Source organism: Heptranchias perlo, chromosome 14 (genome assembly GCF_035084215.1).
Source record: "Heptranchias perlo isolate sHepPer1 chromosome 14, sHepPer1.hap1, whole genome shotgun sequence".
Classification (NCBI taxonomy): domain Eukaryota; kingdom Metazoa; phylum Chordata; class Chondrichthyes; order Hexanchiformes; family Hexanchidae; genus Heptranchias; species Heptranchias perlo.
Genome location: NC_090338.1, coordinates 32,497,816 through 32,563,456, shown reverse-complemented (window position 1 = coordinate 32,563,456; position 65,641 = coordinate 32,497,816). Strand labels below are relative to the sequence as shown.

Sequence of the window (65,641 nt, the reverse complement as noted above, 5' to 3'; positions counted from 1 at the left end):
CAGCTGGGTGGGACTGCACTCACCTGGTTCCATTCCTATCTATCCAGTTGTAGCCAGAGAATCACCAGTGAAGGCTTCTCTTGCCGATCCCACAGCGTTACGTCTGGGGTCCCCCAAGGATCTATCCTTGGTCCCCTCCTATTTCTCATCTACATGCTGCCCCTCGGCGACATAATTCGAAAACACAATGTCAGATTTTAAATGTACGCTGACAACGCCCAGCTCTACCTCACAACCACCTTTCTCGACTCCTCCACTGTCTCTGATTTGTCACGCTCAGTACCGGGTGAACAGAAATTTCCTCCAACTAAATATTGGGAAGATTGAAGCCATTGTTTTCGGTACCTGCCACAAACTCCGTTCCCTAGGCACCGACTCCATCCTTCTCCTTGGCCACTGCCTGAGGCTGAACCAGACTGTTCGCAACCATGGAATCCTATTTGAACCTGAGCTGAGCTTCTGACCAGATACCCGCTCCATCACCAAGACCGCCTACTTCCAACTCCGTAACATTTCCCATCTCCGCCACTGCCTCAGCTCAACTGCTGCTAAAACCCACATTCATGCCTTTGTTATCTCTAGACTTAACTATTCCAATGCTCTCCTAACCATCTTCCACGCTCCATAAACTTGAGCTCATCCAAAATTCTGCTGCCCGTATCCTAACTCGCACCAAGTCCCGTACACCCATCACCCCTGTGCTTGTTGACCTACATTGACTCCTGGTCTGGAAAACCCTCAATTTTAAAATTTTCATCCTTATTTTCAAATCCATCCATGGCCTCACCCTTCCATCTCCATAACTTCCTCCAGCCCTACAACCCTCTGAGATCTCTGCGCTCCTCCAATTCTGGCCTCTTGCATATCCCCGATTTTAATCGCTCCACCATTGGCGGCCATGCCTTCAGCTGCCTAGGCCCTAAACTCAGGAATTCCTTCCCAAAATCTCTTCACCTCTCTTCCTCACTCTCCTCCTTTAAAACACTCCATAAAACCTATCCCTTTGACCAAGCTTTTGGTCTCCTTATGTGGCTCAGTGTCAAATTTTGTTGGATAACGCTCCTGTGAAGCACCTTGAGACGTTTTACTATGTTAAAGGTGCTATATACATGCAAGTTGTTGTTGCTGTTGTCCTATGCTGTAGGTGAGGAATGTCTGGGTATTGGAAAATATAGCCTGGATTTGCCTCGGAATTAATGCCTGTTCTGAGGTGGATTTGTGGCAATAAATAGAGCAAAATACATTCTTAAAGGTTACCGCCTCAAATCTACCACAAAAGAAATCTCTATCAGTACTTAGATGGATACTACATTGAAGAGGCCATTTGATGTACTGAACGTTGGTGTTTCCTGACCTGCATAGTTATCTTCTTAGTACTTTGGGGTTTGATTCAGGACTTTTTCTGCTACTTTAATTTAGCTCTGCTCAAAGTATTGCTTGGCACCCTAGGCATGGATTTCTCAATGAGAATACTTTTATTTTGATGTTATGAAGAGGAAAAGGATGAACATATGGATAAAGCTAGGTTGGAGGCTCTTACATTTAGACATTCATTCACCAGGGTCTACAGACCAAGAAGGTAGGCATCCCCACAACACGAGAAGGGTGGATAAGAAAGAGAAAAAGTGGAACAAGAGAGCCAGCTGACTTACCAAATGAAGTCACTTCACACCTGCCTGCTCTGCTCTCACAGTCCCTTCTGACTGCCTAATTAGGGTTCAATTGTGGGGCCACTTCTGTATGTATAATTCCTCACAAGTGGGTGCCTCTGTGCTCTTGTTTGCACAGATAAGATGCCAGGATGGAGTTGGTGAGAACTCGACAGCAGCTGTGGATCCCGATGTGCCTGGGAGGTCATCGAAATGGCTGGCCTCTTCCTCCAAGGTACCCCCTATGATGTGAAAGATGGAAGAGCTTATTTCGCTGTGCACACAATGTAATTTGCCCTTGAAGAAATAGTGGGTGAGTGTAAAGTCATTGCAATACTTTAACAATGCACAAGAAAGTTGAAACTATATATGGTGAGCCTTGTCCAGCCTTTATCAGCCTTCTCTTGCCAACTTTCTTCCAATCTTGCCCTCTCCTACATACTCTCCCGTACATCTGTCTATTAACTCCAATGCCTTCTCTTCCTGCGGACTCAGGGTTTGCAATGATGGTGGTACTTTCCCAGGTGTCCTTCTGTGGTGCTGGTTGTATGCCCTTTATTTCTTTGGATTTGCCCATATAAGGTCATACATGCCATGATGATGAGAGATGTGGGTGCATTTAGCCTTTAAAAGAAGTATCCTTGAAGACCAGCAGAAGGCCTTGTGGGAGGCAAAGTAAGTTGAGAGAGTGCATTTGAATAAGGAAGATGCTTGAGTGTTTGGAGAGGTTGCCGTTAACGGAAGTAGGTTAGACTGCACTTAGAGTACTGTGCACAGTTCTGGTTTCCATATTACAAAAAGTATATAGAGGCACTGGAGAAAGTGCAAAAAAAAGATTTACAAGAATGATATTAGAACTGAGAGGGTACAACTATCAGGAAAGACTGAACTGGCTGGGGCTCGCTATAGAAGACTGAAAGGTGACCTGATAGAGACCTTTGAAATTATATAGATAGGGTAAATGTAGAGAAGATATTTCCACTTGTGGGGGAGTACAAAACTAGGGGTCATAAATATAAGATGGTCACTAATAAATCCAATAAGTAATTCAGGAGAAACTTTCTTACTCAGAGAATGGTGAGAACGTGGAACTCGCTACCACAAGGAATGGTTGAGGCAAATAGCATAGATGCGTTTAAGGGGAAGCTAGATAAGTTCCTGAGGGAGAAAGGAATAGAAGGATATGTTGATAGGATGAGATGAAATAAATAGAGTGAGAGGAGGCTTGTGTGGAGCATAAACACTGGCAATGACCAGTTGGGCCGAATGGCCTGTTTCTTCACTGTAATTTCAATGTAATTCCAAATAAGTGATGTTGCCCTTTAACCGGCTGCATCCTTTTAAGTGCTGCACCAGAACTGTATTTCCCTCCCTCCCAGCAGCCAGCAGTTTTCTGGCCTTCAAACCGCCCTTCATGGCTAATGAGGGTTCTGGGAGGGTATTGCAGTGGGTTAGTAGAGGTTGCACATCGGCAGATGTTAGGACTGACCCACAGCAAACCTGTCAATGGAAGGAAAATTCAGGCCCCTAGTGTCAGTGCACTAGACTCCCAAGTCACATGTAGCAGTTAGATTTTTGTAGCTGAAAATTCAGTTGCAATTTTCAAAGGGTTATTAACTCCCCATCTTTTTTATATATAGCATATATTTCAAAATACATCAACATTGCCATTACATATTCATCAGATTCAGACACGGCCATCTACCAAAGTCACGTAAATTGCCTCAGCCTGAGCTACTTTGACATATTTTGAACCTTTCCACATTGACATATATAGAATAAAGTTAGCAACTATTTGTGTTGAATCTCATGATTTTAAAAAATCAATTGTTACTGCTAAGTGCTGATATTATCAGAAAATAGTTGGGGCAAAATTTCCGCTGTTCAGAATGTCTGAGTATGTAATTATGCTGCTGAATATATTTCTGTTTATTAAGTCTGTCGTGCAAAGTGCAGTTTTGACAAATTGCAAATCGTGAGCGTAAGAAGTCTGGCATTTTGCAACAGATAGTTTGCAAAACGTAATTAAAAATAAAAAATAAAACATGAGTCAGCTGCTTTAAGTCTTACGGTTAGTGAAACCACTTTATGGTTCATATTAATTAGTTTTACATTGTAAGAGAAATTAGTCCTTATTCGTTATTTAGGATCACGTGTTTTGAGTGATTGGTAACGTAGAATACATGCAGCTGGCAAATAATGGGGTGGAGAGTCTCTATACTTCTCTTGTTTTCCTCTTTTAATAAAATTGACCTTAAGAAGCCATTTTATTCCAAAAAAATGCCCATCCAGTGTTTTCTCCTTTTAAGGCTTTCTTCCAAAGCAGTAAATCCCACTGGATCAGTAATAGGGAGATTGGAAGATTTGCACCATCACACAGCCCCTCCTCTGCTGCCTTCCCCCTCAGTGCAATGATTTCCAGATGTCTGCTCTGTACTGTGTATGTCACACAGTGACATTTCTTTACTGACAGATTGTTCCTGTATCATTAATGGTGGCTACCGTATTATGGCAGAACAGAAAATCTTTTGTTTTATGGTGCAGCGAAAGTCTCAGTATTATTTTAACAGAAACCATTTGATGTTTATGCTTCACGACAGAGAGCCAGTAAAACCTTCCTACTAAGCCATGAAATGCCATGCCAAAGCTTGTGAAGTAGGCTGTTCTGCTGTAAAGGGCATTAATGGCCTGGCCTGTAATATTTTTTGGTTTATGTTGCAGAGATACCCTGGCTTATGTTGCGAGGTACCCTGAGGCTGCTTGAAAGGAGCCTGAGCTGTACATTTGAGGGCTGTGGTCACCTCCCCACTGAGCGAGCTGTGCTAACAGATGAGTGTGGCTTGAGATCTTCATGCAACAGGTCACAGAGATACCCTATTGTAGATTTTGAGAAGCAGGCTTTTCTGATGCAGAGCTCCTCAGAGAGATTCTCATAGGAGCTGTGCTGCCTGTATATCCTTTTTGGGGGGGGGTCTACTATCTGATGGGCTGCATTCTTCTGACATGGTGCCTGATTCTCCTTCCCTCGAACCTAAGCTGCTCTTTCTCCTCCATAATAACATCACAGAGTGGTTTGCCATGATGGGGAAAAGCCATACCTGCTCCTGAGTTTGTCTAAGTGTGTGTGTGGGGTGGGGGTGAAGATGGTGTCGGGGGTGGGGGTCCGTAAATCTTCAGGTGGTATGACCCAGAAGCAAGCAGTCAAGATAAATGCAGATCTTGGTAGCAACAAAGCAAAAAAGGGGATGGAAAAATGTTTTCAAACTGCTGAAATCAATAACTGAACTTTCCAGACTTTTCAAGCTCCTCACTTCTGCTTTGATCAGGCGATACAGGTAGCTGCTGAACCTCTTATATTTCAGTCTAACTTACCCCAAAGGCAATAGTGGGTAAAACGGGACACTGGTTTCTACAACACCATTGGCTGATGGGCAGTCACATACAAATGAGGCCAACGGGAAAGCTCAAAATGTGCGAGGAAACTCGGGGGCAAGGGTTTTAAAAGTGCATAAGCTGCAGAAATGATTTCCACTCAAATTTCCTCACTAAAAAAAGGTATAGTGCTGTTCCTGTGCCCGCAATCCACCCAAAACATCAAGGAGATTTACCCCCAAAGAGTTAAGAGAGAAACATTTCTTTCACTTCACTCTTAAATAACTTCATTGCATGTCTTGCACAATGGCTATCCAGCTCCCCTCACAGCAATTACTTGCAGGCACAACCTTAAACCTCCTCCCTCCACTTTAACAGTCTCATACCCCCATATTCCTTTTTTCACCTCCATGCCACTTGGCACACACTCCTCAAATGCTAGCCTCACCCTCATTAAATCTATCTTCTTGCAGGACAAATTGGTGCACAATGCCCTCTGATATATAATTAATTTAGCAATCTCTGAATTATATGACCCTGAAGATTATTTCTTCCTTCAGGGTCTATTGGTGTTGAATTGCTCCCAAGCTGACTTCTTCCAATCCTCACAGATGGATTCTTTATGCAAATCCTAATGGATTCTCCATGCTTCCCTAATCAATGATCGAAATGCTTCAGGATTTAAGCAGTAGACTCCGGCAGTAATTGCTCAGAGCCCTAAAGTCGCAGACTGCCTGCTCCGATGAGCACATAATACCCTCGGAGTACTGATTGCTTCAATCAATAATGTTCTTTGCTCCAGAAGACACCTTCCACAGGACACTACCACATCCTTAGTTTGATTTGGCCTCAGAAATAACCTGCATGTCTGATTCATTCTGTTGTCTGCTGGGGATTTCACTGACAATACAAATGTCTTTGTTATAATACCAGTAAACACCCTTTTAGAGATAACCAAAATATCATAAGGCCACATTTTAACTAAGATCCCTTTTCAGAATGGTGAGTGAATGCAGAGACTTCAGCAGCAGCTTGGTCATGACTGTCTGCCATCTATTGGTTTCTATCAGTCTCCAATGTATAAGTTAAGCTTTCCAGTTTGCCTGTGTGCTACTCTCTCTCCTTAACTCTCTATGCACTGTATAGTCTCTTCGGTTCCTGAAGTTTATACTGGAGTTCCATCCTACAATCTGAGCCCAGCACTCAAATATATCAGTGCACTACTTTTTCCCTTCCTCCTCACTACTCTTCACAGTGGAGTATAAATCAACTCTAATTATTCTGTTGGGCAATTCTACTGATAGTAATAATTGCATGTAAAAATGTATGTATGTATGCATTTGCTCTATGTGCTCAGCAATAGAGCACATTTGACATTGCATGACATATGCAAAATCTGTAACCGTGTGTAGTCATTGGTACAAAGTTTGAGAGCACTAAAGGTAGACACAAGGGCAAAGTAATGGATGATAAGGCAATAATGGCAGATGTGAGGTCATGGGTGGAAGTTGGTTGGTAAGCCTCACTATTGTACATCAGCAAGTGCTCATGTGGCCAAATCAGCAGCAGGCTGAGACCTATTCCTGGGGTTAGGCTGATTTGAAACTTGGTATTTCTGTTTGTGTACAGTGGCAAATGGAACTCAGGTTTCAGGATGAATTCAACCTCCTTTTCCAGCTGTTATTGAGAAACAGTCCCCTCTGCTTATAGTGAGCATATTGGTGTTAGCGCGATTTGTCTGCTATACGTGGTGGATGGTAAAACCAAAAAGGTAAGTAACCCACGTGTTTAAAGCAAAAACAGGAAATATAACACAGCAACTGCCTCTTCTAAATGTGAGCAGTTGCATCCAGAATCTCATCTCCAAGGTAATCGCACTTTAACGAGGTGCAAACAGCTAATTGAAACTGCTTGAGAATCCGACTTTGCCTGAAATCAGCAGAGCCTTTTAAATCGATAAGTGCAGGGCACGTACTTATTGAACTGCCCGAAATAGTTGGCACACTTAATACATTATAAGCAACGTCATTGTAATTAACTCCTATGGAAATGGTAAATGGTTAGCTCAATATAAGCAGCTAACCGTGCTAAACGCGGACGGTATAAGTGATGGGGAGTATGTTGTTCTCCGACTCAGTCCCTACTTATCTTTCTACATTCCCAGATTATCTTTCTCTGTCCGCATCTATTTTTCTCTGCTGCTGGTTTGTCTTGCTCTGTTTTGTTACCATCTGCTATTATATCCCATTCTCTTTTGCTCTTTCTCATCGCCTACTCCCTTTATACAACATCTTTAAAAAACCTTCAAACTGGAAATTTCTGTCAACAGTCTCATGGAAACACAAGCTGGTCCTTAATTTATTTGTGCATTCAGATGTGTATATAAAACAGTTCCCGTCTCACTATAATCAGTCACAGATTTAACATGTTTCAGCAGTTACTAAAATCTGTGTTAAATCTGTGACTGAATATATATAGTGAGAGGGGAACTGTTCTATATACATATCTGAATGCACAAATAATTTAAGGACCAGCTTATGTTTCCATGAGGCTGTAAGTTTCCTGTCACTTATTAAAAACAACTTGTACATTAATATTGTTTATATTTATGAATTACTGAATCCTAAAACACTCAGTAGCAGCATGTAATGCTCCAGTTATATGGTAGGTCTTGTGGTGGAGTGACTGTTCTGACACAAGACCTACCATATAACTTTGTTGATTTGGAATTGCGTGATGCGTGGGTAACCACTTGAAAAGAGTGGTCCTGACACTGCTATAACTTAACTGTAGCTGGTGTGCAGCAACTTCTTCAAACTTTAATCTGTAAAGTTCAAAAACACCTCAGGTGGTCCATTACTGAGTAGCCCATCACAATCTCACCAGTATTTTGAATCATTGGTATGCGTATGTAGCTCTGCCTTCCCCATTCAAGAGTGTTGCAAGCACACAGTACCACAGCATCCCATTTGTAACGCTGTTAAAATGCACTTGGTTCTGAACTTTGGTGCAGTATCACTAAGGAATTAAGAGCAAAATTAAATACCAATAGGCTGGGTGATGTAAGATAGCAGATATGTGAATAGCAAATTTTAAATAGTTCGGAGCCTTCTAATATTTACTTACAGAAAATTCACTTTACAAAGATGCAAAGGTACAGTGTGTCAGAGCTTTAACATACTGCAACATGGTGGGAAACAGATTTTGCTCAGGAATCCCTATATGATAACTTATTGATCTGGGCCCAATGACTGTCACAGGGAGGACATTAAGAGCAGAAGAGAAGAACTATTAAATAAATAATCATTTTCAGTTCAGATTAAGCAAGGATGTTACTTAAAATAACTGGAAAGTTCTGAATTGACATATGGATCGTTACTTAAAATAATTGTGATGGACTGAATTGATGTGCAGAACACATACAATCTCAGGCAGCATGCAGCAGATCCTAGTCAGAAAGAATTTCTTCTGTAGTTAGACCTGTGCGCAGTCCCAAGGGGACTATTTTATGACAATTCCAACCAGTGAGTCCATAGTGTTATGGACAGCACCAGACGTGCACGGTATTGCACCAGAACACAGAGCAGAAACAATAAGCATGCAGACATTTTAGGCATGGCCAAAAGAAAGAAAACTAAACAGATGAATTAACCATTCAGCAGTCTTGTACCAAGGTCAGAAATTCAAGGCAAAGGTGTAATGATTGCATATGCATGGAAACAGAGTGACAGACTGTAAGCAGTGACAGACATTAAGCAGGTTTTAATGCTGCAATCTCCTGTCTGTGTTAGTGCTTTTAGAATTTAGACTTTCAACTCTGACAACGGATCAAAAATGTTTAGGTTTAAATAAATACCAGTAAATAATATTGACAGTGGTAGAGGAAGAGTTTCAAAAGTGGGCAAACATCTGTTAGGGTCATAGCAAACAATGAATGCAGTTTAGACAATTGGTTGAAATATTACTCACTTTTTATGATTAAAGGATATTTATAAACACTTTTGTAGCCTCTTTCGACTGTAAGGCAGCTTACTGTGGCTTATTAGGAAGAAACAACAGTGTCAACTCGGATATTCCAGCAATACAGCAATGATTTCCTACAATGTCATAACATCTGCATTTCTAAAGGTATCTGTGTAAACTTTTGTGAGGTTTGAAGTCATAGATATGTGAATTAATTGAAAAAGAATGAAATTAGCCAATCGCTGTGCTCATTTGTTAGTGTTTGCAAAACAAAATGTAATTCACCAGTTCAGACTTTGAATCTGTCCATCCTGTTTTGAAAAAAAGTTACAAAATGGTGATAGTTGTGAGCTCTTCAATGGCTCAGTCGGTAAATGCATTTTGTGGTGTAGTACTAAGCCAGACAGACCAGGAAGATCCCAGGTTTGACATCTGGCTTATGTTGAGTTAGCCAATTTCAGTTAGATCAGCAGTAAGGGTGATATAAATTGACCTTGGCTATTGAAGGAAAAACCAAATAGGGTTTTAACTTTTAATCACGATCCAGTGAACCCTGCAAGAAAGTGGTGTGTTTCTGCATGTCCAATAAGGAAAGAATCAGGCTTATTGTGGTGATGTTCTCATCATGGATTGCACAGCAAAAATGGCAGCACAAGATTGATGGGTCAAACTCTCCACTCCTGTTTCCACGTGCTGCATCTTTGCATTGATTCTGACAGTCTCTACTGATTGGTTGATATTTCCAGCCTCCAAACCCAGTGAAGAAAGCTGATTTTTCTTGAGAAACACCAGGGAAGATTTGGCGCCCAGGTGTAAAACTGGCATTGTGAATCGGCCGTCCATTATAGAAATGGCCTGATTTTTATTTCTATTTATTTTTTGGTTACTGTAACGGGTAACCAATCCACAATGAATTTTATGCCTAGGTGGCAAGTTAAAAATCTACCTCACCCTAACAAGCTGACATGTAGGTTGAAACACGATTGATTTAAAATGCTGATGGTATTAAGATGAAAAAGATGCTAAACCATAATCTAAATATTGATCAGGGCACAGAACTATGTTCCTTTAAAAAATCAATGCAAAGATGCTACACGTAGAAACAGGAGTGGACCATTCAACCCATTAATCCTGCTTTGCCATTTTGTCAGCTATTGCAGCAATTTTTAATCCCAATTTCCTGACCTTTCTCCAAATTCCTTAAAACCTTTACTTTTCAATAGGTCTCCATATCCCCTTTAAACAAGAACAGCTTGCATTTATATAGCATCTTTAATGTAGGAAAAATATCTCAAGGCACTTCAAGAAGTGAACATCTCAATTTTTAATTGCATTTATAGCCTTCTGGAGCAGTACATGCCACGTTTAAGGAATAATATCCATTTTTTTGCAATTGCAATAAAGTACAATATTAGCCTCATGTGTTTTAAACTATCATCATATCATTTGAGGATTTTCTTTTTTGCTACACAATTCCAAAGTACATTGTCGTTGGTGCTCCCTTCAGTATTTCCTGCTTTTGCAATTATTGTGCAGTGCTGCTATCAGTGTGTGGTGTCATTCATATGTAAGGGCATGTAATGCCATTAGTTTATAATGACATTCATATAGTGCTGCTTTCGATCTGCATTACCATTATTATTTAATTTTATTGTTAGGCAATTACATCGATGTGTAATGGAATTATTGTTAAGTTTCCCCTTCTATGTGCATTGCATTTTTATTTAATAGCATTAATGTGTAATGCTGTCAGTGTGTCCTGCAGTTAAGAAAGGAAAAAGAAAGAAGGTGCGCCTCCTGGCCCACAAGGATTCCACATGAAAGTATAATTCTTTAATTTACCTTGGCCTCTACTAACCACTCTGATTACTCCCGCCATGATGGAGCTGTCAGGGTTGGTAGCGTGCGGTCCTTCCGAAACCATGAGCTAAAATGGGGTTGCAACACCATTGACGTCAAAATGGTGGCCAGTGGGACTCCCGTGGGAACAGGGCGGTAAGGTTGAACGCTCCATTTTAAAGACTCCCTCGGCCTGATCCCACCGGGCCTAGTGGGTTAAAGTTCCAGCTCGGTGGCAGATGGAAACAGAGTAGCCAGTATCCTGCGTACTGGCTTCCAGACCATGGTGGCCACAACGCATGCTGCTGTCTCTTAGGTTTTTCAGGACCTGATAGCTGCCATTAGACCAGTCATCTCACTAATCAGTGAGGACACAGATCCAGGGTCCAATGGAATTGAGCCATATTATTGTGGGTGGGGTTGAGGGAGATGCCACACTCCCAAAAACAGTCAGAAGCAAGTCCAATGCTTTGGAGGCAAAGTGCCAAAAAAAATGTCCTTAGCTGCTATAATTGCTCCATAACTTTCAGCAATCTTCAAACGCAAAAACTCTTCACTTCTGCCAGTCTCATCTGATCCTGGCAACAGCTGCACCGTATATTTCTCATTCTAACTTACCGCTAGTGCATTGCGAACGTAAATCCAGGAAATTCAGGACTATTTAAATTAGGTTCCCCAGAACTCGGTAGGCAAATTATGGGAAGGGCCAGCTCACATTTGGTAAGCGGATGGGGTTGATTTTGGTGTAGAAAACTGGCAGAACCAGCTTCTACTCCATTTTGTTGCCCAAGAACAAAATGTCCCAATATTACACGGAAAAGCACCGAAAACCGCATGGAATTTCAGGGCCAAAGTAACAGACTTTGGGTTTCAGTGATGAAAGCTGCCACCCTAACTGTTATCAAAATTAATAGAAGATCCACACACCTCTCTCCACATCAATTATATAAAGAGCCATGATGTTTGAATGCATATGGGACAGTGTAATGGCCCAAAGTAGCTTCTCCCTCCTGAATTCTGGGGAAGCACCAGATTACATAAAATTACATACAATTTATAGCACAGAAACAGGCCATTTGACCTAACTGGTCTGTGCTGGTGTTTATGCCCTACACAAGCCTCCTCCCACCCTATTCCTTTCTCCCTCATGTACTTAATTAGCTTCCCCTTAAAAGGAAGCAGGTTCAATCCTGGCTTACAAAAAGGAATTGGATAAATACTTGAAGGGGCTACGGGGAAAGAGCGGGGAATGGGACTAACTGGATTATTCTTACAAAGAGCAGGCACGGGCTCAATGGGCTGAATGGCCTCCTTCTGTGCTGTAACCTTTCTATGATTCTATGATAAAGGCATCTATGCTATTCGCCTTAACCACTTCATGTGGTAGCAAGTTCCACATTCTAACCACTCTCAGGGTAAAGATGTTACTCCTGAATTCCTTATTGGAATATGAGTGACTATCTTATATTTATGGCCCCTAGTTTTTAACTCCCCCAAAAGTGGAAACATCTTCTCTATGTCTAACCTATCAAACCCCTTTGTAATTTTAAAGACCTCTATTAGGTCACCCCTCAACCTTCTCTTTTCTAGAAAAAAAAGCCCCAACCTATTCAGTCTTTCCTGATAGGTATAACCTCTCAGTTCTGGTATCATCCTTGTAAATCTTTTTCACATCTTCCCTAGTGCCTCTATATCCTTTTTGTAATATGGAGACCAGAACTGTACACAGTACTATAAGTATGGTCTAACCAAGGTTCTATACAAGTTTTACATAATTACCCTCAAGATTGAAAGTAAAACTAATTTAATTTGAATGAATGAATGAACATTTGTCCAAAACATTCAAGAGGGAACCTATCCTCAGCCCAGCATTAACAAGTTTGTTATTTGGAAAAGAGAATAATTTAACCAGTTATTTTCCTATAACTATTTACAATAGTTTATAGTTTTGAGAGGGACAGATAAAAACAGGCTGTCCTAATTTTGATGTTTCTTCATTTACATTAATAGAACCATAGAAAAGATACAGCACAGAAGGGGCCATTCGACCCATCGTGTCCGCGCCAGCTTGAAGAACAACCAGGTGCCCATTCTAATCCCACCTTCCACGTTCTGAAACTGTAAAGTGCAAAAATCATTGCAACTACACATCCCCTTCCTCTGTCCCCCCAAAGTTTTGGAAAATGTAGCTCTGTACTCAGGGTTAAAGCAAATGTAATTAACAAATACTCTCCAATGAGTCAGTTTTGTAACTGCTAGCCTGCGGTTGGCCAAATATTTTCCAGTTACTCACAATCTTTTCATGTCTGCAATGCTCAAGAAACCACAGACTCATAATTTTATAGTGTTTTAAAAACTTTCTCCTAATTTATGGATTTATCTTTCATTTTCAAACTAAATATACACACATTGTAAATATCTCAATGGCCTTTTCAATAGTATTCTCCCAATGGCATCATTATACTCCTTTTGGCAACTGTGTCAACTAAAGGATGTTAAATATTTCTTTTACTGGTTTATTGAAGTAAGTAGAAACACTAGAAAGTACTAAATCCCAATTTCGGTATGATATTTAATTCAGATTTTTTTGTTTGCATTATGAATGAATACTCTGAGCCTCTTGAGTATTCATTTATTTGCTATTTGATCATTTTTTCTCTAAAATTAAAAGTAACCTATGTATTTTTCAGAGTTGTTAGCCTAGTACTCTGGCCCCATGCTTTGGAATTCCCTACCTTTAAGACCGTACTTAAAGCCCACCTCTTTTACCAAGTTTTTGGTTACCCCATCTAATATCTTCTTCTTTGGTCCAACTTCCATTTCTTCCTTACGCCTGTCTGTGAAGCGTCTTTTCTATGTTAAATGTGCTATATAAATGCAAGTTGGTGTTATTGTTGTTGCAGAAATTATTGTTACCAGTAGTAGCAGATGAAATGTTTGATACATGCATACAACATTCTTATGAATACTATTTTAGTGGAGGTTTTAATCCATTTAAAATGCATGCGTTAAAACAGTGGGCAAAGGAATGTCATACAAACCTGTTAACTGTTCATCTGCTAATATCGGCAACAGTAATTTCTAAGCCTTATCTGAGTGATCTTCTTCAGCAATTAGAAAAATGATGGAATTGGCTTGGCATCCTCCACACTACCAGGTTAATGATCAGTGCTGTGTTGCTGACCTAAAGCAGAAGAGAGTCTTCCCTTGAAGGGAAGGGGAAATTGGAGGGAGAGTTGTCAGCAAGCTATTCTGTTCACTTTCTTGTGGCTAGTTCCAGCTGACATTCAAGGACATCTATCCTCTCAGTTGCACTTGGTAAATGATAGGGGGAGATCAAGAACCAAAGAGAGAAAAAAATTGAAACAAAGAACTCTTTATATTCCTGTTATTCAGTTTTAATTTCTATTGCTATTTTATTACCTTTTCTCACCATATGAAGAATGAAAATCAAGTAGTTACTGTAACTGCCACACTTCTGGCCCCTTGTCCAATCACGGTGACCTTGCTACTTGGAGACAAATATAAATTTGCATTATAGCTTCAAAAGAATTACAGCCACATTCACAGGTTTAGCTACAACCACTTCATAATTCAGAAGCCCCGAGCACCAAGCAAGTCACTTCATCAAAAATTGAAAGCACTTTTATATTTCCAAACTACACAGTTAAGTGTTTAATGAAAATAGCAGAATATATTCTGCATATTCAGTAATTTACTACCAGACAGAGGCTCCTGGGTCGATGCTCCAGGGTGTTTAGTTTTCTGGTTCAATTTCTTCGAGAGATCCTCAATCAGATGGATTTTGAGCTATTGTTCATCTTAGAAGAAATGAATGTATGCAGTGTGATTGGCACCATGTTCAATGCATTGATATAATTGTTGCTGAAAATGACAAGAATGCTGAGGAGTGATCCAGATATAGACCATTCTATCTCTTTATCATACACTGGAAGATCCTAACAGCTACTAGACTGAGGAATGAAGGATGCAGTCTTTGATATATTCACTGAGAGGAACATCCAGGTGGAGTGGAGTGAAGTTTGAAAATGAAGATTTTTAAATTGCTTCATTGGTACCCCAGAGAGCTGCTGGAGCTTGGTAAGGAGGGGGTGATGCACGTGCAGAATTTGGTGCAAGTGATTTTGAGCCACAGAATTCTGGATTAGCTGAAGTTTGTAGAGTGGAAGTAGGGAAGCTGGCAAGGAGAACATTTGCGAAATCAATCATCAAAATGACAAACACATGGATTGGGCTTTCAGCAGAGGTGGAAGATAAGTAACAGTGTTAGCGGACAATATTCTGGAAATTGAATAATGTAAACTTTGCAACATACCTAGTTAAGGGGTTAAAAAGTTAATTTCAGGGTCAAATAAGATATTGAGGTTGTACACTATTAGATTCAACCTGAGCAAGCATCTGGAGGTTGGAGGGGGGTAGGGGGGAGGGAATGGGGGGATTGATAGAGTTGGAGCTACAGGCACAAGGTGTTGACAGTAGCAAATTTTATGTCTTCAGCTTGTCAGCATTAAGATGAAAGAAAATTTGACTCATGCAGGATGATACTGGACAGGCAGTCAGAGAGAATAAGAACAGTGATATTCCACAACTGATTTATCTTGGTCAGATGGGTTTTGTACCTGCAGATTATCACCTGATAATACTGGGGTGCTAATAAACTTCATTCCTTCATGACTGGCAAGTCACATTCCTTGAAGCTGAGATGGCTGTTGGCTATACAGTGTGGAATTACCTCCAGGACCTTATTGTACTAATTACGTTTGGTTCTTTATAGTGATGTCTCAACAGTAGCATTAACCAATGCGCAGCACATGCTCCACTTATTTATACCTGGAAATTTCAATTAGGGTCCTTAACTGGCATAGGACCCCAATTTGCATATTTAAGCAGCCTCCCTCCTGTTTCAGTTGGGCGGTTGCTTGCCCATTGACAAGCCTGCCAGAAAGTTTCATCAGGTGAATCTTGAACACTGATAAGATGGCCCAGGTACTCCTCCCCTGATTTTCAATTGCTAGTTGCCCGTTTGTCAGGCAAAATTGGGAGGCCGGCAGTTGAAAAATCACCCATTGGTTCTCTTGAGCACAAGGTCCCAAAGCTCTTTGCTATTTTGAGCAAGATACGGGCATAATGCGAGTGCATTTCATCTGTCAGGATGCAATTTGGTGCCAGGCTTGTTTCCACTGGGTATCCACCCCATTTTGTCTCCACTGAAATTCCCAGTCCGGATTTGCAGAGTGCTTAGGAGAAAGAAGAAATTTTGTTCTTGAAGCTTGTGTTGAGCTTAGTTGGAACACTCTACGAGGCCAAGGACAGAGATGTCAGAGTGGGAATGGGAAGGGGAGTTAAAGTAGCAAGCAACAGGTAGCTCAGTCACACTTGTGAACAGAAGTTAGACCTTCCTTGATGACTGGGAAAGATCTGTACAGGCTGCAGATCAGAAAACAGGAGTGACGGCCATTAATGCAAATGAGAGCCACTACTGCAGATGGTAGTGCTTCAATTTGGTGCCGAATATGCTATCCGACTACTTCTGGTGCCATCTTTCTAGTGGATTTCAACATCTATGGAGGCAGTTGTTATGTTTTATTCACCATATTTACTTAAAGCACCCCCCCACCTCCCAAGATGTGAGCTCCTGTCAGTGGCAGCATTGTAAAGGATGCATGAAACAAAACTCCTTAGCAAACTATTAAGACCCAGATATCCCAATCAGAACACAATAACAAGAGGAAATGCACATAGAGAATCGCTGATCAAAGAGCCTCGAAAACACAAAGGGGGTGATTTTAATCCCCAAGAACAGGTGGGTTGGGAGCGGGTGGAAGTTAAACATTGTTGTTTTTTGGGTCGTGACTGCAACCTGGCTTCACTTCCGGGATTAATGTGGGCACATAAAAGTACAGGCTTCCCACTGGGAATGCAAAGTCCGAAAATTTTGCGGTTGTGACCCAAATAAACAACTATTTTCAACTCCCACCCACCCCCAACCTACCCGTTCTTGGGGGTTAAAATCACCCCCAAGGACTTGGCACGCAGGGAATATGCAACAATAACAAGTTCATAATGAATCAAGGAACCTTAAACAAAAGCAAGCTATCAGCAGACAGATCAACACCTCTATGGGTCAGCAGAAGGCCAGTAGAGGTACTAATTAATGCCAAGTCAAGGGAATGCAGCTAGAAATAGAAAAGATAGGAACCATCCTCTTTGACATTGTGAACAAAGCCGATGAGGATCCAAGATAACGACTGACAACATCCTGAAAAATCAAGTTTGAACTGCATTGAATACAGACACCATCCAGCTTATCTAAAAGATCTCTGAGATCGTATCAAACTGTTTTTAGGATCCTACAGGATAACCTAGTAAGAAGCTGAGGAAGGTCTTTGTGTTGAAAAGTTATGGGAGAAAACCCACACAATAGAAAGCTGAAACTTAAAATGTGATGAATGCAAATTTATCGAGAGTGATACACAGCTTTTATAAAGGTCTCTCTTCTTTATAAGGGCCGATTTCAACTCGGGGTGAGAATCGGGGCGTGCGGTGGTCGAAGCAGGTGGCAAATTGTCCAGCATGAGGCCCAGGAGATTTTAACTCCCGGATCTCATTATCATGCCCCGACTCTATCTCCCGCCTGAAGCCGGCAGGAATGATGTGTCTACTGGCGGGCCAGAGTCAAAATTGGTGGGAGGGCAGGTCACCGCCAGAGACCCATGGAAACAGTCCCTGGCAAGGTACTAAAGGGGGCAAATCACTTCGCTCCTCCTGGCCCACAAAGAACCTTAAAAAAAATGTTGAAATGACTAACCTGGGCCTGGATTCTTGTGGCTGGCAGTTTTGCTGGTGGACCAGAGACTGTGTGGGCCACAGTTGGACCCACGGATACAGTGGCCTGCACAACAATGACATTTAAATTAGGACCCGGGTCCGCTGAAGGGTTCCCGCTGGGTGGGAGGGGTTAAAATCAGCCCTATATGTTCTTGGCAAGCAATCAGAGGACCTACTTTAATGTCCATTTTTCTTTGGGGGGAATAAATATTTGTGCTCATTAATGAGTGAAATGTTTTTCTTGTTTGCATTTGCATCATTAGTAAATATTCCTAGATCAGTTGTAACAGGGGTTAAAGGCAACATTAAGCTGCATCTGCCCTGTTTCAATAATATTCCTTAACCTCAACTTCATAAGGGCACCTCCTACTACACTTCCTATTGCACTACATTTCCATTTCCTCACCAGCCACCCTTTGAGCTTGAGTGGGATTGTCAATTAGATGCCAATTTGGTGTCAATTTTTTGCTGTGAACCTTTATCCATTAGGAAGTTAATTTTAGGTAAGATTCTTACCACTGGCAGACAGAAGAAACTTGCATGCTATCAGCGTGGGCTGGATGCGAATCCTTTATGTCTTTGTGGTTCCCTTTCCAAAGATAGCTTCTAACTTCCTTCTACAGGAAACTAGGCACATTTTTATTTCTGTGTAGAAAACAGAAGCACTGTGGTCAACCTCATCTTGCCTGATTACGTTATTGAGTGTTGTGGGTGACATTGTGGGAGATGGCTTTGGAGCTTCAGCACATTGCACACCTCATGATGATGCCATTAGCTTCATACCCAGAATTCCTCAGTCCCTGAGTTGCCAATCTTACCCCTGCCATCTGAGCAAGCACAAAGCAACAGCCAAGTTCCGCTCCACAAGCAGTCCGGAAATATAAAAAGGCCACTTACTAATCGTCTTAACAATAGGGTTAACGTTACAGGGGAAAAAACAGAGATAAAAAGTAATTAAGCTTCAAAGAGACAATACTGAAGGCTGAGATGCAGGGAATTGCAATCTCTCCTCATAAAAGTGTTCCCCACCCAGTAGTCTAACTTAAAAAGAAAAAGCATTTCACATATTGTTCACAGACATGTGTATCAACCATCACTGGGGTTAGAACTCACCACGAAGCTTGATTGAAACTGGGACTTTGAATCCCACATCAGCCAGCTCACATCTCATTCTGAACACAGCTGTCCTCTCGAGTGAGCAAACCAACTGTTTCTTTCAACAGATGGCAAAATTGTTCACATGATGTACTCCATGTGGGAGCCTCTCCCTCACAGAAAGAATAGAATCACATTCACTCGAGAGCGAAAGAGGCTTTCCAACAACCAGCACCTTGCCACAAAAAAAGATTGATCAAAGTAAAATGTTTCCAGCTGTAGGTTTCACTATCTCATATGCTGTTGTTATACTGAAATGTAGTGGATTATTGATTCTTAAATCGACTTACATTTTTAATTTTAATTCAATATGATTTTATGTCCATATGTTTTTTTACATTATAAAGTACAGCTGGTTCCAGTCAGATCTGTTTGTAATGTCTCCCCTACATCACTCATTGCTGCATTAATCACTACATGTACATCCCACTGCCATTATACATAAGACAGATTTATACAAAATACAGAATGCACATTAAATCCTTAATGTGTCTCAGTCCATATCACATTACTAAATATTTCTCCCTTCAGCTCCTGCTCTCTTGAACATTAAGTGTTGTAGGTTAAGCTTCAGAAAGTACAACATTAAAAGTACCCTTGGATGAAAAGAACATTAAAGGATTACAAAAGCAAACTATATCTACATTTACCTGAGGCTTATAATAATGCTGTCCACTATGGTAATGTGGTTCTTTATGTGCACACAGTAATATATTGGAATGTTATCATTCCTTCACATCTGAAATGGTCCAACTGGTCTCCGGAAATCCTGGTTATTCTGGAACATTATTCAGTTTGTGGGGGTGGGAATGCAGAGAATTCTGCTTATGTCAGGTGTGCAAACCGACAGCAGGCAGAACACCTGGCTGCAAACAACTTCATTAAGCACCTCTTCCACCTCCATCAGACGATGCTGAACCCAGCCCACCAGCTTAGTCAGCTAAGGAAAAACTTCTTTTCCAACTAGCAGTGTTGGCGATGGGAAGTGAATTGTATATAGATACCTCGAGGACTCTACCTCAGGTTTCACAAGTTGTAGTATGGTGATACTGAGTCCACCCTTTATTCATCAACTGCTTTAAGACTGCACATGTTGAGTGCTGACTAACTCCACCCCTCTCACAATTCAATGGCAGAATCACTATATAAGGACATAAGAGTATTTCTTAATACACTTCACGTCCTTCAGTGGAGCAATTAAAATCTTGTTTCTTTAAATTGTACAAAATCAGTAGGGCATAAATTCAACATTGTTGCGCTTGTTTTACAGGCTTAAATTGGGCTCAACGATAACGAATTTACCAGCGACAGCCCAATTTGCACGAGAATTTGGGCCGTCGCTAAATTCGTCAGGACCTTTTTTAGGCGGCCCGAGCACTCACCTGAAATGAGCACTGATCTTATTTCAATATTGAAATGATGGTCTAGTGCCCATTTGAGCAGCCATTTTCTAAATTCATTTAAACTAGTCAGCGTTTATGCTGCATAAGCTCCAATAAGTTTTTCAGGGTCTACAGCAGCCTAAGGAGTGGTCGTTAAAGTGGCAGGTAAGTATTTTTAACTTACCAGAAGGAGCAGGAGTGCTGGCCTGCGCGCTAGCACCCCACCTCATTTGTCTCTGCCCCCCCCCCACGGACTTATCCACGAGCCAGCTCAGGTCTAAATTTGAAGGGCCCAGAGTGGTGAGCTTCATCAGGTCACCCGATTGGCATCTGCAGCTCGCTGGATTTATTCCAATAAGGCCTGAGGGCGAATTTAGGATGGGCCTCTCTCTTCTGGTGTGCGAGCCCAACATGCCGACCATTTTGTGCCCGTAATCGGGTACTATCGAATTTAGGCCCAGTTTCTTCATCTCTCTTGCAAATGTAACCAACGGCTACCACCTCTAGGGCAATAAACAGCATTCATACCTGACAGGAGCCTTAAGGCTATAATGAGCAGATAAATACCAAGCATTGCAGCCTCTGCAACCAACGCTGAAAGGTTAGCACCTGCTGGTGCTGAATACCCACCTAGTGAGTGCAGAAACAAAGTCCCCTAATGGTACACATTTAAAGGAGCATTGGCCAAAATCAGTATTGTCTTTCTGCCATGAAGTCAGGTTGCAAATTTCTCATGCTAGTACCATATCTGTTATTCTGTACACAATCTTGTACAATCAAAAGACTGCTTCCATCTTAAAGAAGAATGTAGAGTAACTATGTAGGAATCAAGTGTTGGGTTCAGTAGTGGCTTGATTTAGGAAGTTGCATGAAAACCTTTAACAATATTTAACAAATTATACAGGTATTACATGATACAATCAATGATTTGATTATAATACTTATAAGAACTGTAGCGTTTACAATTAAAACTATAAATTCCATAAGTTACAGTTCTTTTATAATCCTGTAAGATTCTATAAACTGCTTTTGGAAATTTTTAACATGAACTAGGAGTTTTCAGATTATAATAAAAGTTTGTGTGAAAAGCACAAATCAGGTCTGAAATATTGTTTATTGTACAAAAAAACAAAGGACACCATTTACTGGCGGAATGCATGTAACAGATGAGTGCCTGTGGTTAACAGAATTATTCAATTACTAGTGTGCCACCTAGTGATGAAGCTTTGTTACAGCAGCTGCTTATCTTTTTATTTTCCAGTGATACTGATTGAACTGTGGGGTGATGTTCAAAATCTTTGTGCTCAAAATTTATTTCTCTGTGGTAGAATGTGATTGTACATAGCACAGATCTGAAAAATGATGTTTATAAGGGAGGTTAAAGCACACCACCCAAAATGGCGTCGGGCGCTCTTCCGGCAAGCGAGACCACGACCTGATTTTTTAACTTTTTTGAAGTGTGGTCACTGTTGTAATGTAGGAAATGCGGAAGGCAATTTTCTCACAGCAAGGTCCCACAAACAGCAATGTGGTAATGACCAAATCATCTGTTTCAGTGATGTTGGTTGAGGGATAAATATTGGCCAGGACACTGGGGAAAACTCCCCTGCTCTTCTTCGAAATAGTGCCAACATTAGTTAGAATCATAGAATCATAGAAGTTTACAACACAGAAACAGGCCCTTCGGCCCAACATGTCCATGTCGCCCAGTTTATACCACTAAGCTAGTCCCAATTGCCTGCACTTGGCCCATATCCCTCTATACCCATCTTACCCATGTAACTGTCCAAATGCTTTTTAAAAGACAAAATTGTACCCGCCTCCACTACTGCCTCTGGCAGCTCGTTCCAGACACTCACCACCCTTTGAGTGAAAAAATTGCCCCTCTGGACCCTTTTGTATCTCTCCCCTCTCATCTTAAATCTATGCCCCCTCGTTATAGACTCCCCTACCTTTGGGAAAAGATTTTGACTATCTACCTTATCTATGCCCCTCATTATTTTATAGACTTCTATAAGATCACCCCTAAACCTCCTACTCTCCAGGGAAAAAAGTCTCAGTCTATCCAACCTCTCCCTATAAGTCAAACCATCAAGTCCCGGTAGCATCCTAGTAAATCTTTTCTGCACTCTTTCTAGTTTAATAATATCCTTTCTATAATAGGGTGACCAGAACTGTACACAGTATTCCAAGTGTGGCCTTACTAATGTCTTGTACAACTTCAACAAGACATCCCAACTCCTGCATTCAATGTTCTGACCAATGAAACCAAGCATGCTGAATGCCTTCTTCACCACCCTATCCACCTGTGACTCCACTTTCAAGGAGCTATGAACCTGTACTCCTAGATCTCTTTGTTCTATAACTCTCCCCAACGCCCTACCATTAACGGAGTAGGTCCTGGCCTGATTCGATCTACCAAAATGCATCACCTCACATTTATCTAAATTAAACTCCATCTGCCATTCATCGGCCCACTGGCCCAATTTATCAAGATCCCGTTGCAATCCTAGATAACCTTCTTCACTGTCCACAATGCCACCAATCTTGGTGTCATCTGCAAACTTACTAACCATGCCTCCTAAATTCTCATCCAAATCATTAATATAAATAACAAATAACAGCGGACCCAGCACCGATCCCTGAGGCACACCGCTGGTCACAGGCCTCCAGTTTGAAAAACAACCCTCTACAACCACCCTCTGTCTTCTGTCGTCAATCCAATTTTGTATCCAATTGGCTACCTCACCTTGGATCCCATGAGATTTAACCTTATGTAACAACCTACCATGTGGTACCTTGTCAAAGGCTTTGCTAAAGTCCATGTAGACCACGTCTACTGCACAGCCCTCATCTATCTTCTTGGTTACCCCTTCAAAAAACTCAATCAAATTCATGAGACATGATTTTCCTCTCACAAAACCATGCTGACTGTTCCTAATCAGTCCCTGCCTCTCCAAATGCCTGTAGATCCTGTCTCTCAGAATACCCTCTAACAACTTACCCACTACAGATGTCAGGCTCACCGGTCTGTAGTTCCCAGGCTTTTCCCTGCCGCACTTCTTAAACAAAGGCACAACATTTGCTACCCTCCAATCTTCAGGCACCTCACCTGTAGCTGTCGATGATTCAAATATCTCTGATAGGGGACCCGCAATTTCCTCCCTAACCTCCCATAACGTCCTGGGATACATTTCATCAGGTCCCGGAGATTTATCTACCTTGATGCACGTTAAGACTTCCAGCACCTCCCTCTCTGTAATATGTACACTCCTCAAGACATCACTATTTATTTCCCCAAGTTCCCTAACATCCATGCCTTTCTCAACCGTAAATACCGATGTGAAATATTCATTTAGGATCTCACCCATCTCTTGTGGTTCCGCACATAGATGACCTTGTTGATCCTTAAGAGGCCCTACTCTCTCCCTAGTTACTCTTTTGCCCTTTATGTATTTGTAGAAGATCTTTGGATTCTCCTTTGCCTTATCTGCCAAAGCAATCTCACGTCCCCTTTTTGCCCTCCTGATTTCTCTCTTAACTCTACTCCGGCAATCTCTATACTCTTCAAGGGATCCACTTGATCCCAGCTGCCTATGCATGTCATATGCCTCCTTCTTCTTTTTGACTAGGGCCTCAATCTCCCGAGTCATCCAAGGTTCCCTACTTCTACCAGCCTTGCCCTTCACTTTATAAGGAATGTGCTTACACTGAACCCTGGTTAACACACTTTTGAAGGCCTCCCACTTACCAGACGTCCATTTGCCTGCCAACAGACTCTCCCAATCAACTTCTGAAAGTTCCTGTCTAATACCATCAAAATTGGCCTTTCCCCAATTTAGAATTTTAACTTTTGGGCCAGACCTATCATTCTCCAAAGCTATCTTAAAACTAATGGAATTATGATCACTGGTCCCAAAGTGATCCCTCACCAACACTTCTGTCACCTGCCCTTCCTTATTTCCCAAGAGGAGGTCAAGTTTTGCCCCCTCTCTAGTCGGGCCATCCACATACTGAATGAGAAATTCCTTAGTTAAATAGATTGTTGATAACTGCTTCACATTGAATGGAAACTTTGGGATAATTCTCAAGAGTACTCGGCTGTAAGTCAAAACAAACTATTTTAACTGTATATAGATTCCTGGTGAGGTTGCATTTGGAATATCCTGTACAATTATAACAAAAGGAGATTGATGTGTTGGAGCAGGGCCAGAGAATGGCAAGTGTATTCCAGCACTTAGCACTTTAAAATAGGAGGAAAGACTTACCTAATTGAGCTTGGTTTCATTGCAAAGATAAGTTTGAGGGAGAACAAGATTCAAGTCTTTAAAATGCTGAGAGGCATACTTAATGTAAATGTAAGTGGGCTATTTGACTTCAATGGTGAGAACACAGGTTCAAAAGTAACAAGCATTCTTTTCTTTATGATAAGAACATAAGAAATAGGAGCAGGAGCAGGCCGTTCGGCCCCTCGAGCCTGCCATCACTGTCTGATCATGGCTGATCTTCTACCTCAACTCCACTTTCCCGCCCTATCCCTTGATTCCCTTTAGTGTCCAAAAAGATAACAGTAAAAGTCTGAAATAAAGTGGATTTGGACAATCTCAACCTAATTCTGGATGAGGAGGTCATCATTTCTGAGACACTGGGCACAGAGGCAAGGGTTTAATCGAATGATAATGGATGAGTTTTGTAAGGAATGACTCCAAATTATGTCAAGGAACAGCAGTGGGCCATACATCCCATCGAACCTGCTCTGCCATTTTGCTAGCTACAACAGTTCTATCTTTTTAATTCCAATTCTCTGCCTTTTTTTCCATATCCTTTAGTGCCCTTTCTTCCCAAATATAATGATTTTAAGCACCTCAGTTGAATTTACACCTATTGCCTCGGCAATAAATTCCACATTCTCACTACCCTTAATATGATGAACTTTCTCCTGGATTTGTTTTTAACTGGCCTAGCTCAAATGTTCATGTCTCCTTGTTTTGAATCTCTATATCTCTATATAATCTCTTTTGTTCCTTATCAACCCTATCAATTTCCTTCATTATTTAGACACTTCAATCAGATCACCACTTAAACACCTCATCTCTGAGGAATAAAACTCAGCCTTTCTTTATAGCTCATTCCCTGGATTCCAGGTACCATCCTAGTTAACCTTCTCTAAAGCCACAATGTCCATCCTATAATGGGGTGCCCAAAGCTCAACATAATATTCCAAATGAGGTCTGACCAGCATGTTGCTTTTATATTTTATGCCTACTATGAAGCTTGACATCATATCAAACTTTTTGATTGCTTTTTGCATGTGTAAGTCCACAGAACTGCCCATATTTCAACAGAAATTGGCACTAAATTGGCTATCCCACTAGGAGAGCTTTCAGGATGGCTGGAGTATGAAATAGAAATGTCATAGTTTGGAAATGCGGATGCTGTTCTGAGACTCAGGTTAAGGCAATTGTTGGGGCACAATAATATCTAGTCGCATAGCTGATCTGAGAGTACTTGATGAGGCAGTATAAAATGAGCTTTCCTCTGTATCTAATCTATGTCGTATCTCAATGCTTGGTGCTGCCACTGGGTGAAAAGAGAGGAAAAGTGTTTTTTTGGCATAAGCAATGGTGCAGGTAATCAGCTCACCCTCTCAGCCAAGGAACAGGAGGAAAGAAAAAACTCGTACAGATATGAAACAATGTCATTAAAATGGAGAGTGTGGAATAAAATAAGAAATACCGATAGAGAAGTAAACCAAACTAAATAAAAGAACTTGCATTTATGTAGCCCCTTATCGCATCTGCCATGAACGCCCCAAAGGTGTCACATAGAGTGCACTACTTGTTTGATATTTTGTTGTTATATAGGCAAAAGCAGCAGCTATTTTGCTGATAGCAGGGCCCCATAAATGGAGGAATGTTGGCTAGGACTCAGGGATAACTCCCTGCTCTTCTTCATCAACCTCAACCATCCAAACAGGCAGACTTATTATTAGTTTAGTGTCGTATCTGATGGTTGAATTACTGTATAAGAGCTGAAAGGTCACTATCAGGAACTTTGCCTGGAATCTGTTAAACGAGGCTATCAGTCAATGCTAGAAAAACTTATGCAACTACCTTGGAGGTCTAAGCCTGCTCTAGTGTGCCTTGTTTATGATTCATGCACAGTGGGCTTCTATTTCCACACTGGGGAATAGCTAACTTAAATGCTGCAATGCTTATAACCTTGGGTTTTTTTTATGAATAGAGGTATCCAAAGTAAATTCTGTTATTTCAAACAAAAAACTTCAGTGGAAAAGTTACCAAATTTTCTGCCTACTGTTCACAGCAGCAATTTTCCAGCCTCAGCTGGATCATTGCCATAGCAACAGCCTGTTTGTGAAAAGCCTGCAACTATTCTGTAAAAACATAAATAAACTGATAATAACAGTAGGCATTTTATTGGTGCCCGCACCCCCCACCCCCCCCACTACTGTCATTGAGATTTATTTAGTTCTTAATATATGAAAACCTAAAACTGTAAATATGTTTAAAAACATTTTTCCAGTTCTGCTATAACGTCTGCTAATTCAGAAGCAGCAACATCCAGTTAGCTGCTTAATGTCTCAGTGGATAAATGCACCATGTGGTTCAATGGGAAGCCATACAGACCAAGAAGGTGCCATTTTTAATTTTAGCCTCTGCTGATTGGTTGATCTCAGCCAGGGCAGCAGTGAGGATTTCTGGGGCAGATTTTTCTTCTTAAGCTTCAGCACAAAACGTTACCTGGACAGAGGAAATTCGGTGGGAGGACTGTATAACCTCTTTGCGCTCCACTCAGGCGTGCTTTACATCCAAGTGCTCAAGAGGAAATCTGCCCTTGGTCTCAGTGTTCCTGAAGTAGGGATGGGAAAAATCAGGGTTTCGACTTATAATTGATATCACTAGCTCCTATTGGGTGTGTGCATGTATAATTATCAGGTGAAGACAGAATTGAAGACTGGCAAAGATTCTAAGCCTTGTGAACGAACCTGTGAAAGTCATTACGAAGACAAAGACCGACCGCTTGAAGAAGGTTCTAGAGGATTATGGAATTGAATCCCAGAATGAGTCACTACTTTAAAAAAGAAGGGGGATAAAAGGGAAAAGAAGATTGGCAAATATAAAACAGAATTGCTGCAGACCTAGCAACCATAGCCTCAATAGCAGATTATTTCTGGAACATATTCAAGTAGTAACCAAGGCAATGAGACTTAATATGGGTTAAATTTGCAAAACCTACTATATATGGGATTATTGGTCGGAGCGTGTGCATTCCTGTAGGACTTTATCTTTCCTAATCTCATGTTCATTTCCTCATCTGGTAAATATATACCACGCTTATAAATAATTTACATGCACAAAAAAGAAACACAAATCTAAAGACAGTTTTATTGTAGCTGTGTTCTTTCGAGATAGTTCTGTACAACAACACAGACTAGTGCAAGGGCAGCCAAGCCAACCGATGATTCGCAAGCCAAATGTGGCACTTCTGTGGCTGAAATGTGGCTCTTTGAATGCTTTGTATGGCTGCCCTGTGTATGAACTCAGTCCCAATGGACTCAGTCTCAGTGTATAGCTAGCTGCTGGAGTGTAGGATAGTGTGCCATGACAGGCTAATTGGCTTGGGATAAGCATAAAGCATGATGGGATAGTTAGCATATAATGAAAAGGAACAAAGTATGTACATGCAATGGAGCACAAGGAATGGTTGGCAGGGAGATTCAGATAAAACAGAACAAGGACAGTGGGTGTAAAGGGTAACTAGCTCATTAAGTATAATTAAATTGTATAATTGTTAGATAGAACTAGAATGGGTGTTAGATAATCTTAGAATTAGGTTTAGATAATCATAAGATGAACAATGTGAAGAAATAGTGTCAGAGTTAGTCAAGTAAATACAACATTATATTGAAAAATACTGAGAGATGAGTTCAGTATAACAAGGTAAGGAACGTCACCTGACATCTGCTGAGACAATTAGTGCTTCCCACCGGGTTCAGGCAGGAGACTGAAGGGGCCTATGCAGATGAGGCCCAGGAGTTAAAATCTTCTTTTGCCGCATCTTACTATCTTCTTGTCCCAGTTTGCCTGCACCCTTCAGTGCTTCCATTGCCTCTTCAAACAGCGGCAAGTTTTATATCCTGCTGCCGAACCAGGTCTGCATCCCTCATGTAAAATTTCCGCACCCCCCTCTACTACCCCTGGTCTGTCTCTAAATCGGGGCACTTCTTAGGCCACTATCCCACCTCCCCACATGATTTCTTCCCCCCCCCCCCCTCACCCACCCAGAGCAACTGGCGGGCCAGATTTGCATTGCCTGCTCACCTCTCATTATGTAAAGAGTTGACCCAGTAATTTCTGACAGTGTCTGCGATGGGGCCAAATAACGGGTGGAAGTCCCCACCCAACACATTTCAGGCAGCCCAATGGCCCCTCTGCAGGTTCAAGGCTAATTTATTTTTCCTTGCACGTTGACAGGTTGGCCACCACTGGGCTAGTAGAGTTTTGCAAGAATGCAAGAAACAGGAAGCAGACAGAAAACTTCAGTTGGAACATCAAGATACAAACCGACACAGGGATTGTGTAAATCTGCAAATATTAAGAAACATTTGCTCCTGCCTGTAAATAAAGACCGTAAAAGGTTGTGCTACTTCTTCTTGCATGAAGGTCATATCAGGGTGAAGACAAGGGAAAGAGTGTGATTCTAAAACGAGAAATTAAATAGTACATAGTTTTCAGGAGTTCTTGATACTTTTTAGACTTTACAAAGGGTTGTAAATGTTGGAAATGTATATTTCAACCTTTGCAAAACCTATTTGGGACAATAAAATAATAGGGAAAATCGTAATGACTGGAGTCATTATGTGGAGTCAGGAGAATGAATCTACAACAAACTAACCCTGTGGCAAAGTGGTGGTGCTGCTGCATGAGGTGGATGTGAAGAGGATTGCCATGTTTGACACTCCATGGCTTTCTTCCAGAGGACAACAGTGCAGTATGCCTAAGAGTACATGTCAACAAAAAACTATAGTTGGGGGCATAATGGCAAGTGTAGCTAATCTGGCCCTGGTGCCTACTGTTCTACCAGGTAGACCTTCTGTCATCTTGTACCACTTCAACCATGAAATACTGTAATTGAAGGACTTCAAAACCAACCCCAGAACAAAGTTACACTTGACTTGCCAACCGTGAGGGACTTAGAAGCCGCCTAGCTCCCTGATCTCTGTGTTTTTGTAAGATCTCATCTTTCATGCCTCAACAATAGTAATTTAGAATATTAATCAGTAATATCTCACTGCTGCCTTGCTAGAAAGAAAGAAGAAAGAAAGAGTTGCATTTATATAGCACCTTTCATGACCTCAGGATGTCTTTTTAAAATGTGGTCACTATTGTAAATGTAGGTAATGCTATGATGCCAAACAAAATGAATTTCACAGCTCACCTGTAAAGTGCATCAATCACCTGACAAGTACATGCTCTTTTGTCATCGTGATTGATATTACATAAATTCCCCATGGCTGTCTGAAATGACCCGGTGCCATACAAGTTGTGTGTAGTCATGACTTTCCTAGCCCCAGACAAAGCAGTGGGCAGATGACCTTGGCTACAGGTCCTCATGCTGTAGCTGGCCCAGCTCCATTATTTCCTCTTTGGTGAAGTGCACTCTTCGAATACAAATTGCCTCACATTGAACCTGTGTTGCCTTCATGGTCTTTGGGAGAGGGATAATATCTGCTGGGGTGCATCCTCCCTAAATGCTGCTTCAATCCCATTTACTCCATCCTCTCCTTCACCTCCTGCTTCACAATAATGGCATACAAAGGTATGCCCGTAGGGAATCCCATACCTCCTCCTGAAAAGTCCTCAATGTGGGTGGGGTGGGGGGAGGGGGGCAAAATCTGTCAGTGAGCTCAACACCCCCGGGCAGTCAAAAGCAAGTCCCACACATGTCGATATTCAATGCAAAAAAAAATTGCTTCATAAAGTTATTCCCAGCTGTAGTCATCACTTTCAAATTTCAGCAATATTTAGGTTCAAAAACTCCTCACTACCGCCAGTCACAGCTGATCCTGGTAACAGCTGCTCCATGTATTTCTCATCCTAACTTATCCTAGTGCATTGTGAGTGCAAGTCCAAGAAATTCAGGGCTGTAGCACCACTGGCCCTCATTTTAATGCGCAAATACCAAACACCAGAAGCATGTAAAGTAAGGATAATGTAAAGAAAATGGATACAATCAGTGTGACATAGACACCATTTTGGCACTTAACGCTCAACTCAATGCACAGTCTTAACCACAACCATCTGAACATGTTTTAGAGTGCTTGGAGGACCCCCACCAGCACTATTTAAAGGGACCATGCAGGATTTACAGATTAGTGGCTGGATTATTGCTTTGGGCTGCCGATACATTTGTAACTGTTGCTGGAGATCTCCTATACTTGAATACTGGGACGCGGGGACATAGCCTAACATTTAGAGCCAGGAAGTGCAGGAATGAAGTTAGGAAACACTGCTACACACAAAGGGTGGGAGAAGTTTGGAACGCTCTTCTGCAAACGGCAGTTGATGCTAGCTCAATTGTGAATTCTAAATCTGAGATTGATAGATTTCTGTGAACCAAGGGCATTAAGGGATATGGAGCTACGGCAGGTATATGGAGTTAGGTCACAGGTCCCCTATGATCTCATTGAATGGTGGAACAGGCTCGTGGGGCTAAATGCCACTGCCACTTGCTGCCTCCTGATATGCGCCACCTTCTTCTACAAGAAAGCGGGATGTGTGTCTGGGTGATGTGCCTGTCATGGCTGAAAAGCTGCCAGTGTGAGTGACCTGTGAGTTGTGGGTCTGCGGCTTGAAACAGTGGTAATGTGTAAGGGTGAGAGGAAGCCTCTGATTGGAAGAATTGAGTACTGATGGAAAGAGTTTGTTTGTATGTGGGTGATGGGGGTGTAGTGTGTGGTGCAGTGGATGCGGCTAGTGGTGTAGTTGGTAGGAGACGCCACTTGACAGTTGATCTCACTCACCTTGACCACTCGAGTCAAAGCATTGAACTTCATCCTGCACTGCATCCATGTTCGTGGTGCTGTGTGCCCGGCATTGACTTCATCCCCCACTGCCTCCCACTACCTTTTTGCCATATGTCTGGAGGGCCTCTTGCCACCACCCTCCCCCCACCCCTGTTGTGGATATAGGATGTCCCTCCTTCTGTCCACTTCTTGCACCAAGGCCTCGAGTGCATCAACAGAGAACCTTGGTGATACACTCTCGCAGGCCTGGTACCAACTCAGATCGGCAGATTGGTGAGGTCTGGCGTGCAGATTGGAGGATGTGGGATTTAGTAGTGTGCAACCTTTATTCAATGTTTTAACTTAACACATCAGTGTGTAAACATAGGGATGGGTCCTGCATCTGTGTTTTACGTGTGCAATGTCTGATCTCGGTTCAGTCTTCGTGCGGACAGCAGACTGTTATTTTTAGCAAATAACAGGCACCTGCTACCTTTAAGAGATTCGACAAGACAGTCTTCCTTTAAGAGATTGGGGCTCCCCCTGTTGGTGGAAAGTGCGAATTGCATTGAATCGACGTGCAAGGCTGGATTTCAACGCAGCTTGACAGTGAGTACTGAGGCAGGGCGAAATTCTCGTCCTGCCTGTGCAGGGGCTATTGGGCACGGGTTAATAGTGGATCACGCTACCTATGCTCAATAATAGGCCCTATCGAACTTTGCCCCCATTGTGTTTGGAAATTCAGGTGCTTCGTTTTAGGGGCAGAAAACTGGCGTAAATATCTTCCAACCCAATTTGCTGGCCAGTCACGTGAATCGCCCCAACTTTAGGCCCCAGAAACACCAAAAATGGTGTGGAATTTCAGGGTCTATGTTGTCTATTTTCGCCGTCTTTTTATTTGTTATTTCACAATCTGCGTTGAGTTCCGATATCAGGAAATGCACTGAAGAGAAGTAAGGAAGGCAATGCCACAGCAATGTGAAGCAATGAACTCATCTGTGTTGTAATGCTGTGGTAGTTTTCACATTCTGCCTTATTTCTCAGTGATAAGAGGAGATAGAACAGTACTGGCGGTGGACATCTAATTCCAAGAATGATGAACCACATTCCATTTATCATTCATTTTGTCGGTAAGAGTTTTTTGGATTGCAGCTTTTTATTTTTAACTGAGTTGATGTTTTCTTTACTTAAGATCTTCAACACTAAACAAGGAAAACATCTCATATTATTTCATTTTTTTAAATTCAAGTATCCGTAATAAATAGAATTGTAAGCTTCTTCTCACATAGCTAACCTATTATTTCCATTTCATAATCATAACACTACTTTTAAATGAGTCTTCACGTCACGTCAGATATATTTTGGTAATTCTTTTTGAATGGTTTTGTCTATTTTTTCTTATTGAACACAGACAAAAAAAATAAAAGCTGATCTTTCCTTCCAATGTGGGGCATAGTGAGATCTTCATCTCAAGCTGTGAGGATAGATTTTCCTGGTCTAGGTGAAGTTCATTCCAGAAAGGCTAGGAACTAGTGAGAAGTGAAGCATGGTCATTTGCATAATTATTCATAGCTGTATGTACAACTTTGTGCGGGAAGGCAGGCTAGGTGGGGGGGAGAAGGACTAGAAAGTTGTGCGTCAGACGAGACTGTAAGGTAATTGGTCTCACAGGGGGACAGAAATTCTTACAGCCTTTGGAAAACTTCCAAAGGCTTTTCAACATACTGATAGCTTTTGCAAGGCTGAAGGGGAGGGGAAAAAAATGTAAGAGAATTCGAATCTGACACCAAATAGTTGCAACAAGTCTGTTTATTGTGTGACGAGAAGTCTTAACATTGATCTATTCCAATAACAGTACAACAAAGAAAGAAACAATATTACCCCGTTCTTCTCATGGATTCGCATCTGGCGCCTCTACAAGAATTTTAAGAGTTTAAAACACAGTCTTATAATAAGCCTGTCACATACGCTTGAGCTGGTTGTTCACAGCTGCCTGCCTTTTTATTTTACTTGTTCCAGACTATGTAATGCGTAGGCCTCCCTTATCAGCGTCCAAAACTTCTCAAAGACTCGTTTCTCATCCTTGAAACATTCTGCTGTAAAACAAGTTTCATAAGCATCTTTTGTTAGCTAGACCCCTCTGCCTTATGGGTAGTTTAATTTGACCATTTCTGTTCTTTTGGCTGATTATGTGTTAATGCTTAATCTAATTTCTATAAGGGTGAGCTGGTTATATGTATTAGAATGCCTAACCCAAAAGTGAGTTGTTTATATGTTTTATATGTTAAAAACACCTATACTAAACATAAGTTTTATATACTAGAAAAATGTCATGGTATAAGGCATCTTACTGAAATGACAGGCAAAAATTAAGGGTGTGATGAATTGCTTTGTGACATGAATTCTTTGCCAATTTACTTAGTTTAAGGAACTGGTGGTCACCTTACCTTAGCTTTTTTTTGGATTTAGTACCAGTATCTCTGCAAGGTGCATAATTGACAAGTTGCACTATCTCCTGCCAGGCACCATTGATCACTCTCCTGAGCAGAAGGTGGCCTAGAGTGCTAAATGTCTTGAAGAAGCATCTCTATTGGTACATCTTTAAATCTAAGGATTCTGCCTTAACAGTATTCCATTGTTATTCCAAACTCCTGCACATTATTTGCTAGTAAAACAAACTCTACCCTTTAAATAGATAGTGCAACTCTTTAAGTAAATGCTGCTGTGCTGGATATCCTGCTCCTGATGCGGTGTGCCCTTTGACTGGCAAATTCCCCACTGGAAGCTAGCTGTGAATATCTAATTGGTAGGAATCTAGAAGTTAGTACAGGAATGACTGTGCGCAATTCAGGCAGGTACAAAGCCCATTGCGTACTGTTCCTACTACCAGAGCATGGCTAAATCCATCCCACTAAGTAGTCTGTTTTGGGTACTCAACCTACAAAAAGGGCAGTGATGTACTGAAGATGACTGAAAGAAGAGCAATTAGGATGATTCCAGAATTTGGGCGTTTATGTTATGTGCCCAATCTGAACTTATTTTAATTGGAGAATGAAGTTTCCATGGACTTGAGGAAGCCTTATAAAAACTGAAAGGCCTAGATGGTGTTGATGTAAGCAAGTTATTTTACTTGGACTGTGAGCACAGAATGGTTCCTCTATTTTTGGGGCCGGGAGAATCACCTGTGAATGGAAGCCAGACAGGGTTGATTAGTAAAGAAACACATTGTGGAATTTTGTTTGATAACCTTTAGGGATCAGGAAGTAATCTTCCAGAAATGTCCTTCAGGAGATTCTAGTAGTCCTTTGACTGGCAGGAGTTCCAGGGAATTCCAAGCCAGCCATTATAAGTTTTCAATTAATTCAACATGATGCTGAAAAAAAACTGTTATTTAACTGTAATAAAGTCATTTAGATTCCTGTAGTAGCTTTATGACTGTAACAATATCAAACTATTAAAATTAATACTTTAAATATAAATAAAAACATTGGGGGTGAAATTGAGTTTATCTGGTAGCGTGAAGTAGGCTCATGGTGAATCTGCCACCCGTTTACACACCTCCAGATTTTCTCTTCCATTGACTTCAATCGGAAAGAAAATCAGGCGCAGTGTAAAACAGGCTGCAGATTCAATATGAGCCCAATTGGTGTTACTGGCAAAGACCAATTTCACCTCCATTGTCTTCCTTCTTTCCTGAATTCTCTCTTCTTTCCAATTCTCACTTGATTTTTCTTATTTTAACTTTATTTTTAATTAATATATCCTATTCTAATGTTCTGTTTTAAATTTTTTTTGTTGAGAGCACTTTTTTTCTGAGCCTCTCGCATCTCATTTGGGAATAGAACTTGCATTGTAAAAACTGGCCCTTGATTGGCTGAAAACTGGCTCCAAGGAAGGCTTGCGAGGACTTTTCTTGTTCCACACCTTCAGACGTTCTAATGGAAGTATCGCTGAAGGAATTAAACTATAGATTAATATCCTGGAGTTTCATTTAGTTTCCTTAAGGATCAGAGAGTTTTCTCTTCTTGAAAGTTCTTTGCTTTTAGCAGATTGAACGAGTTGCTGAGAGTCCTTAGCAGTGCAAGTTGAACACAGTCTGTTGGATTGAATGAATTTGTTGAGTTAATGAGTAATGTTCAACCTTTTCTGTATGCAAGCATCATCATACTCCTGGGAACTGCCTGGAAATAACAACACATACTTGGCAACCCCCAGGGGTAATTTTGACTTTGTGCGATAGTGTAAAACGGGTGATAGTCAGCAGCCCGTTTTACATCTCTCCTGATTTTTATTACCATTGGCTTCATTGTGTTAATTTCCAAAATACAGTATCAGATGCCAAAACAATGCTGTTGCTGTAGAAAATCTTTTATTAGTATACAGCAACAAAACTAACATGCTAGCAGATCAACAAATACTGAGTACAACATTTCCAAGTACTATGTGGCACGCAGTATGGTCAGCCTCAGCTGGACCTTGACGACTCACTGAATTTGCCTTGCAGATCCTTTAGGATTCACAGATGCAGCAGATTAGCTGAGGCAGAGGCGGAGATGGGTGATATTATGGAGAAGGAAGTAGGTGGTCTTGGTGATGATGAGGATATGGGGTCGAAAGCTCAGCTCAGGGTCATATAGGACGCCAAGGTTGCAAACAGTCTGGTTCTCCGTGAGCCAGTAGCCAGGGAGGGGAATGCAATTGGTGGCTATGGAATGGAATTTGTGGCAAGGGCCGAAGACAATGGCTTCGGTCTTCTCAATGTTTAATTGGAGGAAATTTTGGCTCATCCAGGAATGCATGTCGGACAAGCAGACTGATAACAAATGCAAGTGTTTCTTTTCTTTTATAAACGATGCAATCAATTCCAAGACACTGAAGTCTCTGGTTAAATTTTTTCAGTTGGACTTTGAATATGTTTGGTGGTTAGATCCATGTCAATGCTCCTCCTGACACTCAGTGTAATTCTTTATATTATGGATTAGATTTTTTGCCCATTAGCTATAAATGAGCAGATTATTTGTTCCCATTGAGATTAATCTTGACTCGGACTTTCAGTTTATGTAAGGTTTTGCCATGGTTTACCATCTATATTCTATATCCTCTGCACCCTTTTTCTATACCATCCAGTCCTTGCGTTTCATAGAATCATACAATTTTGCAGCACAGAAGGAGGCTATTCAGCTGATCACAACTGTGGGCAGTGTCATAGTGTTTCAGAAAAGGAATGAATCATGCTTCCTCTTCCATCTGCTGCAAAATATGTTTCACACAGTTATCCCTCTCTTCCATTAAAACAAAATATGTTTGACAATAGGCAACATCACTCAAGATATTAGTAAAAAATTAAATTCAAAAGAATGAACTGTTAACCAGACATAGGAATAAATTCTTCGTGTGGTTAGAGAAACCATCAAAGCAACCATATGGCAAGTACAAAACCTCCCAATTTCTAGCAAGAATGATCTCCTGGGATTTCCCAAGGTTGGCCCGAATTATATATTCAAGGTGAGCTCTCCGTCCATATTAGCCTGGCACTAGGAACTTGCCAAAGGAATGCAGTGGAACATTCTGTACACCAGCAGCCCTTAAAAGTTGTGGTTACTTAAAGATGAGTGGCCACCCGAGGGCAACTTTTTTATTAGAGTTTAAAAAGGCTATAAATTTTGGAAATGTAAATTTCAGCCTTTCTGAAGACTATTTAGAGCACAAGAAATGTCTGGCAAAACCCAGCAGCTGGTAAAATAAGCATAAAGGCAGAAAACTGCATTTATTAGTAAATGATGGAGCACCACAGTATCTGAATTCCATGTTTGATGGCTGGCAAAGTTGCGGTGTTGTTTCTTGAGGGTGTGAGGAGGGCTGCAGTACTTGACACTCCAGACCACCCTCCCCAAGAGATGGCAAAAAAGCTGAGAGAGGAGATGAGCTTGACTGTCACTGGCAGTGCTATCCCTGTGGTGTAGGTTGGCCATAGGTGTCCTTGCAATAGATAGCACCGATCTATAACTGGCTCCATGCTGACCCAGAGCCTATGGAGAAAGATGTCCATCAATCATGTCACAAGACCTAGCACATATACCTGACAATGACCAAGAACAACTTTGTCCACATGGCATCTAAGTTAAGAATCCATGGCGGTCAGCAAGTCGAGTTCATATTTGTGATGTAGGTTGGATAGAGTTTTGATGTGTCCCAATCTCAGTAGTTCATGATTCAAGTGGATCAAGATGAAAGAAGACATGCCAGAAAGGTCAGCAGGCACTAGAGCCAGACTGGCCACACCCGCCATTATGTCAGAACATAACATCAAACATGTCACATACCAGCGATGACTAAGGATACAAAACCTCAGAACCTTTAAGAGGTCCATCACTTATTTATCTTCCCTGAGGCCTATTTTAATGCATTATAATATTACAATGTATAAATAAAGTTATGACTCATTTTTGGTGAGTCTACCTGTCTACCATAAAATTGCACACTGTGCATGCATGGCTTTTAGTCAGATCCAGCTATATGGCTTTTAGTCAGATTTTCCGGTTCTCCCACCACCTGTTCTGTTTTTGCTCCATCAACCTTAGGGACTGGAAAATAATAACATAAGGGCTGAAATTCAACTGGGGGCACATCGGCACAAAAACACATTTGTGCCAGTGCACTTTGGTGTTTCTGGCTCACAAAGGAGGTTTCCTGAGTTCTCCAAGATCCTTGTGTGCACACTCACACGCACACACATCCACACGCGCGACACCCATACAACCCTCCATACTACTGGTGCACTCCCAGTAGAATTTGCGCATTAGGTCTCAAGCCCTGGGGAGATGAGGTGGGATTTTCTTACCAGAATCTGCTGGTGCAGCTCCATTCTGTTTATTTTGTCCAGTGTAGTGCTATTCACAATATTTATTAACGACTTAGATGAAGGCATAGAAAGTCTCATATCTAAGTTTGCCGATGACACAAAGATTGGTGGCATTGTAAGCAGTGTAGATGAAAACATAAAATTACAAAGTGATATTGATAGATTAGCAGAATGGGCAAAACTGTGGCAAATGGAATTCAATGTAGACAAATGTGAGGTCATCCACTTTGGATCAAAAAAGGATAGAACAGGGTACTTTCTAAATGGTAAAAAGTTAAAAATAGTGGATGTCCAAAGGGACTTAGGGGTTCAGATACATAGATCATTGAAGTGTCATGAATAGGTGCAGAAAATAATCAAGAAGGCAAATGGAATGTTGGCCTTTATATCTAGAGGACTAGAGTACAAGGGGGCAGAAGTTATGCTGCAGCTATACAAAACCATGGTTAGACCGCACCTGGAGTACTGTGAGTAGTTCTGGGCACCGCACCTTCGGAAGGACATATTGGCTTTGGAGGGAGTGCAGCGTAGGTTTACTAGAATGATACCCGGACTTCAAGGGTTAAGTTACGAGGAGAGATTACACAAATTGGGGTTGTATTCTCTGGAGTTTCGAAGGTTAAGGGGTGATCTGATCGAAGTTTATAAGATATTAAGGGGAACAGATAGGGTGGATAGAGAGAAACTATTTCCACTGGTTGGGGTTTTTAGGAGTAGGGGGCACAGTCTAAAAATTAGAGCCAGACCTTTCAGGAGCGAGATTAGAAAACATTTCTACACACAAAGGGTTGTAGAAGTTTGGAACTCTCTTCCGCAAACGGCAATTGATACTAGCTCAATTGCTAAATTTAAATCTGAGATAGATAGCTTTTTGGCAACCAAAGGTATTAAGGGATATGGGCCAAAGGCAGGTATATGGAGTTAGATCACAGATCAGCCATGATCTTATCAAATGGCGGAGCAGGCACGAGGGGCTGAATGGCCTTCTCCTGTTCCTATGTTCCTATGATGAGCCACTAGTCTGCCAATTCCTGGGTGGGAGGGAGGACAGTACTCTTTTCTGAGAGAGCTCTAGAAGTTACGATGAGGGTGGTGATGCCAAGGAGCCATGCCATTTTTGGATAGAAGGGGCACTCTCCTCAGCAAGCTGCAGTTAAGGTTGCCTAGGAAGTGGTCTAGGAGGTGATACAGTTCCTGCAATAAAGAGATTATCCTCCCAGATGAGAAAAAATTTCAACACCTTGAAGAAGTTTTCTAAGTGTCTGTTGTACTTATTGCAAGTGTACTGCAATAACATGCCTGCAACAAACACACGGGGGAAGATTTTAATAAGGCGGCGGGGGGGATCAATGGGCACGCAGCAAATGCGAATAATAAAAACTTACTGTTCCCTACGCGATCGCGACTTAATTGGTGGCCATTAATCTTGTTTTGGGGTTTGCCATCCGAAAGCTGCGCAGTAGGCGGACTGCGCACCCGCATGAGAGGCTGTCAGCTGCTGCGTCTAGATTTAAAGGGATTTTGCTGGAGCAAGGAGCAAGTAGACACAATGGTGCAGCACAGAGGCAAGGCTGTTCCAAGATTCAGCGATGCCTCACTTGAGGTGCTACTGGCCAGGGTGAGGAGGAGGAGAGAACTATTTTACCCGGCCGACAGGAGGAAGCGCCCTGCCTCTGTCACCAAGAAGGCCTGGCTCGAGATGGCAGAGGAGGTCACCAACAGCAGCAACATATCCCTCACTTGGGTCCAGTGCAGGAAATGTTTCAATGATCTAACTAGATCAACAAAAGTGAGTACTCTTACTGATTCTCCTACATTCCATGTCGCACATCACCACCCCCCCCAATTCATTCTGCACAGCCAAGACTACTCCATCACATCACTCCTCACACCCATTTAAGGCTCATCCTCAACTCACCTTCACTTCCTGAGCACTGTCTCACCTCCCCATTTGTGACCCCACCACTACCACTCACCCCAATCCTCATCCAATGTGATGTCTCTGTCTGATACTCAACCTCTGATGCATCTCTTTCACAGTCAGCCTCACCCAAAGCAATGCATTCATCGGCTGAGTCACCACACACAAGTGAGCACGAGCAGACACTGGTGGCAGGGGAAGTTGTCGAGAGTCCGTGTCGGTGGGCGCACTCCTCTCGAGGCTCTGCTCAGCTGGACGCAGATGCTGAACCCCGGGGGCCATCCTTCAAAAGGAGAATGAACGAGGGACAGCAGCAGATTTGCAAGATACTGGAACAGGTGCCATGCACACTCTCCACAATAGCGCAGAGGATGGAGGAGTCCAACTCCTGCATAAGTGGAATGGTGGCACAGCTAGGTGAGAGAATCTCTGAGCTAGTGTCACAGGGACGTGAAGAACTGTTTGAGCTAGTGTCACAGGGACGTGAAGAACTGTTTGAGATAGTGTCGCAGGGAACTGCGGAAATGTCTGAGATAGTGTCGCAGGTAAGTGCAGGAATGTCTGTGATGGAGAGAAGGCTAGCCTCCATTGAGCTTCAAGCACGGCTCACAAATGAGTCCATTCAGGCCCTGATAATGGCCGCTTAGATTCATGGTGAACAACATTCTGCCGCCTTAAACAGGCAGACAGAAACTTTACAACTGGACTTACAAGGCATCACACATGTCCTCCAAACTGTTCTCCAGCAGGGTGGTAGGAGTGATGTGGGACTGGCCCAAGAGAGGGATGATGGCGAAAGGGGACGCCACTCAAAGCGTTCCCACGTCTCACCCGTTGCGGCCCTTTCACCCAGTACCCGCAATGCTGCCTCCTCTCCAGGTGGCCGAGTCTGCCCCTGCACAGGTGCAGGTGGAGCAGTCTTTGGAAGGACCCTCACGGGCTACAAAACCCAGAGGGCGTAGGATCTAAGGAGTCCGGCCATGGACATGAGCAACCTGCAAGCAACCTCTGCTGCAGCCACAGGGGATGCATCATGTAGAAGTGGTAGGAAGAGAAAGGATTTGTGATCACGAAGGGTATGCACAAGGGTGTCTGACAGGCCGTCATGTTTTTCATTTATATTTGGTTTTTGTTAAAGTCACATTAAATGTTATCGTTCTCACCACTACTGCCACGTCTTGCCTATTCTTTACTGCCTTTTGTGATTGCATCTTTTCATGTGCTTCACCATGAACGGCCACACTTGATGCCACCCAGTGGGTCACTTTACAGTGGGTGTATGTGTAGTTGCAGGACTGTTTTGTGTGGGGTGGGGGTGGTGGCTGTTGTTGGCACTGATCTTTCCAGGTGGTGTGTGGACTGGGCTGTTCTCACCTTGTGATCTTATGAGAACCGTTCACATATGAGTGACTCCCTGGCCTCACAAGCAGCTAGGTGAGCCGTTGATCTGCCCATGGGTTCGTCGTCCTCCTCCTCCTCCTGCTGCTGCTCCTCCTCAATGTTCATTGCAGATGTGGATGCTGGATGAGGATACGGGGCCTCATCAACCGGTACTCCTCTCTATTGCGCCATGTTGTGCAGGATACAACATACTTCTATAATGCGACCCACTCTTGTTAGTGCGTATTGAAGCGCTCCCCCAGAACGATCGAGGTACCGAAATCACACCTTCAGCAGTCCTATCGCATGTTCAATTACAGATCTGGTGACGATGTGGCTGTCATTGTATCGACGCTGTTGCTCGCTGATGGGGTTACTCAGAGGTGTCAGGGAATATCCCTTGTCCCCGAGAGCCAGCCTTTAAGGCTGTTCTGTGCGTGAAAGAGGTCCGGGATGTTGGATTCCCTCAGAATGAACGAATCGTGGCAGCTGCCAGGGAATCTGGCGCACACGTGAAGAAATCTTTTGTGGTGGTCACAAACGAGCTGAGCGTTAATGGAGTGATACCCCTTTCTGTTGATGAACAGTCCTGGCTCGTGTGGAGGTGCTCAGATTGCTATATGCGTGCAATCGATTGCACCCAGTACACGTGGGAAGCCAGCCACAGAGTGGAATCCCACTGCCCTCTCCGTCTGGCTGAGGTCGTCCATGGGGAAGTTGATGTATTGCAAAACAAACCGTCGGTGACCTGCCTTATGCACTTGTGTGCAGATGACTGAGAGACCCTGGCGATGTCACCGGTGGCACCCTGGAATGATCCGGAGGCGAAGAAGTTGAGGGCAGCAGTCACTTTAACAGTGACAGGTAATGAGATGCTGCCAGGCCCAGCTGGCAGCAGCTCGGCATGAAGGAGGCTGCAGATGTCACCTACCACCTGGTGCCTCACTCTCAGCCCCCGTATGCACTGTTCATCTGAGAGGTCCAGGAAGCTTAGCCTTGGTCTATAGACCCTCTGGCGAGGGTAGTGCCTCCTGCGATGTCGCTCCCTCTGTTGTTCCCCTCTGTGCTCTTGTGCAGGTGCCCGTGGCACAGCACTGTGTTGTGGAGCTACAAGTGGCGGAAGTGCACACCATGCCAAGCGAGGATGGTGATGTTCTTCTTCCTCAGATGTAGTGGTGAATGCAGCCATCACGCAGCCCATCCTGATGTCAGTTTGAGGGGGTCCGAAAAGTTGGTAAATATGTGTAAACAGAATAATTCTGAGTGGAAACCAAGAATTTTCAGTCTAAACACCAAGATCTCCCAACCAAAAGTCTGTCGGAGAGAACTGAGTGCCTTGCTGCAATAACTGACCTTTTATCCCATCTGTCAAACAGGGATTTAAATAGCTGCCGGCTGAAACCCGCCAACTTTCCCATCTTTCCCACAGCACGGGAAACACATTGATGCAGCATTGAAATCACTTGCCTTCATTCTAAATTACATTTATTCATTTTTTAACGACTTTAAATAAGTGAATTGCTGGTTTAAATATCGTCCCACTGGCTTTAATTGCTGGCGGGACTTCTGGGTTCGTAAACGGTGCGCACACCCAGGTGGTTCTGGGTCATGCACATCCTTCGACATCTTGGGGCCGGGATTTCTGCCCACTCCTCAAAAAGCCGATTTTCTTTGCCCCCAACGCATCCGGACTTTTGTTTTAAAATCGAGGCCACAGACTTTGCCCTCAACCAGCTGCATACTTACATGGGATGCTTCATTATCTTCCCATCTCCCCACTTTGTCCTTTTTAACACACGCAAAAGGGAAATTCGGACATGACATACTTCTCATCCTCTGTGTAAACCTTTCACTACTCTCAGTGATGGAGGATGAAACCATGACAGACTCCCCCAAGACTGACTTGCATGCTGCATGTTCTTGCACTCTTGTTTAGGGAAGCACATGTACAGGCTCCACATGCACGCTGACGACACCCAGCTCTACCTCACCACCGCCTCCTTCAACCCCACCACTGTCTCTGATTTGTCGCACCGCTTGTCCGACATCCAGTACTGGATGAGCAAGAATTTTCTCCAACTAAATATTGGGAAGACCGAAGCCATGTCTTTGGTCCCCGCCACAAAGTCCATTCCCTAGCCACTAACTCCATCCCTCTCCCTGGCCACTGTCTGAGGTTGAACCAGACCGTTCGCAACCTTAGTTGTCTGTTTGACCCTGAGATGACTTCCGACCACATATCCGCTCCATCACCAAGACCGCCTACTTCCACCTCCATAACAATGCGCGTCTCTGCCCCTGCCTCAGCTTATCTGCTGCTGAAACCCTCATCCATGCCTTTGTTACCTCCAGACTGGACTATTCCAATGCTCTCCTAGCCAGCCTCCCATCTTGCACCCTCTGTAAACTTGAGCTCATCCAAAACTCTGCTGCCTGTATCTTAACTTGCACCAAGTCCTGTTCACCCATCACCTCTGTGCTCGCTGACCAACATTGGCTCCCAGTCCAGGAACGCCTCGATTTTAAAATTCTCATCCTTGTTTTCAAATCCTTCCATGGCCTCGCCCCTCCCTATCTCTGTAACCTCCTCCAGCCTTACAATCCTCCAAGATCTCTGCGCTGCTCCGATTCTTGCCTCTTGTACATCCCTGATTTTAATCGCTCCACCACTGGTGGCCGTGCCTTCAGCTGCCTAGGCCCTAAGCTCTGGAATTCCCTCCCTAAGCTTCTCTGCCTCTCTACCTCTCTCTCTCCCTTTTAGACCCTCCTTAAAACCTACCTCTTTGTCACCTGTCCTAATATCTCCTTATGTGACTCAGTATCAAATTTTATTTGATAATCGCTCCTATGATGTGCCTTGGGACGTTTTACTACATTAAAGGCGCTACATAAATACAAGTTGTTGTTGTTCAAATTCTGCCTGTTTTCCCAATTTCATTTTCCTCATTTGAAATTTATACATTGTGCTTCTGAAATTCTGACTATTACAGAAAAACATCTATTTCCAACTTATTGAATCTCTTCATAATCTTTTAACAAGTTTCCCTTACCCTTCTCTTTTCAAGGGAACAAAGGCCCAGTGTAAACAATTGTTGTATGTAGCTCAGTCCTCCAAGACCTGCTATTAATCTTGTAGCTGCCTGCTGAATCCTTTGTAATAATAATTCACCACCCGAACTGCAGCGGTTCAAGAAGGTGGCTCACCGCCACCATCTCAAGGGCAATTAGGGATGGGCAATAAATGCTGGCCTTGCCAGCGACGCCCACATCCCATGAACAAATAAAGAAAAAATATTCCTTTCGAAGTAAGATGTCCAAAACTGATACTCCAGGTGTAGTCGCACCAAAGCCATGTATAATTTTACTATCAACACTTCTGATTTTTATTTGCTTTCTGTAATATTAAGAACACTAGGCTAATGGTGTTAGTGATCTGACCACCAAATATTCCCAGGTGTTTTTCCTTCCTCTAGAGTGTTGACTGAGTACATTTTCCACATCATTTGAATTCACCTGTATTAAACTGCATCTGCCATTCTTCTGCTCACAAACCTTTCAAAGTATTCAGACATTTTCTCAACATTCAGAATTTTAAGTAAAAAGGTTGTTTTTTTTCGATGTAGAGTAACGTTGTGGAATAAATTCATTTATTATCTTTTTTTCTTTTATAAAGGTGTCAGTTTCTCCATCATCCCTGTTCAATGTTTTGATACATCAATGCCTTCTGAAGTTTTGTCAATAACTTCTGAGTCTGAAAACTTCAACAGATCATCACCAGGTGGAAATGATGTCAGCGCTCTAACCAACTCTCCTATAAGCAATGCAGGCGTTTTTGCTTCATACTCTAGTTCAGATCAGACAGTATTTAGTACAATTGCTCCCACTGAAAAGTTGCAGTCTAACACTACTGCTAACTTTACACAGCCTGGCATACCTGCGAGATCCAGCACTCCAAGCATATTACGCCTTACTCCAAGCTTGCCACCGTTTCATCAAAGCCTGCCAACCATTACTCCAAGTCCGGAACACAGTGCTAAACCAACAAAAGAAAGCACCCCAGATAAAGAAAAAAGAAATGTGCCAAAGCCTGGTACGACTTAATAAATTTCATTTTTTTCACTTCACCAGTTGCTAATGGTCTTTAGCGTCTCAGAAATTTAATATGGAATCACTTCTTCTTCAATTTGTCAGAGTGCTTACGGTTTAAAATGACATGCATTTTTAATATAACTCATTTTTTAAAAATTAAGCAATATAACTCATATTTGATCTGAAAAGTGATGCTTTAAATATACATTCGTATAAGAAATACTGCAGATCTGGGAAAACCATGAATTCAAAAAATTGAAGCTATATTTCTTTAGCTCTAGGTCTGATTTTTGGCTGTTCTGCAATGTTTGGTGTATTGTTTAGTGCTTCACCATTATTCTCCAGTGTTCATTTTTAGGTTTTGTTCAAGATTTGAGCAGCTGGAGTCAAATCACAGAGAAAAAGGCTGTTGTCTTGATAAATGAATGTTTAGGCCTTGTAAGCAGTGCACATTTATTATTGTGTAGCAGACTAGAGAAACACATTAAACAGATGCCCAACCTCATGCACAGTAACTTGTTTTGAATAATGATCTGTGAGTCATGACACTGCTTTATAAATATAAGAAAGATTTTACCAAAACCATTTGCAGATGTAGTTGATATCATATATCACATATACAAATGTAGAATAAGTTACCAACAAAATTAATTAAACATGCAATTATATTCCTTGTCAACTCCTGGAAGTTCTGACTAAAAACCTTATTATTACTGATAGCCATTAGTTGCAAAACCAACTGCTACTAAACAGCTCTTGTTAGCTCTGTTGTGAGATTGAATAGAAATGTTTGTCCAGTTATATGTTGCTAGGGCCAGAAGTCGCTGAATTGTATAATACATTCTCTTGAGACTATTCTCTCGGCACCATGTCCAGCTAATCCCTCCTAAACAATTACTGCTACAAATCTTCCAGCAGCATTTACATTCACCCTAACCATTTTTTTTCTCACAAATGTCTGAGATTATGTTATAAGGCTGCAATATATACTAAAGGGTAGATTTACCAATCCTGTGACGCCACTAAAGAGCCACAGTTAGACGGAGCATGGGTCAGAGATAGGGGTACAGCACTCTATCACTTATTTCTCCAAACCACGCCCTCTTAGCGTGTGGTTCTCTGCTGGGAGTGCGGGGTCACTGGATTTACCCAATAGTCTGCTATTCCTCATAATTTACACAGAATCTCTAGCCCCTATATTATATACAGGATTCCTATTTATTATTTAATGTACGCAAGCTATTAAATTCTCCAGCAAGCTGCAGGGAAATAAAAGCACAATCACCTTTCACCTCAGTCCAAATCATATCACACATTTGTGAGTTGCATGAGGCAATTATTAAGAACATAACAAAGTATGGAGTCTACCTGACTAACCTTCAAAGGAAATGTTTTGCAAAAATAATCCCTAATTCCCAAAAATAACCAAGCAAAAATCCAGAATAAACAGTGAGGAGGATATTAGCAGACTTCAGGAGGACATAGACAGACTGGTGATAAAACAGAAAATGCTGGAGAAGCTCAGCAAGTCAGGCAGCATCGGTGGAGAAAGAAACAGAGTTAACGTTTCAGGTCGAAGACCTTTCGTCAGAACTGGAAGATGCTAAAAGAGTTAAAGTTTTTGAACAAGTACAGAGCCAGGGAAGGTGGGGTGGGGAGGAAAGAACAAAAGGTCTGTGATAGAGTAGAGGGCACGAGTGATTAAATGTCAAAAGGGATGATGGTGTTAGGCAAGGAAGGTGGTAATGGGACAGGTCAAGAAACAAAAGATTGATCAGGAGTAGCTGTAAATGGCAGCAGCAGAACCATTACCAGCACTAGCTGACCGAAAAAATAGGAGCAGCGGTTATGATCTGAAGTTATTGAAATCAACGTTGAGTCTGGAAGGTTGTAAAGTGCCTAAACGAAAGATGAGGTGCTGTTCCTCGAGCTTACATTGAGCTTCATTGGAACAGTGTAAGAGGCAGTGGACAGAGAGGTCAGAGTAGGAGTGGGAAGGGGAATTAAAATGGCAAGCGAGCGGCAGACTGGTGAAATGGGCAGACACATGGCAGATGAGATTTAATGCAGAAAAGTGTGAAATGATGCATTTTGGAAGGAAGAACGAGGAGAGGCAATATAAACTAAATGGTACAATTTTAAAAGGGGTGCAGGAACAGAGAGACCTGAGGGTTTACATACACAAATCCTTGAAGGTGGCAATGAAAGCTGATAAGGCTGTTAAAAAGGCATATGGGGTCCTTGGCTTTATAAATAGAGGCATAGAGTACAAAAGCAAGGAAGTTATGCTCAACCTTTATAAATCATTGGTTAGGCCTCAGCTGGAGTATTGTGTCCAATTCTGGCACCACATTTTAGAAGAAATATCTTGGAGAGGTTGCAGGGGAGATTTACTAGAATGGTCCCAGGGATGAGGGATTTCAGTTAGTGGAGAGAATAGAGAAGCTGGGATTGTTCTTGTTAGAGCAGAGAAGGTTAAGGGGAGATTTAATAGGGGTGTTCAAAACTATGAAGGATTTTGATACAGTAGATAGGGAGAAACACTTTCCACTAGCAGGAGTGTCCGTAACCAGAGGACACAGATTTAAGATAATTGGCAAAAGCAGGATAAGGGGTCGGCCATTTAAGACTGAGATGAGGAGGAATTTCTTCACTCAGAGGGATGTGAATTTTTGGAATTCTGCACCCCAGAGATGTGTGGATGCTAAGTCATTGAATATATTCAAGGCTGAGATAGACAGATTTCTGGACTCTAGGGGAATCAAGGGATATGGGGATCAGGCAGGAAAGTGCAGTTGAGGTTGAAGATCAGCCATGATCTGATTGAACGGCGGAGCAGGCTCGAGGGGCCATGTGGCCTACTCCTCCTCCTATTTCTTATGTTCTTATGTTCTAACCAGGGGGGAGATGAGGAGAAAAAAATTTACACAGTGAGTTGTTACGATCTGGAATGCACTGCCTGGAAGCAGATTCAATAATAACTTTCAAAACGGAATTGGTTATATACTTGAAAAAGAAACATTTGCAGGGCTATGGGAAAAGAGCAGGGGAGTTCGATAGCTTTTTCAAAGACCTGGCACAGGCACAATGGGCTGAATGGCCTCCTTCTACGCTTTAAAATTCTATGATTCTGTAATTTTTCCAACCCCACATCTCCAATATTGAATTTTAGCAAGCTGTTCTCTACAGGTAATAGTGCAGCATCCAACTATAGCAGCACATTAATCCCATGAAGTACTTGATAATCTCATAAGAAAACATTACAAAAAACATATCAAACCATCAATACAAACTTTAATTGGATATATCATATCGAATAACATCTTATATTATTTTTGACAGTCTTTCCTTTTTTGGTCACTCAGTTTTTACATGTGGTTTTCCATCATATGACAAGTATTATTTTTGTATGACTATCACAGCAAAGCTGAGTTGCAATAATGTCCACCAACAATAAGAGAGGAATTCACTGAAAATAATTGTTTTACAAATATGTAACAATCCTGTATTCATTAACCTTTGTTCTGTACAAAGACATTTTGTAAAATCTCCTTTTACTGTTATGGAGTGAATGCCTAAAAGATAAGAACATTTTCCTCACTAGATAGGAGAATTCCAGGTTGAAACTCCATTTCATGTACACTAAATACTAACTATAAACTGAATACCAAAACCTTGAAGAAAGTTACTCTTCCCTGCCCCCTCAAGTTCCTCCTCCAGGAAACAATGTACCTTGCTACTCCCCTTGCCTCCTGGTGCGCCTACTGTCTACCAGCAGGGATTGGTCCTGCCGACCTTACTTTTCATAAGGATTCACCTTCATGCTTTAAAGGGGAAGGTTACTGAAGACAAAGACTATCACCAACAAATATGGACCCAGAGCTATCCCCCTGTACTATACCTGATAGTTATTTACCTACAGAGCTATTATTTTTGTTTCTCTTTTTTAATGAAAAAATGACATGAATGGCCAAGGCCCATAGTGTGGAACACCACCAAAACTGAAAAGAGTAAGAGGTGAGTTCAACCTGGAAATAATGATTAGGCAACACCAACCTTGGGTTTAAAAAAATTCTGAAGACTGTAACAGAAAGTAAAGACTCAGTGTGGTTAGGAGTTCCACCGTTGTGAAGACCTGGGAAATTATGAGCATAAGTGGAAAACTGAGCCTTAATTTCAGTACAGTGATGATGTAGGAAGGAGGAAAAATGTGTGCCACAGTATATTTGCAACTCAAGAGGAAGAAGGGAGGAAAATTCAGAGGCCCACTGACCATATTAGCACTCAGAAAATAAAGAGAGACAAGAAAGGCTGTGGTACAGAGACGTAGCTTGGAAGTTAGAGGTGAAAGAGGGATCACCTATGAAAGTCAAGTTTTAGTTCTTGTAACCTGTTCAGGTTGGGCACATTAAAGACATAAAGTAGATAAGATTAGATGGTGAGGATGACTGAACAGTAAAAAAAAATTTATAAAATGTACATTAGTACATTAGAGAAGGACGTTAATATGATGAAGGAACAAAGTGAAAGAGGGGATAGAGCCCTCAGAAAACCATTACAGCTATTGCACAAATTTGGCCCAACCCGAGCCATTTCCCTGGGTCGGTATTCATTCATTATGCATGGCGAGTTCCTGGTGGGATTCTTGCCGCTATGTGAAAGTCTGCCAGTGTGGGGGTGGAGAATTTTGACTGCTGTAGCAGGGATGCCACTGTAACACCATAATAGGCAGCAGAGGACCTTAAATGGACAGAAGCACCCCAAAGGTGGCATCAAGGCTCTCACTGAATGCCTTGGCTGAGACCAGGACCTTCAGCAAGTAGGTGTTTGGGGCCAGAATGGAGGGTAAGGAGGTTTCTACAAGCTGTCTCCCTCTATTGGGGGAACTTAGCATCTATACATTCGCCTCACATGGCCTACCGCTAGCTTCCACATGACAGCAGTGGAAAGCGATAGTAAGTGGGGTGGATGGGAGGGAAATCCTTCGGCCTCACCCCCACTGCCATTTGCATGTAACTGATAGACAAGGAGTAACCAGCAACAGTCCCATTTGGGGGCAAGGGGAGGGAAATCTGGGTCAGGATGGTGAGGCGGCCGTAGGTCTCCTCAAATTAATTTCCCTTATTCTCTTCCGTAATCCCATCTGATTTCTGGTGGTATCCAGGTGGAGAATCCCCCCACCCATATAGTCTTTAATAAACATAACTTTCCATGAACAGAGAAACCTCGTAAAATGCTCAAAGTTCATAACATACAGTTTCTAAGTTTTTAATCTAAAAAAAAATGTTACGCCTCAAAAATGGTTCAGGAGAGATGTACATTGAGGTACATTGAAACTACAGCACAGAAACAGAGCATTCGGCCCAACTGGTCTATGCCAGCGTTTATGCTCTACACGAGCCTCCTCCCTCCCTACTTCATCTAACCCTATCAGGATACCCTTCTACCCCTTCTATTCCCTTCTCCCTTATGTGCTTATCTAGCTTCCCCTTAAATGCATCTATGCTATTTGCCTCAACTACTCCTTGTGGTAGCGTATGCCACAATCTTACCACTGTTTGGTTAAAGAAGTTTCTCCTGAATTCTCTATTGGTTTTGGACTCCTCCATAAGTGGAAACATTTTCACTACTTCTACCCTACCAAACTCTACCATTATCTTAAAGACCTCTATCAGGTCACCCCTCAGCCTTCTCTTTTCCAGAGAAAAGAGCCCCAGCATGTTCAGCCTTTCCTGATAAGGATATCTTCTTAGTTCTGGTATCAGCTTTGTGAATCTTTTTTGCACCCTCTCCAATGCCTCTATACCCTTTCTATAATATGGAGACCAGAACTGTGGACAATACGCCAAGTGTGGTCTAACCAAGGTTCTATACAAGTTTATCATAACTTCTTTTTCAATTCTATCCCTCTAGAAGTGAACCCCAGTGCTTGATTTGCCTTTTGTATGGCCTTATTAACCTGTGTTGCTACTTTTAGTGATTTGTGTATCTGTACCCCTAGATCCCTTTGATCCTCTATCCCGTTTAGTCTCTTATTATCCAAGCTCTATGTGGCCTCCTTATTCTGCCTACCAAAATGCACCACCTCACGCTTATCTATATTGAAATTCATTTGACAATTACACGCCCATCTGCAAGTTTATTAATGTCTTCTTGCATTTTAACGCATTCTTCCTTTGTATTAACTACAGCCCTCAATTTGGTGTCGTCTGCAAATTTTAAAATTGTACTTCCAATTCCCAAATCCAAATCGTTAATGTAAATTGTGAACAACTGTGGTTCCAGCACCGATCCCTGTGGAACACCACATCCCACCTTTTGCCAGTCTGAGTAGCTACCCTGAACCCCTGCTCTCTGTTTTTTAACTGAATATATATTATGAGATGGTTGACTAAAAATCCATTATCTATAAACAATCTGTTTTCTTTTAAAATCTATTCTAATCATCAACAAAGAACCCATAATAAGGGTTGTTAGTGTTCACATGTGCTGCCTCTCACAAAATAGTTTTGTTGCTGTTCACATTTGCTGACTTTGCTATTTGCTTTTTGTGAGTTCATAACAGAAAAGCACAATTGTAATATATTTATAGAAAGTCATTTAGAGAAAGCAAGGAAACTCTCAACTCTTTGCAGAATGAGGGGGAAATACCCTTCTATCGATCAACTCCTGTTGATGTATAGATTTCATGCTGGGAAATTCTGCAAACTGCACATGCTTAGAATGTGCAGATTGCATGAATTTGGACTGTGAGTTCAGAACTAGAGGACTCAAGCACAAAATTAATGTCTGAAGCAAGTCTAGAGATTAGAATTATTCCACAAGGTAGTAGATATGTAGAATAGACTTCTAACAAAATCAATTAATTCTATGTCAATTAACTCCTTTAAACAAGAACTGGAAAATATCTTGTTCAGAATGAGATTCAAGATTTTACGAATAAATATAGATAGATGTTAAACATGTTGATTCTTGAACTGCGGAGACCATGGAAATGACATGTCAATAAAACCAGACAGTCAAAGATGACTGTAAAGTTAGAAGGATATTCTGGAGTTGAATTCAATTTACCATTGAGACCATTGAGACCATTTGCAGAATGTTTCCTCAAGAGACAGAGTTGGTTGGAAAGAGTCCATGAAATAACAAATTGTATATGGAATGAACAGGTGTGATGCACCAAATGGAATTATTCTCATTCCATGCTTTCAAATAGGAGAAACTTAATAAGACCAATGTTCCTCTCCCTGTACCCAACTCCTAGGCACAAGTCATGATGCCTGACTTGAGCTGAATGCATCCATGTTTGCAGGGTGAGGACATTATTTTAAGAAGTACGCTCTGGGGCATCAAGTAGCCCCTTAGAAGAGCCTTGTGCGTGGAAATGGATGTACAAATGCAACCAGTGCTGCAGGTCTGAGAGGTCTGCAGCAGCTCTGCAGCAGATAATGGCATTGGTTTCAAGGCCTTCTAGGTGCTGTCCAAAAACAACTTCCAGAAAGTCTTCACCTCCCATTGTCCTTGAAAGAAAAATGGACTTATCTTTTACTTGGGAAAGACTTCAGGACTTTGCTGCCTGCCCCTCATTAATGGAACTGGGCACAGGGCCTATGGCCCACTTCTTCTGGTCACCCCTCAAAATGGGAGCACTTCCAGCGATAGTGGGAGGAAAATGAAGCAGGAGTTGTAGTTACAACCCCCCTCCCCCCACTGCTTCATTATCATATCTGCCATTCGTTTGCACCCGAGTCCCCTATATCCTTCTTATGTAGTGAAGCCAGTCCTGTACTATAATGATGGCACACACAGTAAAGTTCTTCATCATTAAAAACATTCTGACCTGGTTGTGCTCAGCAGTAAAAACTGGCAAATCACTTATCTCCTTCTGATTTATAAAATTGTGACACTATCGGAGAAATTTTATTTGCCTGATTTATGGATTGTTTGAGTCAGAATCATAACATGACATTTAATTTTCTAGGAGCTCTTGTCGCTGTCATCACCATTGTCGTTATAATAGTTTTTATCGTTATAATTGTGGTATTAATCATCTTCAATCGAAGGGGAAAAGTAAGTTCAGTTTTTTTCTATTTAAAGTTTTGTTTCCATGTTATGGCAGTTTGAATAACTTTTTCCTCTCTGTAGGTTCCCCCAGAACATTGCATCATTCCCCATCTGAGAAAGTGGGCAGATGTCCTGTTCCCAGACCGCCACCTATCCCACTATTGATTCAGCCAGTCCATGACCAACTTCCACAAGTCAACTGGCCCTCTCATTTCCCCTCCTTTTTCCTCCATCTATTCTAGGCAGACAGTTCAGTGTAGTAGTGAGGGCGTGCTGCATTGTTGGAGGTTCTGTCTTTCAGATGAGACATTAAATTGAGGCCTCATTTGAATGTTCAAGTCGATGTAAAAGAACCCATGACATGATGACATGGAAGTTCTCCCATGTCCGAGCCAACAATTTTCCCTCAACCAACAGCATCAAAACAGATTAATTAGTAATGTCTGTCATTTGTTGTTAATGGGACCTTGCAATGTGCAAATTGGCTGCTGGGTTTGCCTGCATAACAACAGTGACTACACCAAAAATAATTCATAGGCTGTAAAGCACTTTGGCAATGTCATGAGAATGTGAAAGGTGCTATATAAATGTAAACTCTTTTTTTCCACTGAGCCCCTGCCTATGCTCCACTTGGGTGCACACTGTTATTTGGCTGTGCTCACAACTTCTCTACCACTCAGCACCTCCCGTGGTTGCTTGTTTAAAACTGAGAACTCACAGTGTCAGCAAACGCTACCCTATATCACCACTTCACTGCTCCACTCGGCTCCATTGATTAACCATATTTGATGCAAATGTTGACAGAGATGTACATTAACCCTGTGAGAAGACAACTATATAACAAAATATTTAGTGTGGAAAAGACTTAATAGGAAATATTACTAGCTGGACATTGTTGCACTTAATTATCCTAAGCTGTCAGCTTGGCTCAGTTAGTAGCACTTTCACTTTGGAGTTAGAAGGTTGGTTGTTCAAGCTCCACTATGGACATGACTGCCTAATCTAGGTCGACACTCCAGCGCAGTATTGAGGGAATGTTGCATTGTCGGAGGTACCGCCTTTTAGCACTGGCGTAAGGGACAAGAAGACGAGATGCAGCTATGCGTTGGGGCTGGAAGGTTGGGACCTACTGGCTGCCAATAGAGATCAGCAGCAAATACCGACCCAATTGAACTTTAAGATTGTAGGGGGGTGATTTCAAAAACTAAAACAGTGATCACCTTTAGCTCTTCAGCTTGCCCTGGGACCTCCACAGACCCTCCAGTCAGTGGTAGTGCAGGAGCAGGCTGCACGGCCATGTTCTTCAGCACTTCTGCCCTGTGGTGCCATCCAAGTGGACAAGCAGGAAAATGAGGTGGGATGCCAGGAAAGCCTCCTCCCACCTCGTTTACATGTCTCTGTCTGGCCTGGGCATACTTCAGACCGTGCTCCCACATCCCCGCCTCCCACCCCCCTTGAAAAACCTCAAAAATCCTCAGGGAATGTAAACGAGTTGAAGTCCTGGAAACCTGGGTCTCTGCTTCATTTTCCGTACTTTGCGCCCAGAGAACGGGGTGATGCCTGAGGGTAAAGGTCAGGATAATTCATCCTAGTAACTGCAACCAATGACAAGTTCCAGAAGTAATCTATTGCTGGGAAATTTTTAATGTTTTTAACGTTTTGTTAGTTAAGAGCCAACTGCCCCATCAGTTCTTTGTTACCATTAAAATTCAACTTGCTTTTTGGACGGCCAGTGATTTAGAGCCAGAGGCATAAATCAGTTCCGATGAACAATACACCCTAAGCAGATTTCACTCCCTATGGCATAACAAAGCCCTTTACCTCAACAACAACAATAACAACTTGCATTTATATAGAGCCTTTAAAGTAGTAAAACGTCCCAAGGCACTTCACAGGAGTGATTATCAAACAAAATTTGACAACAAGCCACATAAGGGAGATATTAGGACAGGTGACCAAAAGCTTGGTCAAAGAGGTAGGTTTTAAGGAGCGTTTTAAAGGAGGAGAGAGCGGTAGAGAGGTGGAGAGGTTTAGGGAGGGAATTCCAGAGCTTAGGGCCTAGGCAGCTGAAGGCACGGCTGCCAATGGTGGAGCGAATAAAATCGGGGATGCAGAAGAGGCAAGAGTTGGAGGAGCACAGAGATCTCTGAGGGTTGTAGGGCTGGAGGAGGTTACAGAGATAGGGAGGGGCGAGGTCATGGAGGGATTTGAAAACAAGGATGAGAATTTTAAAATTGACGCGATCCCAGACCGTGAGCCAATGTAGGTCAGTGAGCACAGGCGTGATGGAAGAAGGGGTCTTGGTGCGAGTTAGGATACGGGCAGCAAAGTTTTGGATGAGCTCAAGTTTATGGAGGGTGGAAGATGGGAGGCCGGCCAGGAGAGCATTGGAATAGTCCAGTCTGGAGGTAACAAAGGTATGGATGAGGGTTTCAGTAGCAGATGAGCTGAGGCAGGGGCGTAGATGCGCGATGTTATAGAGGTGGAATTAGGCGGACTTGGTGATGGAGCGGATATGTGGTCAGACGCTCATCTCAGGGTCAAATAGGACGTCAAGGTTGCAAGCAGTTTGATTCAGCCTCAGACAGTGGCCAGGGAGAGGGATGGAGTCGATGGCTAGGGAACAGAGTTTGTGGTGGGAACTGAAGACAATGTCTTCAATCTTCCCAATATTTAGTTGGAGCAAATTTTTGCCTATGCAGTACTGGATGTCAGACAAAGCAGTGTGACAAATCAGAGACAGTGGAGGGGTCAAGGGAGGTGGTGGTGAGGTAGAGCTGGGTGTCGTCAGCGTACATGTGGAACCTGATGTGTTTTCGAATGATGTCACCGAGGGGCAGCATGTAGTTGAGAAATGGGGGGGGGGGTGCAAGGATAGATCCTTGATGGGTTCCAGAGGTAACGGTGCAGGAGCAGGAAGAGAAACCATTGCAGGTGATTCTCTGGCTACACCCAGCTGGACGACGGAGGAGAGGCGTTGGAGGAGGATGTTGTGGTCAACCATGTCAAAGGCTGCAGAAAGGTCGTGACAGATGAGGAGGGATAGTTTACCATGGTCACAGTCACATAGGATGTCATTTGTGATTTTGATAAGGTCCGTTTCAGTATTGAGGCAGGGGCGGAAACCTGATTGGAGGGATTCAAACATGGAGTTGCGGGAAAGAGGGAAACAGATTTTGGAGGCAACAACGCATTCAAGGACTTTGGAGAGGAAAGGGAGGTTGGAGATGGGGCAATAGTTTGCAAGGACAGGGGGGTCAAGGGTAGGTTTTTTCAGGAGGGTAGTGATGATGGGGAGGGGGACAGTACCTGAGGAGAGGGAACCATTAACAATATCAGCTAACATGGGGGCCAGGATGTGAAGTTGGGTGGTCAGCAGTTTGATGGGAATAGGGTTGAGGGAGCAGGAGGTGGGTCTCATGGTCAAGGTGAGCTCAGAGGATGTGTGAGGGGAGATAGGAGAGAAACTAAAGAAAGATGCTAGGGCGAGAGCAGGGGGGATCTGTATGGGACATTTGGCTTGGTGGGCTGGGGAAGGGAGGGAAGCGGCAAAGGCAGCTGAATGGATGGTCTCAATCTTAGTGACAAATAGTCCATGAGCTCACCACACTTGTTGTTGGAGGTGAGGGTGGAGGAGGCAGGGGAAAGGGGTTTAAGAAGACAGTTTGTAGTGAAGAGAACCCAGGGGTTATCTTTGCATTCCAGGCTGATCCTGGATTAGTGAGCAGTTTTGGCAGAGGAGAGCAGGACATGATAGTGCTTTATGTGGTCCGGCCAGATCTGGTGATGAATGGCTAAACCAGCTGTCCGTCATAAACGTTCAAGTCTGCATCCGTTGGACTTAAGGGAGCGGAGATGAGGGCCGTACCAAGGGGAATGACCAAAGTGAGAGAGAGTAATGGTTTTAATGGAGACAAGGACATCAAAGGTGGGGGTGAGGATGTGATTGTGCTGATTGGTAGCTGTAGAAATATCGTGGTGCATGGAGGGCCAAAGGCTAGACAGTTGGGAATTTGAAAGTGCCATTGCAAGTGACTTGGGGGGAGAGTTTTTTCCAGGGCAAACACAGAAGGAAGTGGGGTTGTGGGGGGAGGGGGGGGCGCGGGGAAGGGCAATGTGGGTGGAGAGGGATAAAAGGAAGTGATTAGAGATGGCCTTTTCTGTGATTGACACAATAGGAGTAGAGAGGACAAGTAAGATCACAAGGTCGAGGGGGTGGCCATAAAAATGGGTAGGGGAGTTTATATGGAGGGAGAGATTAAGAGAGGATAGGAGGGCAGTGAATTCAGAGGAGAGAGAGCATGATGAGTTGAGATGAAGGTTGAAATAACCGAGGATGAGAAGTTGCTTGGTGCAAAGGTTGAGGGAGGAAAGCAGTGAAGATATCTCGGTGAGAAACTTGGTGTGGTTCTTGGGTGGGCGGTAGAGAATGAGGAATTTAAAGGAGAGGTGAGAGGGATGGAACAAGGTGAGATGCTCAAAGGAGGAGAATGTGCCAGAAGAGTAGGGGGACAGACCAATGTGTGATTTGGTGATAAGGGCCACATCGCCACTGCAGTTATATGGGTGGGGCAAGTGGTGGAAGATATAGCCAGGCAGGGAGGCTTCATTAAGGGGGAAGGTGTCATCACTCATCAGTCACGTTTCGACAATGATATGATGTCGATGCAATCATCCACAATAAGCTCATGGATGGCAAGGACCTTGCTCACAAGTGACTGGACACTCTGGAGGGAGATGCGGAGAGGGGCAGTGATAGCTGATCTGCTAGCAGAGTGCACAGGGTCAGCACTGGGAGGAGTGAGTGGGATGGGAAGGAGATTTGCAAGATTAGTCCCCAGCGGGCGTCCTGGGCGTGAGGTCAGTGGGATAGTACGATGGGGCAGCTTGTAAGGAGGCAGCGACGAGTACCGCGATGATCCCTTAGGAGGATGCCAAGAGAGGCACAGAGGGAAGCTGTAGGCTTACCTAAGAGGGAGTCAAGTGTGAGGCGGCGGCAGGAGAGTAGGAAGGTCGAGGAGTGCTGAAGGGTTGGGGTAGGGATTTGGGGGGGGTGCAGAGTACCCGAGAGGGGAGAAATGAAAGGAGGCATGATGACAGGAGAGATAGGACTATCAGGGATAAAGAGAAAAGAAGAAAAAAGGTGAAAAAAGGGGAAATAGAAGCGATGGGCTCGAGACCAGAGCGACAGCCAAAACGTGCACGCGAGTGGACACAGGGAAACTCAAGCTATATAGGCGTGGTTACGTAGCAAGATTGGGATAGGTATATCCTGGTAATAAACAGGGAATAGAGAGGAAACAATAGGAGGGAGTCCATAGTTAAAGTCAGAGGTCCAGTGGTGGGATAAAGTTGATGTAGATAGGGTGGAGTCAGCTTGGAGCATTTTTGAACTGATGTCCAGGTTCAGAGACAGGTGTGGAGGACGAGTGAGTTAAGAAGCTATTTGAAGGGTAGAGCATCAGAGGACACACTGCTGGAGGTATTTCTGTGGGAATGAAGAGCCAGGAGGTGTGCAGAATCGATTACGGGGCAGAAAAACTGTGGCCAAGTAGAAGGTCACTATAAGATCCAGAAGCGGAGAAGAAATGGACTATGGGCCAGCAGAGTGAATTTCTGGCCAGGAACCACGCTACAGCAAAATAAAGCTGGAAAACCAGTAGAACCAGTATATCAGTCATAAGCTCAGCAGGTAACAGCAGCGGTGGGGGTTGGGCTGGAGGCTAGACAAAGTTACCTTAAAACTTAAGCAACTGAATAGCAGATTAGAGTCACAGTAGCTGAGTCTTGCAATGTAGTCCAATGGAGTTGTCCGAGTCTCAGTCCAAAATCCCCATTTTTGCTACTGATTCCTTAAGCAGTGGATCATTTTATTAAGGGATCAGGCTTTACTTTGAATTTTTTAGGGAAAGGTAATTGGATTTACAGATGAGAAAATGAACAGCAAGTTATATGAATGATTTAACATGTGGATTTTCCTCTGCAGAGTGCATCATATTACACAGAAACAAGCCATGAACTTGGCGTACCAATGAACGAAGTATGTGCAGAAACTCCAAATACATAAGGAAAAAATGCAACTAACATTAGTGGGAGGCACTCATAGAACTGATTAGTTTTCATTGTGAACAATTAAAGGGAATTGCAAGGAAGGTATTTTAATGACCTAAAATTCTGAAATTGATTATATTGATGAACATTTTATGTTGATAATTGTGTTTATTTGCATAATGTTTTTTCAAAGAAAATTACTTTTTAAAAACTGTTTCTAGTTTTATAAGTATGTGGTTTATGCTGAGCTTATTAATAGCATTGAGCAGTCATATGTAATAAACCAGGCAAGTTAGAAAGTAACCATATTTACAGATTATTGACTGATATGATTTGAAAACAATGGCAGATTATGGGCAAAGGTGAGGCCCTTCTACCATCTGCCTAAAATGCTCAGACTCGATCTCAGTCAATAATAGTTTTCTAATCTATCACATTAGTTAGCTTTTTATCTCTTTAATTTATTTTATAATACAACAGTGATCGCCACAGTGACAATTCATACTCCTCTCGTTGAAACTGACGGGAGTGATAACTGTAAATATCACCCTGGCTGAAGCAAAGTGTATTTGTTCTCCCTCACACACTCCCACTGTTAGTCAATGGACATGTTTGAGAGGTTATATAAAGCCATAAAGGAATGAAGATGCAAGGAAAATCTTAGTAGAATCATAGAAAATAGGAGTAGGCCATTCAGCCCTTCAAGCCTGCTCCGCCATTCAATATGAACATAGCTGATCCTCTATCTCAACACCATATTCCCGCTCTCTCCCCATACCCCTTGATGCCTTTTGTGTCTAGAAATCTATCTGGCTCCTTCTTAAATATATTCAGTGACTTGGCCTCCACAGCCTTCTGTAGTAGAGAATTCCACAGGTTCACCACCCTCTGAGTGAAGAAATTTCTCATCTCAGTCCTAAATGTCCTACCCCGTATCCTGAAACTGTGACCCCTCGTCCTGGACCCCCCCCCCCCCCCCAGCAAGGGAAACATCCTCGCTGCATCCAGTCTGTCTAGCCCTGTCAGAATTTTGTGTTTTAATGAGATCCCCTCTCATTCTTCTAAACTCGAGTGAATACAGGCTGAGTCGACCCAATCTCTCCTCATACGACAGTCCTGCCATCCCAGGAATCAGTCTGGTGAACCTTCGTTGCACTCCCTCTATGGCAAGTATATCCTTTCTTAGGTAAGGAGACCAAAACTGCACACAATACTCCAGGTGTGGTCTCACCAAGGCCCTGTATAATTGCAGTAAGACATCCTTGCTCCTGTACTCAAATCCTCTTGCAATGAAGGCCAACATACCATTCGTTTAATTTTGTCTGTGTAAACAAGAGTTACAGGCAAGTGGGTTCACTAAAGAATAATTTTTTGAGCTGTATATCATTGCCTTCACTCAGCTAGAGTGCTTTTTAAGATCATTTCTACTTAATCACAAAAATAAATTCTGTTGGTTATTTTAAGCTATCTTTATTCTACACTTTTGGCATTGGTGTGATGTATTTACCACTACCTCTCCACAATTTGGAAAATATCACCGGTAGTGAGACCACCTCCAAGCAAATTGCTCTTAAGACCTCTGCCTGAGCTGCTGTTCAATGCAAATAATAATCAGGAGAGATGTAAAACGGGCTGCCGACTCGATATCACCCGTTTTACATTATCGCACCAAATCCAGATTTACCTCCATGTGTCCAAGATCAGAGAAAGGTGAGAGTGAAGCTAGCTCAGATATCATCGCTCATGCGTAAGGTGGGTTCAGCCAAAATTGAAGATTCAAGTGGAACAAATAACCACGCTGTCAAAAGGGGGTTCATCGACTCGATGTTTTAGAAGCTAACACCCGCGTCCCAGGAAAGGAAGGAGATTGTCTCATGCCACTTATAAAGATAGGGTCTGAAACATCCAAAACTGTTGATTTGTCAGCTATCTAGGGTTTTAACCCTAAAATAACTTCACCAGCTGTAATAATCTCAAACTCTGGTCACTGCTATAATTAATACTCAGCGTCTATTAATGTTGATTTCTAGTGATACACTGAATTGCCTGTATAACTTCATCTACTAATTTTATTAAATACTCTGTTCATTAATGATTTGCTATTCAATTACTGGATAACTCTGACTACATCTATTTATAGCTACTATGTATTTGTGTACCTAACTAACTGTAAATTGTGATTTTGTAATCAATAAACGGTCTTATAGTGCATGACCAGTTGTCTAACGTCTTCCTTGATGATTCAGCAAGAAAGGGTTAATTCATTCACTCAGCAGCTTGTAAGTATCCTAGTCAAGGTTTAAAGACAGCAACTTAAATTTAATCTGAATGGTTAGCGTTAAGGACCATTCAGCGAGCCGACTCAGGCATCACTCACTCCTAGACATAAAATAGGATGGTAAAACCCCAAGTGGTTCCTTAGCGAGGAAAAAAGGTAAGGTTCCTTGGCATATATTTCACTAGCAGAAAAGGTTGTATGAAAGAATCTATTTTATTTTAAGGATTTCATTTCGTGGTTAAAGACTGTCGCTTTAGAAATTTGCTGTAACCATCAGGTTAGAGGTTACAGATGGTGATAGATACAATTCTGCTGCTGGTGATAGTCCACCATGCCTCATGCATGCCCAGTTTTGGGCTGCTAGATCGGTCCTTAGCTTGTCCCACATAATGTGGTAGAGGTGTCCTCACTGTGGAGATGAGACTATGTCTTCACAAGGACTGTGCAATGGTCACTCCTACCAATGTTGTTGTGGACAGTTGTGTCTGGCAGATAGGTTGGTGAGAACGAGGTTAAGTAGATTACTCTTCTTGTAGGTTATCTCACCTACAGAACTCAGCCAGCTTGGTCAGTCGTATGGACATTGAAATCCCCCACTTATTAAAGTTTATTCTCGGCCGTTACTTTCCTCAGTGCTTCCTCCAAGTGCTGTTGAATATGTGGGAGTCCTAATTCATTAGTTATGGGGTAACAATGGGTGATCAGCAGTAAGCTACTATGCCTTTGAGTAGGTGACTGCTTTGCTTATCACCTATCACTTCCGTTCCATCTGCAATTGCAGCCACGAGCTCTCTGTCAATTGACACTTCAATTCCCATCGCACTCCCACTCTGACCTTGATCTTCTACACTGTTCTAATGAAATGCAACACAAGCTCATGGAACAGCACCTTATATTTCCATTAGACACTTTTCAGCCCTCTGGCCTTAATATTGACTTCAATAACTTCAGACCATACCCATCTCTTTGGTGAGTAGTGGTAGTAGTGTGAGATGGATGTGCCAGCATTCTGGGAGTGGGGGGGGAGGGGAATCCTCCACCAGAACATTATACTGGCAGGGCATTCTGCATCTTTGGTGATGGCTGCTTTTATCTTCTCTCAGGCTCCTAGGCTGCTGGAATCCGCTCTGCTTTGCCAGTTTTTCATGTTCCCATTTCTACCGTCCATGGGTCCAATATACTTCTTATAATGAGTGCCCAGAACTGCATCCAATACTCCAAATGTAGCCTAACCAATATATTGTACAAATTCAACATTACTTCCTTACTTCTATATTCAATGCCCCACTGCAGAATCCTACACGCATTTATGATTGCCCTTTTTACCAGCAGTCCCACCTTTAAAGATCTATATACTGGAAAATTGCAGGGTGTCCGGAAAGCTCCCTTATCCTAACAGGCTGTATGAATATGTTATTGACTGGGTCTGAACTATTTATTAAAGATCACTTCCAGATAGTGCTCCTAAGTTTCATAAAACATTTTATTTACACCAGAGGCAGCTCTGTAGGCTACAGCTAGATAACAACAACTTGCATTTTTATAGCACTTTCAAAATAGTAACATGCCAAGGTGCTTCACAGGTGCGTTATTAAACAAAGTTTGGCATCAAGCCACATAAGGAGATATTAGGACTGGTGATCAACAGTTTGGTCAAAGAGGTAGGTTTTAAAGAAGGTCTTAAAAGGAGGCGAGGTAGAGAGGCAGAGGGGTTTAGGGAAGGAATTCCAGAGCTTAGGGCCCAGGGGGCTGAAGACACGGCCGTCAATGGTGGAGCCTGAAAACTGAGGATGCGCAAGGGGCCAGAATTGAAGGAGCACAGAGAACTCAGAGGATTGTAGGGCTGGAGGAGATTACAGAGATAGGGAGGGGCGAGGGCATGGAAGGATTTGAAAACAAGGATGAGAATTTTAAAATTGACGCGTTGCTTGACCGAGTCTAGAGGTAACAAAGGCATGGATGAGGGTTTCAGCAGCAGATGAGCTGAGGCAGGGGCAGGGACGGGCAATGTTACCGTACCTATCCTTGGATTATAGTGTACTCTCATGCTAAAGGCAGGGGAGATTGTCCGTTTATATGGCCAGTGGGAAATCAGCAGCTCGGAATTCAGGTAATAATCATCCTTGCTGGCTCTTTGCTCCTGTGTTAGCAGCATGGGTGGTGGAACAACAGACCTTAAATTGGGTTCAAGGAGGAAGTAAACAGGATCACATCAACAAATGGGATTCAGAGTTATTAGAAATTCACCAAGGGAAAAATACTGTGGATAGGTGGGCTAGATGGACCAAAGGTCTTCTCCTGCCAACTGTTAGTATATATGTCTATCAGTACAGTTGGTCCACCTGTTGTAACAGAACTTAAAGGCCGTGGAACATTGACCAAATAGTTGGTCAACAGCATGAAGTTTGGTACATCATGACCCTATGAACCTCTAGGTAGAAGCTCCTTTCAGGAGATTTATGAATAAATCCCAAAGAATAGTAATTGTGGGTAACTTTGTGCTTGCACTTACTGGAAATAGCGTTGAGCCTGCTACAAACTCATTTACTTACAACCCATACAGGGGAGGGAGAAAAACTTTCATTGCCTATCTGTACTGTATTTGAACCCAGGTACGAAAAGAGTACATTAATCCATCACTGCCCCCAGTTAGCCTCATTTCAGCCACTTTCAGTGCATTGCTGAATATCAATCACCTGAATTTGTCTCAAAAACAGACAGATCATGTGATTACTGTATTCCTAAAAAAACCTCAACATTCCATTTCCTATCATGTGACATTGCTATCACCTGTATTCTTGAATAAATAAATACACCAAAAAAGGAACAAATAATTTTGCTTTATTGATCTAAAGTATTCTAAATTTCTAATGCAGATATTGGTTACCTGAACTAGTCAAACAATTGCACAGTGAAAGCATTCACCTTTAAATATATGATCTTTATATCACAGTAAAAAAATACATAAAATATACTTTGTAAAACAAACATCAAAATAACAACAATGCATCTTCAGGAAACACATTATTGTAAATTCATACACCTAATGCAGATTTTATAAACTAAAGCCTGACTCAAGATCTCCAACTAAACCACTTGGTAATGAACATATTTCATATTTAGAAAAATGGATATGAGAGTCAGTTAATTTAAATCATTTCACAGTTTTCCATGCTCTCCAAAAGTGCCTTTCGGAATGGGTTTGCAAATCAAAGTCAAGCCTTCTTATAGGACAGTCTATCAAATACAAGGTTCAGCCGCATTACTAAAGAAATCGAAAACTATTTGAGAAAAGCATTTCCACTTTTAGTGCATAATGAAATTAATTTTATTTGTGTATTAAGATTGCTGCATCATTCTTCACAATCTGCAATATTGCTATCATATCACCAGCTTCGCTTGTACAACACACAAATAGGTTTGCACCCAAATATCTTCAGTGAGTAATGACTTTACGTACATAGTTCTTTGTAGGCTACTACTGTGCTTCTGAAACATATTCTTAGTTTTTGTCAATTCAACGTCTTTTTGTATGGAACCTGTGCTACCCAAATCAGTATACTGAAGTACACTATCACTGCCACCTTTTCATTCCAGCAACAATGACTAGGCTGAATTCATGAACTTCATCTTGTGTACACTCTGTTAAGGTATCCCAAGGTAAGCTTTATATGTGTAGTCTGTATTTTCTGCTGATATGCTTTCAAACATAATTGGAATGGCACTGCAGAGCTGCTATGTTCATGCTCGACATAGCAGCC

General features: G+C 42.4%; 1 protein-coding gene across 1 annotated transcript; it reads left to right on the top strand.

Moving 5' to 3' along the window:
• Window positions 1–32,258: 32,258 nt before the first annotated feature.
• Window positions 32,259–61,805, top strand: LOC137332104 (uncharacterized). Its single transcript, XM_067995818.1, has 4 exons — window positions 32,259–32,365; window positions 45,072–45,488; window positions 53,469–53,557; window positions 59,538–61,805. Exons 1-4 carry the CDS (start codon window positions 32,329–32,331, stop codon window positions 59,616–59,618), a joined length of 624 nt encoding a protein of 207 aa, XP_067851919.1. The 5' UTR covers window positions 32,259–32,328; the 3' UTR covers window positions 59,619–61,805.
• Window positions 61,806–65,641: the final 3,836 nt, after the last annotated feature.

What these genes read in the sequence shown, in the direction of transcription:
- LOC137332104 (XM_067995818.1), top strand. Translation starts at nt 32,329, where the DNA reads ATGATGAACCACATTCCATTTATCATTCATTTTGTCG. An exon ending in ATTTATCATTCATTTTGTCG is followed by an intron (nt 32,366 to 45,071) that starts GTAAGAGTTTTT and finishes TCTTTTATAAAG; the next exon opens with GTGTCAGTTTCTCCATCATC. An exon ending in TCTTCAATCGAAGGGGAAAA is followed by an intron (nt 53,558 to 59,537) that starts GTAAGTTCAGTT and finishes TTTCCTCTGCAG; the next exon opens with AGTGCATCATATTACACAGA.